This window comes from Phodopus roborovskii, unplaced genomic scaffold, assembly GCF_943737965.1.
Source record: "Phodopus roborovskii unplaced genomic scaffold, PHOROB, whole genome shotgun sequence".
NCBI lineage: Eukaryota > Metazoa > Chordata > Mammalia > Rodentia > Cricetidae > Phodopus > Phodopus roborovskii.
The window spans coordinates 48,929,069-49,001,157 of NW_026126517.1; the positions used below are offsets into that span (position 1 = coordinate 48,929,069).

General features: G+C 44.7%; 1 protein-coding gene across 1 annotated transcript; it reads left to right on the top strand.

The window, feature by feature from the left end:
* Positions 1-6,323: 6,323 nt before the first annotated feature.
* Positions 6,324-16,097, top strand: Rsl24d1 (ribosomal L24 domain containing 1). Its single transcript, XM_051197943.1, has 6 exons — positions 6,324-6,438; positions 8,736-8,849; positions 10,236-10,308; positions 11,841-11,904; positions 14,305-14,390; positions 15,144-16,097. Exons 1-6 carry the CDS (start codon positions 6,358-6,360, stop codon positions 15,215-15,217), a joined length of 492 nt encoding a protein of 163 aa, XP_051053900.1. The 5' UTR covers positions 6,324-6,357; the 3' UTR covers positions 15,218-16,097.
* Positions 16,098-72,089: the final 55,992 nt, after the last annotated feature.

The following is a 72,089-nucleotide window of genomic DNA, read 5'->3' on the forward strand; positions in this document are numbered from 1 at the left end:
GGGAATTACAGGATGCCTGGGACCACAGTGCTGTCAGCTTTAGGACTTTTCTGGGGTCATCTGAGTTTTCTGAACTTGGAGAGCTTGTGGGTTGAGGACCCTTAAAAGTCTGAGGTGGACACAGTTGAGTGCTTTAGATTTGCATGGAAACATTCAGGTGGCAGGGATAACAGCTGACAGGAATAATTGTGACTGACGTTTTTCATTTAAATTCCAGGAGGCAAGTTGTGGGGCTACATGCCTTTCGGCCCAGCCCTGGGGAATCTGGGGCAGGCAGACCTCTGGGAATTTCAGGGACCTCCTGGTGTACATAGCAAGTTCTAGGCCAGCCAGAGCTGCACAGTGAGACCCTGTACCAGAAATTCTAGGAGATAATCACTGAGGATGGGGGAGCAGAGCCTGGGCTTGGCACATTTGAAGTAGAGCTTCCATGTTCTGGGTGACAAATCAGAATATAGAGTCGACTTGAGGATGGGATACCAAGTTTAAGGAATCTCTCTGTGGCATGTTCTTTTTGAGGCTGGCTTATGAGTCATACTGTAGTCTAGGCTGGCTTAGAACTCTAAAGAGATCTGCTTGCCTCTGCCTTCTGAGTGCTAGGATTTCCTGGTGAGCCATTTCTCTTTATCTTACATCATGAGAAGACTGGGCATTGTTAATTCCAGATATGAGGAACCAGCATCTTGTCTACTCCTGTCTGTAAATAAGTTAGGTCCAGGTAGATGTAAGATTGCTCAGAATTTCAGAGCTTTAATGGCACATGCCTTTAATTCGCACTTGGGAGGCAGAGGCAGGCAGATCTCTGTGAGTTCGAGGCCAGCCTGGTCTATAGAGCTAGTTCCAGGACAGGCTCCAAAGCAATACAGAGAAACTGTCTTGAAGAAAAAATTTGCTCAGAATGACTGATTTTACTTTGGCTATGATGTAGCATAGTGGCAAGTGCTTCCCCTAAATGCACAGGGCCCTGGATTGGCTCCCCAGCACCAAAGGAAATAGATGCAGGTGATTATATTTGCTTATTTTTGTTTTCTTGATCTTATGTAGCCCTGGCTAGCCTGAAACTCAATATATAGACCAGGCTGGCCTCATCTGTCTCTGCCTCTCCTGGAATTAAAAGCATGTGCCACCATATTAGGTCTTTATATATAGTAGTGGAAATAGGACTTGAACTCATATAGCTTTGGGAGAAGCTCAACTTCTTTTTAGGGTTGTTTTGAGATGGGATCTCTGTAGCACTGGTCTTTGTGGAACTCAGTCCTGTAGAGCAGGTTGGCTTCGAACTCAGATATCCTCTGCCTCCTAAGCACTGGGATTATAGGAGTTTAGCACCACCACTCAGCAGACTCTGAACTCTTGATCTACCTGTTTCTACCTCCTAAATGACGGGATTATTGGAGCGTACCACTGCATCTGGCCAACTCCGAAGATTTTTAAAACCATAATTATATCTTTTACTTTAGGAACAGTATACTTTATGAACAGTATAAATGGGTTTCGTGGTGACATATGCATGCATAACATGAACTTTTTTTTTTTTTTTTTTTTTTTTTTTTTGAGACAGGGTTTCTCTGTAGTTTTGGAAACTGTCCTGGAATTCAACTCTATAGACCTGGCAGAACTCAAACTTAAGAGGTCCCCTGCCTCTACCTCCTGAGTACTGAGATTAAAGGCATGTGACACTATAGCCTGGCTAACGTGGACTTTGGTTACATTTGCCGGTCGTTATCTTTGTTCCTGTCTTAGGGTTGTAATGAAGCACCATAACCAAAACGCAAGTTTTTATTATTTTGGAGCCTGTCCTGGAACTAACTCTGTAGACCAGGCTGGACTCAACTCACAGAGATCCACGTGCCTCATCCTTCCCCAGTGCTGGGATTAAGGATGTGTGCCACCAACGCCTGGCTCAAAAAGCAAGTTGTGTAGGAAAGGGTCTATTTGGCTTACACATTAGCATTTGCTGTTCTTCACTGAAGGAAGTCAGGACAGGAACTCAAACCAGGGCAGTGTCCTGGAGTCAGGAGCTGATGCAGAGGCCATGGAGGGGTGCTGCTTACTGGCTTGCTTCTTATGGCTTGCTCAATCCACCTTAGAGAGCCCAGGATCAGCAACCCAGGGATGGCACCACCCACTGTGGGCTGGGCCCTCCCCCATGGATCACTAAATGAGCTGGATCTCATCAAGGCATTTCTTCAATTGAGGCTCCTTCTGATGACTGTAGCTTGTGTCAAGTTGACACACAAACCCAACTAATACAGTCCCTTTCTGCTTTTAACTTATTTGAATTTAGATCCCCTATAATGATTAAAAAAAAATTGTCTTTCTGAAATGGCTTTAATTTTTTTTTTTTTTAATGTTGCACTTCATCTGTTTTCCTGCAAATGTTTCTCCTCTCCAAAGTCTTGGTCTGTAGCTCTTGTTGGCTTGTGGTTTTACTGCCCTGGTCTCCAAAGCAGTAGGATCCCAGCAGTGAGGCACCACCTTGGCTTAAATGGTATAATGACATTCTCTTTGCAGGTTCCATGGGCTTGTGACAGGGTCTCTCAGTATAGCCAGGGCTGGTCTGGGACTTGTGGCAATGTGTCCTCCTCAGCTTCCCAAGTGATGGGACTACAGGCTCTTGGGGTAGGAAGTAGGGGCTGCAAATGGTCTCATGAAGCCAGAATATCTAGTTTGCTACATAGTGGAAGATGACCTTGCCTCTGTCTTCCAAAAGCAGAGATTATAGTGTACCACCACAGGGGCTTCCAGTTTGCTGTTTTACAAGAAAGACTACAAAGTTACAGTATGTTGGATATAGTAAAGAAACCAAATAGCCACTGCATGGGTGAAAAGGAAAGTTATTATAAATTGTTAAGGCTGTTTCCACGAAAGCAGAAGCAGCAGGGTGAGTGTATGTGTGTGTGTTATTATGACACCTGGGTTGTGTGTGTGTGTGTTTTATGGTACCTGGGGGGGAGGGGTCAACCTTGACATGTGAATGTCAAAACACCACAGTCTATGAGAGCCATACATATCTTTTGCCAGAGATAAGAATTACTCCTTTTAGCAAGTAGGAAATACCCCCCCCCCCTTTTTTTTTTTTTGAGACAGTGTTTTTCTGTAGCTTTGGGGCCTGTCCTGAAATTCACTGGGTAGACAAGGCTGGCTTCTGGCCTCGAACTCAGAGATCTATCTGCCTCTGCTTCCAGAGTGCTGGGATGGATTATAGGTGTGTGCCATCACTGCCTGGCTAAGTAGGAAATATCTTTAAGTGCCCGAGGAAATACTGGCTTTGGTCTAAATACTGGACTTTGGGAAAGGATTTCCTTGACTGTTTTGAAAGGAAGGGACACAATGTCCCTTTCTATCTCTGCACTTAATGGATGTGTCTAAGATAACTTTCAAAGGAAGAATTTCTGATCCTTCTGCCTCTGCCTTCCAAGTGCTGGGATATAGGCATGTGCCACCATTGGGAAGGACAAGTGCACTTAAGCTGTTAATCTCCAGCCTCATGTACATTAATTTTGAAATTAAGATCCTGTTCTCTTCCCCTCAGCCTTTCTGCTTCTTTCTTTTCCCCATTCTAATGTCCATCCCACCCCAGTCTAGCTGTGCTGTCAAAGATATCTGTGCCGGCTAGTTTTTAATGTCAACTTGACTCAAGTAACAGTCATTATGGAAGTGGGAACCTCAGCTGAGAAGCTGGGCAGTGACCGTGCAAACCTTTAATCCCAGCAGTCAAGGAAGGCAGAGGCCTGTGGCTCTCTGAGTTCCACGGCAGCCTGGTTTGCAGAGTGAGTTTCAGGACAGCCAGGTCTACAGAGAGAAACCTGTCTCTTGAAAAACCAAAATAAAGCAGTTCCTCATGTTGTGGTGAACGCCAACCATAATTTTTTTCTCTATTAAAACTGATTTTGCTATTTTTTTTGTGAGGATTTTTTTTTTAAGATTTATGTATTGTGTATACAGTACTGTGCCTGCATGTATGCCTATAGGCCAGAAGAAGGCCCAGATCTTATTACAGATGGTTGTGAGCCACCACGTGGTTGCTGGGTTTTGAACTCAGGACCTCTGGAAGAGCAGCCAGTGCTTTTTAACCTCTAAGCTCTCTCTCCAGCCCAGGACTTTAAAAATTCTGCATACAGGGTTCTGTCTGGATGTATGCCTGCAGACCAGAAGAGGGCACTATATCTCGTTATAGATGGCTGTAAGCCACCATGCAGTTGCTGGGAATTGAACTTGGGACCTTGGGAAGAGCAGTAAGTGCTCTTAACCTCTGAGCCATCTCTTCAAATGTTATGAATCTTAATGTAAATAAGATGGATATGCCATCTCCAAAAGGGGTCAAGACCGTAGAACTATAAGCATGGCTATATACCCATTACATAATGTATAGAAAACAGCTTAGAAACTAAAGGGAACAGTTAGAGATGGGAAGTGTCTTAGTTTTCTATTGCCATTTGAAAACAACATAACCAAGGCAATTCACAGAAGTATTTAATGGGGATTACAGTTTGGGGAAGAGTCCATGACTGTTATGGCAACGAGCACAGCAGCAAACAGGCGTGTCAGTAGGATGCTTACACCTGATCCACAAGCATAAGGTAGAGAGGGAACTAACTAGGAATGGTATGTGGGCTCTTGAATCCTCAAAGTCACCCCAGTGGTACTATTCCAACAAGGCCACACCTCTTAATCAGAAACACAGGAAGACATCCTACTGAATTCTTCATTTGCATAGTCTGGGAACTGAGGTTCAAGGAACCAGTTTTGATATTTTGTCCAGTGAGGTCAAGTCAGGAGCAGAAGACTATAGCTTTGGGTTTAGGGGATATAGTCAGTGGAAGAGTACTTGCGGAAGAGTACTTGCCTAGCATGCTCAGTCCTTGGGTTTGATCTTATCACACAGGAAAAGTGATAAAATTACTAACATTTGATCAGGAAGATAGGAAAGGCCAGTGAGACAAGACAGGCAAGCCTGTAGAGTAGCTTTGTATAGTATAGTATGAGATACACATGTAGTCGTCAATTTTCTTGTAGCTACACTTCAAAATGTGAAAGAACAGGCAAAAGTATTCTGGCTTTTTTCCCTTCCTTTGACGGGCTATACAAGTTGTTCTGGCTGCCCTGATATTTGCTAAGTAATGTCTAAAACCCACAAAGGTCTCTCCTACATCCTACCTTTGCATCCCCAGTGATGGGTGTGAAGGACATACACCTCCACACTTAGGCAAAAATTTAACAGTATAATTTATTTAAACACTTTAAACATTCCAATGTGATCAACATATACATATCGAGCCAGGAGCTGGGCAGTGGTGGCACATGCCACCAGCACTCGGGAGGCAACAGCAGGAGGATGTCAGTGAGTTCCAGTCCAGCCTGGTCTACAGAGCAAGTTTCAGGATGACTCCAAAGCTACACAGAAAAATCCGGTCTCGAAAACCAAAACCCCAAAACAAATATCAAGCCAGGTAAGGTGACACATCTCTACAATACCAGCACGGAGGCAGGAAGATGGTGATTTCAAGGTAACTGAAATTACATATTGAGATGTCTGCCTCAAAAACAGAATGATGTGCTGGAGAGATGACTCAATGGTTAAGAACACGGGCTGCTCTTCCAGGAGGCTCACAACCATTTATTAACTCCAGTTCCAGGGGATCCTACGCCATCTTCTGGCCTTGGCGCGCGCGCGCACACACACACACTGTGAACATGCTAAGCAAGCAAAACATAAAATACAAATAACAACAAAAAAACAGCCAACAACAACAAACCAGCCAGGCATGGTAGTGCACCCTCTTAACCCCACTACTAGGGACGCAGAGGCAAGCAGATTGCAGATTTCTATTAGTTCGAGGCCAGCCTGGTTTACAGAGTCAGTTCCAGTCTACGCAAACTGAGAGCCTCTCTCAAAAATACAAGATCCAGGCCTGAGTTCCTGGGACCCACACGTTGCTCAAGTTGTGGACTTTCACCAGGTTTGTCTCCCGAGGACGGGGAGGGAGGTTCTTGCTGCGTGCTCCTGCCAAGTCTTTTGGGGGTAAGGCAAGCCTGGGGTAAAGGAGACTTGGCCACAATTCGGCATGAGGAGCGTTCTCATGGCAAACACAAACCACAATAACATGGGTATGCACAGAAAAATTCTGCGGCACTTGAAGCACAGGTACCGAAGATGGCCAGGGCCACAGAGTCAATAAACCCGGATGCAGACTACGCGCACGTCCCTGGGGAGGTGCCTTCACGTTCAATGAACATAGCAAGGGCCATTTCCAGGTCGGGTCAGAGAATTGCTTCCGGCGGCTAGGAAGTGACGTTTTGCGTCATTTCCTCTTAACTCGGCTTCTGGGAGGTGGGTCCCACGCGGAGTCAAACATGAGGATCGAGAAGTGTTATTTCTGTTCCGGTCCGATCTACCCTGGCCACGGCATGATGTTCGTCCGCAACGATTGCAAGGTGAGGCGGCGGTGGCCCGGGGACGGGAGCTTGCGCAGCTGGCGCCGGGTTCGTAGCTGCGCGGGGTGGCCTGGGCTGGGAGTCCCGGCCTTGGCTCACTGCGGGCGAGGTCTCCTCGCCGCGGTCGGACGCACAACTCATCCCAAGGCCACCTGGGCTGCAGTAGGGTCAGGAACTCGATGGAACGCACGCTCAGGCAGGCTTCATGCTGTCGTCCGGGTGGAGGTGGGAGTGTCAGTTGAGGTTAATGGACATGGTGCCTGCGGCCTGGTAGAGTTGTTGCTGGAGGTGAGCTAGGAGAGACGCAGAATGGAGGGTCTTTAGGGGGAACTGGCTTCCTCTCAACTTTCACTGTCCCACTTCATCAGGGTTGTTTAAAGGAGCATAGCGCCTTATTATCCTATATCGCGGAAGAGCCCCCTCCCCATCCCCCAGCAGCTGTTAACTGCATATAAATCCATGTGGAGGGGTGGAACCTTGTGATCCCTTCCGACAGGGGACTGGATTAAAAGGGAAAAGTGAGCCTGTGAATGCGGCTTCCCACCACCTGACCCATGCCCCCATTCTTGCTCATTGTTACTTTATGCATTATTGAGGATAGCTTTATCTTGTTGTTTGCATCCTGGTCTGATCTCAGTTTTGTTCGAAAAGTAGGACATCACAGGAGACAAGGCTTCTGAGTAGTAGTAGGTTTGGATTATTCTGTATCCCCATTGTTAGCTGTTTGAGTCCTCTTCACATCTTCAGTGACTCCTGTCTCCAAAGATACATCAGTGTGATGTGTATTTTTTTTTTTTTTTTTAATCCGCTTAAAGACAGTCTCACTGTGTAGTCCTGGCAGTCCTGGAGCTCCCTGTGTAGACTAGGCTGGCCTCCAACTAATAGAGATCAGTCTGCCTCTACCACCCAAGTGGTGGATTGAAGGCCATGCTTAGCACAAGTAAGTGTTGATAAATATGGAGTTAAGTACACTTCCTCATTGGGTCTGCTTCAAGTTTGAAAAACCCAGAACAAGTTTAAACCCATCTTTCAAAGGATCTTAGAAATGAGGGTTTGCCTAAGGGTTACCTAGTAGCTGTTAAATGTTGGAGGCCTTTTTTTTTCCTTGAAAAAGTTAATAGTTTGGAGGCTGAAGATACTCTACTGATAATGGGTTACTCTAGGACAGTATAGTGGTTCTCATAGTTTTGGTGGAATTAGCTGAAGGAGAATTAGCTAATTCTCAGAGCTCTCCAACAGCTTTGGGCACTAAAGTGGTGTTGACAGTTTGGGAAGCTTGCCCTGTTGTGCAGTACCCTTCTTGCAGGTTCTCATCAAATGAAGTATGTAAGCGAAAGCATTATGATTTGTGCAGGCTTTCTTTTCAACTGGTGTGACTGGGTCACACATTTTAGTTATGATACTTTGTTTTCTTTGCTAGAAACCCCACCAACCTCAATGGCTTGCTTTTCATGTTTCTTCCAGTGACATACAGATTTCATTATCTTTAAAGGCATTAGAGGTACCAAGATAATGTAACTTAGACTTATAAAGCTTTCCTGTCCATTTAAAAAACACATGACAGTATTAGTAAGCTGAAAGTTGCTGCTTCTTTGGGATGAAGATGGAGAATAGAATTTGTAAAGACTATGACTTAAATCTGTGAATGTGATCTTTCAGAACATATCCAGCATACAGCCTGGGAGCAAGTGTCTGTGATCCAAGTAGATAAATTACTGATGAAGTTCTAGGCAGGAGGATTCCATATTGCAGGCCAGCCTGGACTGCACAGTGAGGCTTTGTTGTAATAAAAAAAGTAATTCACTGCATAGTTAATGATAAAATAGACACTGAAGAAGAAAAGGAAAAATGACCTATTAGCAGTTTTATTTTTGAAAATATTTCATGCTTTCAGCAAGAAGGAAGCAAGTAGGATTGATCATGGTTCAAAACTCATCCTCACTAGGGATATATATAGGAAAGTGATTTTTAGAATGATGATCACAAGTTGAGACAGGATTTAAGGAGCTTTTCTTAGAATTGTTCCTTCACTTAAGATCAGGGTAAGGTATTGTCTAAAGCAATTAGGGTTTTAGGGTTTTTAGCCTGTTGTCAGGGCAGATGTTTGATACCCACTGAACCCTTTTGGTTTCTGTTATGATGTCTCTTATGATTCTCACTCTTGTCAGTAGGAGTCGTACATGAGCAATGTTGTCATTTCTCAGATTTCACAGCAGTGTTGGTTGGCCAAGGTGTATATCCCGTGATGGGAACATTTTTATTGTTGATGCCAGTATTTTAACTCCAGTGTTTTATAGGTGTTCCGATTCTGCAAATCCAAGTGTCATAAAAACTTTAAGAAGAAGAGGAACCCACGCAAGGTCAGGTGGACTAAAGCCTTCCGGAAAGCAGCTGGCAAGGAGCTCACGGTGGTGAGTACAGTAGTGGTCCCCTGCCTGTCACCTGCTTGTGAGTGCTGTATTTTATTTGGTTGTGGAAAGTCTCATTCTCATGTGATCCCAAAATCAAGGGAAAAATTGCCCACCCCAGTTTATAGAAGTGTGGGTTTTTTGGTTTTTGTTTTTTTGTTGTTGTTAGTTTATTTTTACAGACAGGATTTCTCTGTGTTGCCCTGGCCTTCCTGAAACTAGCTGTGTAGACCAGGCTGACCTCAAATTTATAGAGATCCACCTACCAAGTGCTGGGATTAAAGAAAGGTGTGTGCCACCACTGCCCAGCTGTGGTTTTTTTGTTTTTTGTTTTTGTTTTTTTATTTAAATGTGTTGGATGAAGTGGAAGTTGCCCTTTAAGCATTGACAGAACGTTGGGAGAAGAGCTGATATGCTCCCAAGTGGCATTGAGGCTCAGGTGAGGTTTGAAACAGATATTGTCAGTGTCTGAATGCCCTTGGTAGAGCTGTCAGGTGTTAGGGGGAAGCCAAGGGCTAAGGGGATGCCATGAGAGATTTGATGCCAGGATTTCTTGGAACTTGTCCACATTTAGTCCCTGAAGAGGGAGAAGATGGCAGCTAAAGCTGTCCTTTGCTGGAGGAAGATGCCTTACATTGTTGTACCCCTCTGTGTCTGTCCCTTCCCCCAACCCTGTCACCTCTCGGCTTTCTGTAATCCCTGATTTCCATACCAGAGCTGTCTAGTGAATACAACTGCATATTTTGTAGGGTGGGAGGCCAAATCACAGCTACTTTCAAAATGAGCTTGAATGTGGGTGAAACAGCATGATACCATTAATGCCAGAGAGAGGGTGCCAGTCCTGCCCCCTCCTCCCAGCTGAGCACATTGTGAGCTGAACAGTGTCACCTTTGTAACTGAAATGGCTGGCGTGGAGTTGATATTCCATATGCCTCTGTCAGCTGCATTTGAAAACCCAGGAATATGGGCGTGTTTTGCATGTCTTGAGGTTAATGCTTATTAATTATTATTTGGAGGGCTCAGAGCCACACAGGGTGAAGGATATACCCTGCAGGTGTGGATACAATGTGAATTTTTGACTTTTGATCTAAGAAAAAATGTTCTTGTAGTGGAAGTTTGTGGTTGATTCTCATGTGGAGCTGGGAGATTGGGGAAGCCTTTCCAGTTTGTTTATAATTCTCATGGTTGTTTGGTAGCTCCTGAAGGAGGGAATGATGTTCCTCTCCCTCTGAGGATCTTCCCAGAACCTGGGCTGTTTTCAGCTAGTACGCCTCAGAATTAGGAGGAAGGTGTTTTATATTTGGCCACTTAGGATTTTTGTGAAAAGGAGGATATTTTAAACAATGATTGCTTCCCACCTTCTTACCAGCCTTCTGTACTGTCTTATAGGACAACTCATTTGAATTTGAAAAACGAAGAAATGAACCTGTGAAATACCAGCGAGAACTATGGAGTAAAACTAGTAAGTCTTGGGGGTGGGGTGTTCAGGGAGGCTGTGGTGGGCGTCTGTGACTCTAAGTTCTGGCTTGTGTCCTTACTAAGCTTGCGCTTACTTCATTGCTTGGCTCTTTTTCATTTCATGTTAACGGTCCTGTTGGTGTTTATGTCTTTAGTTATAAATTATTCCAAATTCTTTTTAGAATTTGGCTGAATTTGGATATGTCAGAAATTGGCTGGTGTATCCATATAACAGTAATGTAATTATTAAACTTGAAGTGCCCACCCAAAATAGAAACTACAGATTCTGAGAGAATAAATAAGGAAATGTCCTGGTGGGTGAGGTGAGACCCAGTTAGAAAATAAATAGGCTTATTATGCATCACCATTCTAGACTGGCTGCTCTAGGGGTGTACCCGGAGGCTTTTCTGTTCTGACCATCCCTGGAGCTGTTTCTAAATAATCACTCAGAGACTTAATATTAATTACAAATGTTTGGCCGATGGCTTAGGCTTATTACTAACTAGTACTTACATTTAAATGAATCCATTTCTATTAATCTGTGTATAGCCTGGTGGTGCTCTGGCATATTGTTCTCTGGGCTGCTTGGATTTCCTGCCTGTGTCTACCCTGTGTTGCCGTAGTCCAAAGCAGCTTCATTTATCAACCAGTGAGAGCAACAACATACTCACAGCATACAGAAAGACATCCCTTGCCACGGGGGTCAGGTATATGCCTGTGCTGTAAGATGAAAAGGTATTGCACTTAAAGCGATCAGTATAGATTTTACAGGGTGTCTGAGTGCTCATTTGAGTAAATATGAAATTGTGAACCCCAAATTAAAAGCAGTAGTGTTCAGACCTTGTCTTTTTTCTCCTCCTTGTAGTAGGCAGGGATTTTAATTGAAGGGAGGATAGTATTGTAAAACATTCCTCGTTTTCATTTTTAAGAGGATCTTGCTGTGAAGCTATGGCTGGCCTTGAACTCACAGGGTTGGCCTCTTGAGTACTGGTGTTATAATAGTTGTCTGCTGTGAGAACTCTTAGTTTGCAGTATTTTTGTGTGTGTGAGGACAGGTCCTCCCCTCTGCCTTCTCTTTGTCCTGTGTCATTTTTGTGCAGTCTTCAGTTTGCAGCTCATACACGGTCCCTGCCCACTTTTGGAAACTTCCTGGTTTCCGTTACTTGCTGACTGGTTCAGATATTCCAGGCTCATTCCTACGTGTGGAAATGCTGTAGGAAGCAGTGTGGTTCTGCTTTTCCTCCCTGCCTGGGTTCTGTTAATCTTTTGTATTGAATCTTAAAAACAGACTTTTCAGAAGTATTTTGTGCAGATAGCATGGGGAGTCCAAGATTGTTCGCTCAGCTGCCTTATGCAGTTAACAGCCAACACCTCATACTGTTAGCTCTGTTACAGTGATTGTTTTGTATTGAATTTATTTAAGCCAAAATCATGCAGAAGTATTTAACGCAATTGTTACAGTCATAACTGCTTGAATGTTTGTAAATTTGCTGACTTATATATGTTTTTTTTTTTTTTTTTTTTTTTTTTTTGTAGTTGATGCAATGAAGAGAGTTGAAGAGATCAAACAGAAACGCCAGGCTAAGTTTATAATGAACAGGTATGTTTTTAGAGGAATAATTACAAGATTTTTCGAGGCATTGGTGTTTTTAAATCTCTTTTTACTTTGATATAATTTCATACTTTAAAACTCCTAGAAAGAATAGTGTGACACATTTTACATTCACTTTATCACTGTCACTAGTACGGTGTGCTTCCTGCTGTTTGCCTCAGGTTATCTGTCCCATGTAAGAATCTTTCCTTTCTTAAACACAGTGTGGTTTCAAATCAGGATGTGGACATTGATGCAGGACTGTGCGTGCCCGGCAGAGCCTGCTTCCACGTCCCACATAGTAGTCAGCTCATAGCTCATCAGGCTCCTTTCACATGGACTGGTTCTCCTCTTCCTTTGTCTCACAGGTGTAGAGGTTTCTGAAGAGTACATACTTGTTGGATAGAGTGTTTCTTCATTTGGTTTGTCTGTTTTCCGTATGGTTAGATATTGGCTAGACACCCTTGGAAGGGATGTCACAGTCATCACTGTGTCCTTGTTCACGTGTCTGTCAATGTTAACTCTGATTCTTTGGTTACAGAGGCGTCTCCTGGTCTCTTCCTAACAAAGAGTTGTTATTTTCTTGGTGGTTGATTTGGGACAGATTCTGGAAAGAGTTTGATACTCTTCAGTCTTGTTCTTGTTTTTACCTTCCATAGGAGAGTCTGGCCTTAGTTATGGCTTTCCCTTTCCTCCACCTTCAGTATCTCCTTTACTCATATAAGCATGGGTCTGTGTTTCTGAACTCTTATGGTATTGCTGTGTTTGGTTCTGTTCTGTCAACCCCTGCCGCCCCCCTCCCCCCAAGCCCTCTAACCCAGGGTTTCTCAGTAGCTATGGAGCCTGTCCTAGAACTCACTTTGTAGATCGTGCTGGCTTTGAACTCAGAGAGATGATCCATTTGCCCCTGCTTCCCTAATGCTGGCATTAAAGGCGTGCGCCACCACTGCCCAGCATGTTGCTGTTTATTTTGATGTTCTGCCTGTCCCGTGTTGGAGCAGTGGAAGTTTCTCAGGTTGACAAGTCATCTTCATTGTTTGAGTTGTTGTTTCATGGGTAGCATGCTCAGAGTTCACATGCTTTCCCTGCCCCTGGCCAGGGATTAGCTCTGTTTTTAGAGCAGGAAAGTTCACTTTTTATTTGTTACTAATTAAAAAAAAATATCTACTTTTATTTTGTATATGGGCGTTTTGTCTCATGTATGTATGTACACCATGTGTGTGCACTGCCTGAAGAGGTCAGAAAAAGGCATGAGATATGAAACTGGGCTTACAGACAGTTGTGAGCCACCTTGTGGGTGCTGGGAACTGAACCTGGGTCCTCTGTGAGAACAATCAGTGCTCTTAACCACTGAGCCATCTCTAGCTTCTAATTTTTTTTCGTTTTTCTTTCTTTTTTCCTTTGGGATGGGGGTCTTACTATGTCACTCTTGCTGGCCTGTAACTTGGATTCTTTAGCGTCTCCTGAGTGTTGGGGTTAAAGGAGTATGCCACCCCAACTAACCTAAATTTTTGTTTTTAAATTGTCCTGAGTGGGTGTGTGGGTGTGTGGCGTGGGCACGCTCATTGTGGTATGTGTGAATGTGGCATGGCATGTATGTGGAGCTCAGAGGATACCTTGCAGGAATTGGTTCTTTCTTTACACTATGTGGGCCCAAGGGATTGAATAGTTAGGCTTGGCAGCAAGTGCCTCTACCCCCTGAGCCATGCCATTGTCAAAAATTAGTCTTAAATCTAACCATGGTGGCAGTCTTGGTAAGGAAGCCTGCTGTGGCAACTTTATGGCATTTCAGAAGATGAGTAAGGATGTTGAGAACATCTCTCTTAGCATTTATGCTCCTGTAATTGCTGAATAATTAACAAAGCTACACAATGTGGAGACTGTGCTCTGTGAGGAGGAAGGACACAGCTACTGGCATTTGGGAGACTGTCTTGTGCCATAGCTTTGTGTCTGTGCCATGGAAATGAGCTCTGAGATCTGCCGAGGCCTCAGTCAGACCCCCATTCTGTCAGCAGGTACACATCGAGTCCCCACTTACACCCTAGCTACAGTGGGAGCCGTGAATGAGCAGGTTGCTAGGGTAGAAATCCTGCTTAATTAGGAACTTGATCATAATTCCGCAGAACTACTAGGGAAGAGAATGTCTGTCAGTAAGGGCTCAGCAGGCGACTTTGTCTGGATCTGTGGATAAACGTGTCTGGGGACCAGTTGGTTGCTTGTTGACCCACGTCAGTTGCAGGGTGGGAGGTGTGAGAGCAGGAAGGAACAGAAGGGTGGCCACCCCCTTCCATTCCCGTCTGCGCCCTGTGCGTTCACACAGTGTCATTAGTGAATGCAGTGGCAATGGTGGGAATTAAAGTCCCTGAAGTTTTAGTTGCTGAAGTTTGGCTTTGGTGAATTTTATCACAGGTTGAAGAAAAACAAAGAGCTGCAGAAGGTCCAGGACATCAAAGAAGTCAAGCAGAACATCCATCTTATCCGGGCTCCTCTTGCAGGTGAGTAGAGACAGACAATCTGATTTTGTGGTTGGTATAATTGGGCCCCAGCTAGCTTTCTAAAGGCATTTTAAAAGACCAGGTATTAACCTATAAGCCCCACTTACCCAAGGACCCTGTAACTTCCTGGAATGCTGGGAGTTGTAGTTCTTAGAAAGCTACAAAGCCTCATGGGAAAAAAAACTGGCTGTATGGGTTTATCCTTATAAGCACCTACAAAATATGCCTCAGGGCCACTCATCTGGGAATTTCAGGGAGTGGACCTGGCCAGAGTTCATCGACCTGGTCAGCATTTAATATTTAATAAAATCTTGCTTCAGATTTGGCTCAGAATGGTGGAATTGGTTTTTCTATGGCGAGTCTCAGGGTTAACAGAGGCCTGCATCTAGGTGGCTGAAGTCACAGCCCAGCTTTGGGTTCTGGACTCACCAGTCAAGTGATGTAGGCATGTGCATCTTTCTGTGGTTCCTCATGGTTCAGTAAGCTTTTCAGAAGTTCGAGATGAGGAGTGTGTAGTGTGCTTTGTGTATTTGTAAGAATTCTTTGTGAGTTTGGCTAGTATTCTTAAATCCTTAGAAATGGCCCCTACTGTGGGGCAGTCAGGAGATTTTGCAGAGTGCAGGAATAAATTGATGAGGGTCACATGTAATTTGCTGTCCTTTACAGTTTCCTTATAATTAAGTTTGAGTTTCTTTTTGGTGAATCTCATACATGAGCACTGTATTTACATTGTATCTACTGGATCTTTTAAAGGCAAGGGAAAGCAGCTGGAGGAAAAAATGGTACAGCAGTTACAGGAGGATGTGGACATGGAGGATGCTTCTTAAAGGTGTCGCCTGCAACCAGCCCTGTGTACACTGGAAACCGGTGGAGACTGTTGGTTCCTAAGCTATTGATTGGTTACATAATGTCCTTCAGACAAAGGTGATGCACATGTTCCCCTCTTACATTGCAGCCTGTAAAAGCATCCATCCTGGGAGTTAGATCTCAGCTCAGTGTTTGCTTCACAGTGTTATGCTCATAAAACACGAAAGTTTGTGTGTAGATGAAGGCATGAACTCTGGGCATAACATGGTTGAGCCATTGCTTAATGGCACCAGGCAACATTACTGTCACACTGTCTTGCTGGTGTGAAATTTGTAATGGTGTGATATTTTCCTTGTACTAGTATTGTCTGTTTATTAGAGTTGTTGAAGCAGAGGTCACATCAAAGAACTAACCGTTCTCATGACAACCTCAGTCTGTTTTGTTTTGGTTTAGTCTGTTTAGTAGCTCCTTCCTTGAAGTCGCATACTGGCTGCATACGATGCTACAGTGCAGCTGAATCATGCTGGGCTGTTTTTCCTGCCTCACCATTTTAATGTGCAGCTTGTGGATATTGGGGGGTGGGGCGGGTTGAATAAACTTTGCCAGAATGGTACTTTATTACTGCTTTGGAGAATGCTCAATTCCAAGTTGTGTCTTCTGGCCCAACAACACTCCCCCCCCCCCCTCTAGCCCAGCAGTGGTCTAGAAGCAGAAGAATCTTGGTGCCTTTTAAATTTTTTTTATGTGGTTTTCTTTTTTTGGCTGTTTGAGACAGTGTCTCTCTATTATGTAGCTCTAGCTGACCTGGAAGTCTGTAGACCAGGCTGCCTTGAACTCACAGAGATCCACCTGCCTCTGTCTCCCAAGTGCTGGGATTAAAGGTGTGTGCCATCACACCCAGCATTTTTGATTTTCTTTAAAACAAAACAAAACAAAAAAGCCAACCAAAAACTCTTTGGTTTTGGAAAATAGAATTTATGGACAGGATGTTGCCTTTTATTTGTACATAAATAAAACCTTTTCTAAAGTGAATACCTACATTTTTTTTTACATTGATTCTTTGTAGATTTTACATCATGCACATGGATCCTACTCATCTCCCTGCCCTTTCATATCTGCTCTCTGCCTTTGTTAACCTCCCTCCCAAAATAAAATAAAATGTAAAAGGAAAGTGAAGACAAAAACATCCCCATTAACATACAAAAAAAAAAAAAAAAAAAAAAAAAAAAAGAAAAAGAAAAAAAGAAAAAAGGAAGAAGAAATCTCTGCTCCGTATGGAGGCTGTAGTGTGACACAGTGTGTCACACACACCCTTAGTCATATATCTTTACTTGTGAGTGTTCGCTTCGATGAGTCATCTGTCTGGTTCAAGGCCTCTGGCCTTTGCCACCCTCAGTACTGGGCCCTCGCTGGGACTCCTCTCGGACATTCTTGTGTCATGGAGATCCTGCAGCTTTGGGTCTTCAGATCTGGCCCCTTGCATGCTCCAGCAGTCACAGATGAGGCGGATGCTGTGCACTGACTCATAACCCTGGTTCTGGGCCTGATGGTCAGCCTGCCAGCTTTCCCTCATTGACACCACTAGGGCGATTTTTCAGCATTGACCAGGCTGCAGCAGGCAGCAAGAAGCAGGGCCAGGCAAGGTACATGGTCCACTCTCCCTCCCGTGTGCTGCAGGCAGTGAGGAGCAGTGCTGGCTTGCCCACTCTTGTGACCCCAGGGCCAGCTCTCCCTCCTGCTTCAGGAGGCAGGGGGTGAGGCGGGGAGGGCACCTTGCCTCACCCATGCCATCATGCGGTAGGCTAGGGAATCAGGAGCTGCTCTCACACCTTCAGGGCCAGCTCACCTGCACCCCCAACTGGGTCAGCTCTGCTGTGTTCCCTGGGTAAGTTACAGGGCCAGCTTTCCCGTATTCCTTTTTTAAAGGTCCTAAGCAAAGGTCTGCTCCTTTGAAGAGATCTACACACATTATAAAGTAGGTATAACTAAAGGGAAATATGTGATTCATACTAGGTAGTTTTTACATTATGACTGTGTTAAGAATATTAAACTTGTATATTGAATTTTATAGCACCACATTTAGAATAAATTATACATTTTTAGGATTATATTGTTACAAAATAATGGTTAATCTTTTCTTGATGTTTTGAGACAGAGTCTCATTAACATATCCTCGGTTGGCTTGGATCTTTCTATGTAGACCAGGCTGGCCTGGAACTCACAGAGATCTACCTGTTTCTGCTTCCTGAGTGCTGGGATTAAAGGTGTGTGCTTTGCCTGACACCTTCTTATTTTTGTGTGTCTGAGTGTGGGTGAGTGTGTCACGTGTGAAGGTTATCAGACAATGTTAGGGAGCCGGGGAACTCGGATCCCCAGTCTTGTTGGTAAGAACTTTACCCAATAGGCTGCCTCACCAGCCTCCAGTCTTTCATTTAATTAGGTAGTGAAACTGTAGGCCTGCCTCTGGACAGTGTTGGGAGACCTTGATTAATAAGTTTAATTACATAAATTCAAGGCTTCTAGAGATGTGGAGGCATGAGCTTAAGAAAGAGTGAACACCCAAGTAGTTCAGAAATGCTCACTAGAGGGGGCTGGAGAGTTGATTCAGGGTAAGAGCACTGGCTGCTCTTCAGAGGTCTTGGGTTCACAACCATCTGTAGTGAGATCTGGTGCCCTCTCCTGGTGTACAGGCATACATGCAGGCAGAACACTATAAACACATTTTTAAAAAATGTTTACTAGAAACTACCCAGATACGCTTTGTTTTTGTTTTTGTTTTTGTTTTTGGGAGACAGGGTTTCTCTGTAGCTTTGGAGACTGACCTGGAATTAGCTCTTGTAGACCAGGCTGGTCTCGAACTCACAGAGATCCACCTGCCTCTGCCTCCCGAGTGCTGGGAGTAAAAAGCATGTGCCACCAAAGCCTGGCTGTGTTCTATTTCTTTAAATATTTATTTTATATGTATGTGCATATTTACCTGGTGCCCACAGAGGCCCTGAGAGGGTACTGGTGAACTGCCACGTGGGTCCTGGGAATTGAAACTGGGTTCTCTGCAAGAACAGAAAGTGCTTTTAATGCTAAGACATCTGTGCAGCCCTGCCTTTGTGTCCTTATTGATAAAGTGGCCTGTTTGTAATTGGTATTATCGACGTGAATAAGGACAGTGGTCAGCAAGGGGGAAGGGTATTTTTACTACATGCTATTGCTTTTGTTTTAATATGCTGTGTTTCAAAAAGGGTACAGTGTCGAGAACCGAGCTTTCTACCTTGCTAACTTGGGAGCCCTCTGCTTTGGGGAAACTGACTTCACAGAGGCACTGAAGTGAGTGCAGTGAAAAACATTTCACATAAAATATTTCTTTCAAAAAATGTGAAATGATTTTGTATGAAGCCTTTTTTTTTTTTTTAAATTTGCTTAAAGGTTTTGTGTATACAGGTGTTTTCCCCGAATGTAATGTGTACCTGTATACCTCGTGCATGCAGTACCCACAGAGGGCACAAGAGGGTATCGGATCCCTGGAATTGGGGAATGGAACCCCGGGTCCTCTGGGTGATTAGTCAGTGCTCTAAGCACTGAGCTATCCAGGCCCCCGAGAAAAAGGACTTTGATCTGCTAACTAGTGGCAGTGGCTTTGAGCTCTGTCTTCAACGGCGTGTCTGGGTGTGTGGCTGGTGCTCATCGCGAGCCTACGTGCTCAAGGGAAAGCCTAGCAGGGAAAGGGAGTGTTGGGAGGAAGCAAGATGTTTTCTTGATGGGAGTGGACACTTGGCAGTTCTTAAGTGACAGGTGGTCATCTGTGATTGGTGTATTTGAGGCACCAAATGCAGGGAAGTGAAGGCTTTTGGAAACCAGTGCAGCAACAGCAACAATTATTGTGTCAGCACTGCAGGAATTACTCTTGGGACACATGCTAGCTACTCTTGGTATCTGAGGAATTCCAAATTTTCTCAATACCTGCTTTTCCTTATGAGCAGTTTCAATCCAGCACTCCTTAATTTAGAAGTGTTGGTGTGCTGCATGCAAGGTAGCGTTTGACCTGGTTTGTTGTAGCTGAGGCATGACAGCCACTGGGAAGTGAAGTATGTAGTTCATGTCTTACAGGATGATTTAAATCAACATCTGCCACGGAGGAAAACCTCTAAGATCAGATGCTCACAGTGTGCAGCACTGTGAGGTAACATATATGTGATGATACTCCATCCTCACTGCGGTAAGTGAACCCTCAGGAGCAACACCTAGGTTGTGGAATTGACTACATCACAGGCCTCTAGGCATTCCTATGAAGGACTTTCTTGGTCAGAGTCTTTGAGGTATGAAGACCCATATCAAAGGATGTGTAAGAAGAAAACTGCATCTGGCTGCTTGCCTTCACTTCCGGCAGGTTCATCTGTTGTGTTGCTGCATCATCTTGGGCCTTCCAGTGTAGACTTAAGACCAGAGGTCTCTAGGAATTCTCCGGTCCTCCAGTGCCCGACTGGGCCTGCTAACATCCTTTCTCATGGGCTGAACAACCACGTTTTTGGCCTTTCCAGTGTGAGATAGTCAGACTATGATGTAAGCCAATCTACTAAGTCCCCTTATAATATACACGTTCATTTTCTATTCTGTGCCTTAGAGAACCCTAAGACAGCCCTTGGAATTGATGGGACAGCTCTAGTCATTAGAGGTTAAGAATCTGATATGGCTTCAAATGTGTCCTCCCCAAAAGTTCATGCCGTGTATCAGTATTGGGCGGGACTTAGCTGGAGTTGGTCGGGTCACGAGAACGCCATCCTCACAAGTTGACTCATGCTGATTGTGAAAGCGCTGACTGCTGGGCACTTGAGTTCTTGCCCTCCCTCCTTCAACTGTGGTAAGATGCAACGTGAAGGCCATGAGTGCATGCAGCTCTTTGCGCTCCTAACTAACTCCCCAGCCTCCAGATCTGTAAGCAATAAGTGCTTTTCTTTATAAATGGCCCTGTCTCAGGCATCCTGTTACAGTAGCATGAAGTAGATTAAGACAGCAGCTTAGAAGTTTGGGTCTAAACAGTTAGGACTGAACTATATGGTGGTGTTAGTGAAGTTGACTGCACATTAGAATGGCCAGGCACAGGTTTCTATCACTGGAGCCTGGGTCCTTCTCCCTAGGGCTGTGCAATAGATGTGACTAACTGGAACCCAGGTGTTGGTGTGTTTAAACCAGCTATCAGGTGATTCTGATGTGTTCCGAAGATGGGGAGCATTTGAAATTTCAAGCTTAGGCAATTAATGGTAACATTAGGCGTGTTTAGATCCCTGTCCATCTGCATTATTAAGTGGCTCGCTGGAATAATGGGGCAGTCTTTGTGTGCTGCTTGGATAATGCTAACAGCAGTTAGGTTATTTCCCCCTGTCGACAGGTGTTTCTTGGTTTTTAAGATGAATTGTGGCACAAAGGCAATCATTTCTGTTTTTATTGGCGCTTGATTAGTGCTGTTTGGGTGCATGTGACTGAGGATCTGAGCAGGAGGATTTTGTGGTCCATTTGTTACACTCTGCATATTTCATCTTTAATTATGTTTATGAAACACCTGGCTGAGACTCACCTGCATCCTAAGTGAGCATTGGCCACAGCCCTGCCTTCCTGTTGGTGGCCCTGTCATGCTATAGCTTATCACATACACAACAAACGTGCCTAACTCAAAAAGAGGTGAGGTGGATGCTGAGTGGAAACCATAGGACTGGGGTTCTCAAATTGTGGGTCATTGTAGTGGTGTCTTGCCTGTGAACCTGTTAATGGTGGCCACACCCCTTTGGGCGTGGCTTCAGGTAGATGGAAGTGGGAAGAAGGAATCTTAAAGCATGGTCTCTGTCGAGCCTCACTTTTTCTCTTGGGTCAGCTGACCCGATAGGAAGGGCAGAGAAGCACTCCTGAGTTTTTTTTTCTCCTCCAGTCAGGGATTCTCTGTGGCTTTGGAGGCTGTCCTGGAACTAGCTCTTTTAGACTAGGCTGGCCTCGAACTCATGGAGATCTGCCTGCCTCTGCCTCCTGAGTGCTGCGACTAAAGGTGTGCACAACCAATGCCCAGCTTTCGGTTCTTTATTATTATCTGTGTAAGTGTTCCCCAATAAACACCCATTTATCGTTTATCTTGGGTCTAGTGAAATCGTTACACTCTTGCCTTCGGGTCATGATCCCTTTGTGGGGATCTGTGGTGTAATAAGTAAAAGACTCAGAGGCAGATAACTGGGGTTCAAGCTTCAGGTGATCAGAGGAGCAAAGCAGCCAAGCCAGTAGCTCTTACCTCTACCTCAACAAATCCTCAGAGGCAAAAGGCTCTCTGACCATGTCTCCTCCTCCTCAATATTCCTTTCTCCACCCGGCCCTATCCTCCTGTCTCTACCTCCCTAGTGCTGGGATTAAGGGCTTGTGATCCCAAGTGCTGAGATCACCTTTGTGTGAGCTCTTTCTTTTAGGACTGGATCACTTTCCTGTAGTCATTGTGGCCCTGAACTAACAGACCCATCTACCTCTTAATCCTTAGTCCTGGGATTAAAGGTGTGTGCCTGGTTTCTATGGCTAACTAGTATGGCTGCTTTGCTATTTTGATCAAATGGCTTTAATAAATTATAAACAATATATCACCATGGGGGTCAAACAACCCTTTCCCAGATATCAGATATTTACATCATGATTCATAACTAGCAAAATTATGGTTATGAGGTAACAACAAAAACAGTTTTATGGTTGGGGGATCATCACACATGAGAGGCTGTACTAAAGGGTCGCAGCATCAGGAAGTTTGAGAACCGATGGGCATAGGGGTTTTACCTAGAGGACACTTGTGCCACCTGCAGCTGGCAGTACCAGAGAGCATGGGAGCATTCTTTCAGGCCACTGTAACCCGAGGACCCTTTTCCAAATGACACCAGATTCAGGGCCCACTCATGACAATCCCATGAGCAACTGTACCACACTAGTGAGTGTTTAAAGAGACGGACCTGGATTGGGCAGAACGAAGTACACAGTTTTGCATAATTACGAAGGGCAAGTGGAAGTGGCCACGGGATTTCAGCTTTGCAAATCTCACTGCAGAAGCACAGATGGGTCAGGAGATGCTGATAACAAAGGCCTGGCACAAATCTCTTAAGCACTGTGTCAATCCCTCATCTGCAGGACAAATCACTCAGCGTTAATCACTTTAGAGTGTCTCGTTCCATGTCTGTCGCCCACAGACAGCATCCTGGAGACAGTCCTTGTCACGCTCCATTTAACTTGAACCATTAGCTCCCTCAGAAAATCATTTCTCCCCAGACTTGTCTAGGTGGGAAGTTCAATATGTACTGGCTGCCTCTCTGCAGTGTGCACTTGCCTCCTGGTATAGTTGAGCACCGTGCAAAACCTGGCTGGCATTTGTCTGGAAACGCTGTGAATTAAGAACCCAGCTGGCTGGTTTGCGCTTTCAAAATGGGAAGTAAGGCTAAGAAAGATCTTCAGGCAAAGGGCTTCCCCGACATGCATTTGTTAACTGCTCTAGTGGGTGGGTTTCTAGTGGGAGGAAAGCACTTCCCAGACTGAACTGGAAAGGCCAGGTGTACAGCCTGGTACAGGTGGAGCCTCCAGGGCTTGGCGCTGTAGTCAGCTGTGTGTTCAGTCTGTCAACGCTTTGTGTTGGGAAAGAGGTAATGCGGGGCCCGAGTTCACACTAATATTGTTTGAAGCTGTCACCACTCTAGAGGCAGTGGCACCTGGGGAAGCAGAGCAGGTAACACTCACGCATATCCACTTCCATTCAGAGCGTCAGATTATTCTTGGAGGGGTAAGAGAAGTCGCAGGAGTAAAGTTCTCACAGTCAAGCCACAGACGGCAAAAACAGTTTTCCATAAGAGGCATAAGCGTTTAATTGATGAACAGCAGCAAGCAATAATGAGTAATCTGAAGTAAGCTCACGTCTGTCTACCACACCTGGGAGGAGCATGAAAAACAAGCAAGAAACCCCGGTCACAAGACTCATGGTTTCTTGGAGTTTCTTTAATTTTTTTTTCCACAAGTGCTCAGAATTCTCACATGACTTCATTTTTGGACCACGTCCCGACAGAAACCATCCCCACGAGATTCCATGATGACATGCCGATTGGGTTTATGGCTCTAAAGCAGGAGCAAGTGATTCTTTGAACAAGAAAATGATTCTTGAGCTCCGATGCTCTGGAGCTTCTTGGTGTGAGATCTCAGCAGACTATGAGGCTTACTCTGATGCTTGGTTTAAAAAAAAAAAAAAATATATATATATATATATATATATAATTTCCCCTAAACTGTGAAGACCAGAGAAGGCTTTTCTCACAGATGTCTCCAGAAACCCAATCCCAGGACAGAAGGGCTGGAGACCAGGGGCTGACCTGGCCCAAGCTTGTGAGTGCTTCTTGGGAGAGCAGCTTGTGATAAATGCTAAGGATTGTCCCTGGCTGACTGTGGCCTCCTGAAGTTACTCGGGGAACAATTACTTATGAAGACAGGTTGTTCTGAGAGTCAGTGGTATATGTTCCCCCACGTGGTGTGTATTCCCTCACATGGTACTGGGCAGGGGACAGGCTCGTTGCCCCTTATCTTCAATTTCCCCAAGAATCTGCTGGGGTTTTTACTCTAAAGGAAACAATGTGGTAACCTTTCCCAGATGCCATCCGAAGTCCTGGTCAACGAAACTGTAGCCCCCAGGACTCTTAACTCAGGAACTGCAATCTTACTGCAGAGAGGACAGTGGGTCAGGAAGGGGTGGCCAAGTGCCAAGAGGACATTGGCACCATCTTGCTTTGGAGGTAAAATAGACAAATGAGGGTGGTGGCTTTCAGGCTAACCACCGACTACAACCAAAGTCCCTCTGGATTTGACTTTAAAGATCAGACAGTTTGCCGTGACAGTGAGACATTCATTCTTCAGGCCTGAACGGCAGGGACTGAATCGTGTTTGAGTACAACTTATCTTTGGAAATAAGGTGACTGCTGGAGAAACACACTGGGCAGGACTCGCGTATGCTGGGAAGAACCCAGGCTGGGAACATTGGGACATGGAGTAGGGCCCCTGTTGAGGGTGCAGTGGAAAGCCTGTGCATGTCTTGGGCTGACGTTTCTATGTGAGACAATACAGGCAGGTGGGTGAGTCTGGGGAGGTGTCTCTGAATCACAGTGTGATCAGCCTGCTTGTTGGGGGGATGTGTCTCAGGCATGACAAAGGTAGATGGGGAAGTATTTTCACCTGGAAAAGAAGCTAGGGCAGTTAGATACCAGGCGAGTTCTTTAGGGGGAATAAAGACATGGCTGCTTTTCCTCTTCTGCTTGCCTTGTCCTATGTCTCCTCTTTGCCTGACCAACAGAAAGCAACAGGCTTGCATCTAAGGACTGAATTATTCAGCTATTGGTCTAAATCAAAGAACAGGGTTCATGCTGTGACTCCACAGGTGAATGCACTTGGCTCAAAAGCCTGGTGAGACACCTGAGTTGAGTCTCCAGAACCCCTCTAAAAAAGCTGGGTGTCCAGTAGCTGATATTGGGGCAGAAATGAGCGATCCTACCTCGAGAGGTGGAAGGGTAGAACTGACTCCCAAGCATTAATCCCCTGATCGCCACACGGCTGGAACTCAGTCCTCTGTCTACTTGGCCAGCAGATGACATCTCCCAGACTTGGAAGGAGAGAGCTATCACATCCTGTGGGTTACAGCCTCTCTCTCCTAGGGCTGGGGGGGGGGGGAGCCCTGAGTTTTCACTGTGGGAGGGCAGTCATGCTGCTGCTTATGAGAACAAAGGAGTCTGAACAGTCTCATGGGGAGTGCATTTTCACTCCAAACTCCGTGTTTTGTAAAAATAGAGCGCACCTGGTAGCAGCCTAATGCAGAGACGATTGAGATAGTTTGAATCAGTTGAACTTCCTGCAAGAGTTTTATTTCTCCAAAATTATGTTTGGAGACTTTAAATGACCAAAGTTTCTCAAACCATTACTAAGTAGAAGACGAACAAATCACTTTCCATCTACTTTCATGGATCTAATATGCCAGCATTACATTTATTTGTTTGTTTATTTATGTGTATGGGTGTTATGCTTGAATGGATGCCTGTATATCATGGTGTTTCTTGCGCTCATAAAGACCAGAAAAGGGCATCGGATCTTCTGGAACTGGAGTTACAAATAGTTATGAACTGCCATGTGGGTGCTGGGAGTCAAAACCCAAGCCCTCTGGAAGAGCAGCAAGCACTTTTAACCTATGAATTGTCCCTGCATCCCCTCCGGCAAGTATGTTTGTAACTGACAAAAAAGGGGTCAGATGAGGTGGAGAGATACCTCAGTGGCTAAAAGTGTAGCTGGCTTTCTTGGGTCACCAGTCCCCAAATCATAATACAGAGACTTACTAATTATGAATATTTGGCTTTAGCTTAGGTTTGTTTCTAGCTCGCTTTCCCCCCACCCCTTTCTGTTAATCTATGTGCTGCCCCGAGGCTGGTTCATCTCATCTATGTACTGCTCACCCTGCTTTCCTATTTCCTCGGTGTCTGTCTGTCTGTCTGTCTGACCCCTGGCTGGCTGGCTGGCTCACCTTTTCTCTGTGCCTGCCAGTCCTGCCCATCCCTCCTTTGCCTAGCTATTGGCCATAGGCAGGCAAGGTGAAACAGCAACACATCTTTACATAGTTAAATCTTCTATTACACAGCATAGAAGTGTCTATTCCTTTTGTAGAGGATCAGATTTTTGTTCCCAGCATCCACATTTGGCAGCTCACAATCACCTGTGACTCCAGAAGCTCCATGGAATGTGATGCCCCCTTCTGGCCTTCAAAGGCACCTGCATGCATGTGCACATACATACATGCATATAAATAAAAAAGAAAAAAAATACATTTAACTGGGTCCTGAATAGAAAGATGAATAGGCAAATGGAACCATCAGAATTAATGCTTTATTGTTTTTCAGTGATATAGAATTTCAGTGATATAGATTTCAGTGCTGTAGAATATTATCTTAACGTGTGTTACTTTTATGTTGTATTTGTTTAACTCTGTAAAGCTGTAATTCTTTACCTGTCTAAAACACCTCAAGGTCTAATAAAGAGCTTAATGGGCAATAGCAAGGCAGGAACAAGGATAGGAGTGGTTGGCAGGCAGAAAGTATAAGTAGAAGGGGAAACAAGGAAGAGGAGTAATGTTAGACCAAGGGGAGAAGGAGGAGCTCAGGGGCAGCCACCCACCCAGTCACCCACCCAGCCAGTCACAGAATAAGAGTGAATGTGAGATGTGTAGGAGAAAAGGAAAAAGCCCAGAGGCAAAAGGGAGTAGCATAATTTAAGAAAAGCTGGCAAGAAACAAGCCAAGCTAAGGCCAGGTACTCATAATAATAAGACTCCATGTGTGGTTTATTTGGGAGCTGGGTGGTGGAGTCAAAAGAGCAAAAACAACACACAATTTATATTTTTAACATGAAAAGATATTTATTAGGAGCTACATTTCTGTGAATTAGCCCCTTTGATTGAAGTGAGTATTCACCAATACTATTATTATTATTATTATTGTCTTTTTTGAGATGGGGGTCTTGCTACAAGCTGTTGACTGTCCTGGAACTCACAATGTAGATCTTGCTGATCTCAAACTCAGAGAGATCCACCTGCCTCATTAAAGGCATGTGCTTGGTTCACATCCATTTTCTTTTTGCTGCCTTATTTGATATGGAGTTTCGTGTGTTCCATACACTTTGGGAAGGTGAACTTGCAGGTTTGGTAATAGACGTACTTTGCCCCTGGAGGCCTTGAGAACAATATGTACACATGTACATATGTCTTGAGAACAAAATGCACTGTGCTGAAGTCATTGTTTCATGGAGAGTGCCATCTTATAAGGTGGTCTGCTCTGGGGTATCACGAAGCAGCAGTGAACCTGGTGAACCTGTCATCAGATTGTCCATCCAGCGGGTGTGGTGTGACTAACAGTCACACTTCTTTCAGGGACTGATTTGGCAGACAATTTGCTAAGTCTTACCGGTTTCATGCCATTGTCACCAGGCTGTGGGAGCACAGCTCTCTACCAGGCTCTTCTGCTGGGCTGACACAGGCTTCTGTCGCCAGCACAGAACCTGGGAGCAGTGAAGGACGGAATGTGAGCTCCCTGACACTGTCCGGAAGCTGGAGATTTCATACCAGAGCGGAGCGGGACCAGAAACTACTCAGTCTCCATCCATAGCGCTGAACAGCTGCACACACAGAAGCAGCTGTCTGTCACCCAGGAACCATCAGGTAGAGAGGCAGCTGCAGATCACTGCTGCCTCTTGCCTGGTTGTCTACTCCACAAAACAATCAAGCTGACTGCCTGACTCTCAGGATCAAAGCCAGCAACCACAGGAGTGAAAATTGAAACCCAGAGCATGGCAGTTGTTTTAGAGAGGCCTGATGGGGCTTTACACACCTGTGAGCGAAGGGCAACAGTAACGCTGCTGTAACCAGCTTTGTAATTCAGGATCATGGCCCCATTTTAGTGTTCTTAACCTTTTTTTTTTTTTTTTTTTTTTTTTTTGAGACAGGAATTCTCTGTATTGCTTTGGAGCCTATCCTCAGAAATCGCTCTGTAGACCAGGCTGGCCTCGAACTCAGGTCCTCTCTCTCCCGAGTGCTGGGATTAAAGGTGTGGGCCACCACTGCCTGGCTAAGTAGGAAATATCTTTAAGCACCAGAGGGAATGCCTGGCAGGGAGGGTCCTTAACCTTAAACACTTGCAAAGGGCCTGTTGTCAGCTAAGGGAATACCGGAGACTGGGATTTGAGCATCATTGAAGGAGAATCGTTCTGCCTGCTATGATCCCCACTCAGATCACAGGTCACTAACAGGGTTGATAACAAACACAAAAGACTCAGGGTAAACATCCCGCTAGCTTCACAGAAACGGAAGGGTATGGGTGTATGAGGAACATGACGCTGTCTGTGGCTCTTTATAATGTATCATGAATCTGTCAGTTTTGAACAAGGATTGGCGGAGTTAGTCTATAGTTAAAGGAAAGTTAATGAATTTCCATTGCCTTCTGGAGGGGCCCACGTGGGGTGGGAGGGGCCCACGTAGGGTGGGAGGGGCCCACGTGGGGTGGGAGGGACCCACTCTGGAAGAGAGACATTGGGTTTTGTCTTTCCGTGTTTTAGCTTCTATAGGAAGAACGATAGTTTCTCGTGCATAAATTTATTTTAAAAAATGTGTACAAGCACACGAATGCATTGTACAGTGCCCTTGGAGGACAGAAGAGGGCATCAGATTCACTGGAACTGGAGTCATGGGAAGTTGGGAGCCACCTGATGTGGGTGCTGGGAGCCAAATTCAGGTCCTCTGCAAGAGCAGCACAGCCTAAACAGCTGAGCCCGAGCCGTCTTTAGCCTTGTGCTCAGTCCCTTCTCGTCTGGAAGTGGAGTGAGTACCTGGGGCCCTCATGTGCTGGGCATCCACTGACTCTGAGGTGAGTGGCAGCCTGGGGGCAGCTTGGTGGTTATGCAGGGAGGGTGATGGCAGGCTGGGGTTAGGGGATGGGGTGGGGTGGACAGAAGTCCAGAGATCTTAAATGGCTTGAGCTTGTTTCAGTGTTTTCTATGCTGCGAGTTTATCTTCCCCATCTCTTCAGCCAGAGGGTTTTGCATCTTTGAGTTCCAACTGTGTCATGTTCATAGGCGTCACTTGAGCACTCATAACAAACACGAGGGTGTAATTATTGGGTGCTATTCTCAGGTAGGGAGCAGATGAGGATCTGTCCTATCCCCTTCCGCCAGGACAAGAGTTCCAGAAGACTCACATCCTTGTTATCTAGGGTCATCCGTACACAATGAAGGAGCCAAGTGGAGGAGTTCCCACATAGTGGCTCCTGAGTGGCTGTAAACGGTGCTTGCAGAGGGTGGTATCAGGACCAGTTTTTTTTTTTTTTTTTGTTGATAGGGGAAAGGCCAGATTTCACATCTACAGAGGGCTCTGTGACTCTGATATGCTAGCTGCTTATTTTCTTTTCCATTGGCTTAAAGGCTAGCTCAAGTTAATTGGTGCAGCAGGAATTAGGAAGGCAATTGTTTCTTCACCCGAGGCCAGCAGATTGGCAGTGTGATGGTGAAGTTGTATAATCCTTCCAGACACAGGGTGGTTATTTCTGGTGATTTGCAATGATCAGTGAAGCCAGTAAGAAACATAATGCTTCTCTTTAAACATGTTTAATAAAATAGACACGGTGTGCTTGGGTTTCTGTCACAAAAGTACCAGTGTCTCACAAAGAGCAGAAGTTTATTCCTGTAGTCTGCTGTGAAGTCCAACATGAAGGTATAGGCTCAACAGCTAGTGGTAGCTTGCCTAATGGTTGATAGGCAGCTATGAGTCTGTTCCCATGAGACTGACAGACAAAGGGACGTCTCTGATCTTCTTTAAGGAGAACTTTTGTTCCTAAGGGATCTGTCTTGATGACTTCTCCAAAAGCCTTGCCATTAGGTGTTAGCTTTCAACATGTGAGTTGAGGGCAGGGCTGTAACTGCAGAACTCGATTTGAACAGTTTCTTTACTTTTTTTTTTTTTTTTTTTTTTTTTTTTTTGGTGTTTTGAGACAGGGTTTCTCTGTAGGTTTGGAGGCTGTCCTGGAACTAGCTCTTGTAGACCAGGCTGTCCTCAAACTCACAGAGATCTGCCCACCTGAGTGCTGGGACTAAAGATGTGTGCCACCACCGACTGGCTTGCCAGATTATTTTTTACCAATGGGTATTCTGACATAGGTAACTCATATCAGAGTTACAGGCTTGTCACAGACCTCAGTAATTCTCCTATGGGTTTTAATAGGAATTGTTTGGGGTGGGGCTTTGGAAACAGCACATGTATGTTTTGTGTGGCTGTTGGGATGCTTCTCTGTGTGGTGGAGAAATCACCAGAAAGGGCCATATAGTTTGATCTCCATCTGGACTTGTTGATGTTTTAATTAACACCAATTTGAATGTTTCTATCAAATAGGCTAATGCTCTTTAATCATAGCCTTGGACATATGATTTGTATGTGTTTATAGAACATTTTAACCTTATGGTAGTTTTGCATCAAAATCAGTAGAGAAAGGATGAAACATAGCTGGAGAGATGGCTCAGTGGTTAAGAGCATGTATTATTCTTCCAGAGGACCTGAGTTTCATCCCCAGCACCCACATGAGGTGACTCACAACAACATGTAAATCCACCTTCAGGGGACCTGGCACCTCTGGGCTCTGCAGGCACCTGTACTCATGTACACACACCCCACCCGCCACTCATACGACTAAAAGTAAAGTAGACATACAAAAGAGAAATCAGTCCAAACTGATTCCCATAATGGCTGTATTAATTTTCATCCCCTACCAGCATTGAATAAGAGTTCCTTTCTATACATCCTCTCCAACATTCCTTGTCAGATTTATTGATGACAGCCATTCTGAACGGGATGAGATGGTATTTCAAAGTAGGTTGAATTTGTATGTTCTTGATGGGTAGGGATATTGAACACTTTAAAAAATAGTTGCTGGGTGGTGGCCTATGCCTTTAAATGCAGTATTGAGGAGGCAGACACAAGTGGACCTCTGAGTTTGAGGCCCAGTCTACAGAGAGGGTTCAAGGACAGCCAGGGCTACACAGAGAAACCCTGTCTCCAAAAACAAAAATAAACAAAGTTATTGACCATTTGTATTTTTGTTTTTGAACACTGTCTATTCATTTCTGTCCTAATAACGCTTTGTTATTGCTGCGATGAAACACAGTATAACAAAAGCAACTTGGGAAGGAAGGTTTATTTGGCTTATATTTATATCACTGTTTGTCATTGGAGGAAGTCAGGACAGGAACTCAAACAGGGCAGGAACCTGGAAGCAGGAGCTGAGCAGAGGCCATGGGGGGAATGTTGCTCACTGGCTTGTGCCCCCTGCTTGCTCAGTCTGCTCTCTTATAGAACCCAGGACCACCAGCCCAGGGTTGGCACTACCCACAATGGGCTGGGCTCTCCTTCAACCATTAAGTAAGAAAGTGTACAGCCTGATGTTATGGAGGCATTTTCTCAATTGAGTTGTCCTCCTATTTGATGATTCTAGCACGTGTCGAATTGAGATAAAACTAGCCAGCACAGGTTCATTTGCCCATGGGCAGGTTGACAATTGATATTTAATTCCTACAATTCTTTGTAAATTCTGGATGTCAGCCCCTTGTCTTCAGGGTAGCTGGGAAAGTTGTTCTCCCCTCCGTGGACGGATTGTTTCCTTTGCTGTACAAACCTTATTTTTATATGGTCACATCGGATGATGTCTGGGGTTAGTTCTGTACTATTGGTAGAAAGGCCCCATGACCCAGCACAGACTCAGAGAATACCCCACCCTAAAACAGAGATATTTGCATCCCATGTTTATTGCTGCTCTATTCCCTATAGCAAAGGATTGGAATGAAGCAAGTTGTTCATCTACAGATGAATGGAAAATAAAAAAATCTGGTATATATAAAAAATGGACTCACTCCTAAAGAAAAATGAAGTTGAAAAATTCTCAGGAAATTGGTGGCGTTAGATTGTATAATATTAAGCAAGGTCACACAATCTTAGAAAGAAATAAATTGCTTGTTTCCTTTCATATGTGGACTCTAGCCAATAATACACAATATCTGTAAAGAAGCATACACTCAGGTAGAGTATAAGACAAGAGAACAAGAGCTGAGTGGTGGTGTATGCCTTTAATCCCAGCACCCGGGAGGCAGAGACAGGCGGATCTCTGCGAGTTGGAGGCCAGCCTGCTCTACAAAGTGAGTTCCAGGACAGCCAGGGCTACACAGAGAAACTCCGTCTCAAAAAACAAACCAACCAACCAACCAACCAACCAAAAAGAAAAGAGACCAAGAAAGGCTAAATATAATGGGAGAGGGAAGGGTTGAATGCAGGCAATGGCCATGAGTTATGAAAGGTAATTGCTTTTCTAGTTTTAACTCTGTCATGGACTTCTTGTTTTTGGTGGTGGATAAATGCATAAAATATATTTGATTGGGAATGTGCAAAAATTAACGTGAAGCTCCATAGCTCTACCCAGTGCCAATGCTAACTGTAGGCACATTCACTGAGTTGTGTAGATCTGTGGTCTGGTTAATTTTGGTATGTGGTGTTTTATTTGTAAATCATTTCTTTTTAAATCTATACATTTCTTTTTAGCTCTAGAGGATCTGATGCCTTCATTTGAAGTCCATGTATACCTGCACACAAATGCACATACCTACACAAAACACACAGAACCAAAAATAGTAATATACATCTTTTAAAAAGGAAAAAAGAAAACAAAAACCAAACTGAGCAACTAACTAGCCATTGAAAGGATCAGTATATTGGCATTCATGTTATCCATTTGTGTATCTGCTATGATAGTATATACATACAACACACACACAGATATATACAAGCATAGACACATACACACAGGCAGGCACACACACACACACACACACACAGGCAGACATTTACACACAGACACACACAGGCAGAGATATACAGATATACACAGAGGCAGACTAACACACAGAGACACATGCAGACATACTCAACACAGATACACATACAGACCTCACATGGCCTCACATATATAGACACATAGACATACACACATACATGCAGACACACATAGACATACACATAGACTCATTCATATACATACAGATACACATAAACACATACACATATTGCCATTATGGTACTCTCTCTGCATCTCCCTCACACCAGAAGGGAGAGAGATTAACAAATGGGAAATAGTAAAAGAATCATTATTCTGTGTCTTGTATGGGCAATCTACATCTCTCTCCCTGACCTGCAGGTGGCTCCCATGTCCAAGGGTAGGGTTTCCTCTGTGATGCAGAAGGGCCCTGATGTAATGAGAGGACAAAGCTTTGGCTTCTGCGGTCTTTTCAGAGGATCTAGGAGACAGGCCGAGTCTTTGGGGGGTCATGGTTGCTACCTTGAACTATATTGAATTGGCGTCTGGATTCAGGCCACTAACATAAACACGGCCTTTGTCTCTTGTGGCTGCCTTCTCAGCCCCGAGTCTTCATTGTAAAGCATTTCATACTGGGAGCCGTGCTTTACTCTTAGTGTGTAGACTCAATCTTCAGACCTGGTCTCCTTACGTGATTTACTTCTAGTGCCTTTCCTTTTTTTTTTTTTTTTTTTTTTTTTTTTTTTTTGTTTGTGCCTGTGAGTGTGTGTATAGGAGTACACACACATTTGGAGGCCAAAAGACAACCTCAGGTGTTATTCACTTTTTAATTTTGGAGACACTCACTGGCCAGCAGTCCTAGGGATTCACCCACCCTTGCTTCTTGAGCATTGAGGTTATAAATGTGCATGGTGACATCTAGGTTTCTACAGTGCCTTTTCTCATGCACATGTCTGGGGACCTGGGTTAGACATTATGAATGTTGCCATACCAGGAAGCCATTTAAAGATGGTCCCCTTCCCCAACAGCTACCTGGAAGTTGACATAAGTCTGAACCTTTTGATTCTGACCCTTACTTCGGGTGGGAGCTCCAGGGACATAATGATGGAAGCCAAGCTGTCGTTGCAAAACCAGAACATCTGGCTGTGTAAATAGCCTATGCGTCCTGCACTCAGCTAGGAGCACTTTCTGATCACACTCCTGTTTTTTACGAAATGGAGCATCTGCTGTCACGGCTGTGGCCATTCGCTGTCAGGATGGACCAGAAAACCTGCTGATGTGCCTGTGCCCATGGAGACGGCTGCTGGCTTGTTGGGGAAGCTTCACAGAGACACAGCTGAGCATCTCAATATTTGAGATGAGCATAGGAGCTAAAACCTCTGTGGCTGAGGTTCAAATGAAGCAGCTGGTAGGTCCCAGTGTCAGGATGGCGACTCAGGGCACCCACTCTGTGGGGACAGGGAAGCAGATTGCCTGGTGATGCTGGGGCATGAATGTCTTGATTCATCTTGCTGGAGATGAGATAATAGCAATATAGTACAGGGATATAGTTCTGAAAAATCCCCAAGTTGTTTATAGCAGCAAGACACTTTCTAAAGGTCCCAAGTAAAATAGGTTCAAGGATACTATTTTAAAAATAGAAAGTATCTCATTTCTTTAAAAGTACTTTTATTACTTTAAGCATTTTAATTTTATGTGTATGAGTGTTTGCCTGCATGTATATATGTGTATCATGTCAGGGCCTGACATGCCCGCAGAAGCCAGATGAAGGCGTTGTGATCCCTGGAGCTTGAGCTGTGAGCTGCAGTGTAGGCTCTGGGAACAGAACCTGGTCCGCCCTCAAGAGCAGCAAGTGTTCTTAACCACTCAGCAGCACTCTATTCCCTGTCTGTCTCTTTCTGTCTCTCTCTGGTATTCATACCATGGTACACATGAATACTTCAGGAGATGACTGTTAGGTGTTGGTTCTATCCTATTGTGTGGATCCTGGGAATTGAATTCAGGTCATCATGTGTGGCAGGCATGATCTCCCTTCCTTACTCTTACTGAGTTAGGGTTTCTGAATCAAACCCAGAGCTCAGCGATATGGCTAATCTCACTAGCTAGCTTGCTCTGGGGATCCCCTGTTTCTGCTTTCCTAGGCTGGAATTATTTGCAACATTTACAGCAGGAGGATCAGTAGCTCAGGTTCATCTTTGGCTACCTTGTGAGTTCAAGGCCACCGAAATACATGAGACCCTGTCTCCAAGCAAACAAACAAATGCTTTCAAGAGTGGTAACGGGGAATAGAGCTAGGGAAGGGGGATGAAGAGAGTCAGTTCCCACAACCATCTCAGGTGGCTTTCGGCTGTAACTCCAGTGTCAGGGGGATCTAATACCTCTGAGGCTACCTTCACCTGTGTGGGACACACAGATGCAGACACACACACACACACACACACACACACACACACACACACACACACACCCCAACAGAATAATTCTAAAATTAAAAAGAAAATTTAAGTCAGATTGTGGTCCCAGTGAAAAGCCAGCTGAGGGCTAGCATTGTCTGTGGTGGGTACAGCACGGAACCAGGGATTGTATATGCAGGAGTTGAAATGAGGCTGTTTTGTCTTGGGTCTCAGTTTTTCTGGGTTTCTTTTTTCTTCTATCATTTAAATTGCACCATTGGAAAGTTTACTTTTCACACCATAGATTTTCGTCGTTCTTGATTTGGGATGATAACACAGGAACAGAATGTTTCCCAGAATTTTATTTGGTGTAGTGATCGCCTAGTAAAAATTCAATAAGTGTCAACAGGACATAGTGTGGTAACACACAGTTATTGTGATTGGTGGTTGTTACAGAGCACAGGATTGCTCTGCCAAGACACCCTTCCTTCATGACTTTCCTCTCGATTGGTAAGACATTTGTGTCCCTGTGAAAATAAACAACCTGAAATATCATTTCAAAATATGGTTAAATTTTGAACCCTTGCTTTGCATAAATATCATAACACAGAAAAACTAACAGGCCTCCTTCCCGTGACAGCTGCTGTGACAGGTGTGGTGTTTGTCTTTAAGTAACTTGGCTGTCTGCATACATAGTATGTGTGCCCCACTGGCACTGAACTGTTGTGACGGCATGCTAGAGAACCTTAGTGAGCGGATTTAAAATTATTTTCATTGGTTACTTTTTTTTTCTAAAAAGGCTAATTAAATTAATTATATGTTTGGTGTATGTGTGTTTATGTGTGTGTGTGTTTGTGTGTGTGTGAGAGTGTGTGTGTTTAAGTGTGTGTGTTTGTGTGTGTGTGTGAGTGTGTGTGTGAGAGTGTGTGTTTGAGTGTGTGTGTTTGTGTGTGAGTGTGTGTTTGAGTGTGTGTGTGTGTTTGTGTGTGTGAGTGTGTGTGTGCGCATGCGCGCGCATGTGGAGGTCATAGGTTGATGTTAGGTGTCTTCCTCAGATGGTTTCCACTTTTTTCTTGAGATAGGGTTTCACCATACAGCTCTGGCTGGCTTGGTACTCACGCTGTAGACTAGGCTGGCCACCATCTCCCAGATCTACCTGCCTTTGTCTTCCAAGTGCTGAGATTAAAGGTGTGAGCCATCATTCTGGTTTTTTACCTTACTTTTTGGCACAAGGTCTCTCACTCAACCCAGAGTTCCCTGATTCAACTAGACTAGGCTGGCTAGAAAACTGCAGGCGTTCCTAGAGTGTGTGACACTGTGCCTGGATATTTGGTGTGGATCCTGGTGAGCTAATCAGGTCCTCATGCTTGTGTGCAAACATGGACCGATAGCCACCTCTCTAGCCCCATCCTTACTTTTTATTTTTTTAAGACACAGAATAAAAGCCTATGGATTATACACTGTAGAGGGGGGCATTACTAATGTTTAGTGAGTATTGTTCCAGGCATAACGACAGCCTACCCCCCTCTCCTCCCTTCCTGCCTAGTGCCAGGGCAGCACACTGACTCTGGCCATTATGGTCTTGTCTAGCTGTTGTTCATAGGAGCGGTGGCCCCAGCAGTGCACCAAATCAGGTGGCAGCCTAGTCTGGCCTTGCCGGGCGTGGGGTCAAGGTAGCCTGTGCTTCTGATGTCTATTTCAAGCTGACCCAGGGTGGCTCCAGCAATTCCTTTCCTGTGGACGGACAAGCTGGAATCTGCGTCTGCAGGGTCTGTCAGTGCTAGCGAGGGGGGTGACCTGGGCAGCTGTAGAAGTATGTGCTTTCTGTCACTAGCTCAGTCCATCCCCAGGGTCCCCTCTCAGAGATCATCCCTCACATCAAGTGCTGAGATGCCCGCATCTGTATCCTCAGCAGTGGCCTGTGGTCTTTCTGGTTGAAAAGAGTTTGACAGCTTTGTGGTCCCTCATGTGGAGGTCCCCATGCTGTGGAGAGCTCTCTGCTCCCTTCCATTTTTGCATCTCCAGTGTCCTGTCACTGTGTCTCTGGAACCAAAGGAAACAATTTGTAATAAATCATAAGGATTTAAAATTCTTATTTTTTAATGAGTATTTGTCTGCAAGTATGCCTGTGTACCACACACACGCAGTGCCCAAGGAGGCCAGAAGGGGGCATCAGATCCCATGAAACTGGAGTTACAAATAATTGTGCACTGTCATGAGGGTTCTGAGGATTGAACTAGGGTCCTCTGGAAAGAGCAGCCACTGTTCTTAATGGCTGAGCCACCTCTCTAGCTCCAAATCATAGAGTCATTGAGGAGTGGAGACAGCCCTTGCTATGAATGGCCATTTCACCCAGCTTATTGCTTTGGGATTCAGAATCTCTCTATTGATTATATACAAACTTATCAACAGGGTACTCGCACACACTATTTATATCCAATTCTGCAATTTTCTTACTCAGCCAATATTCACACACTATTTGTTATTGGGCCACTGGGTTTTTGTACCTTCTCTCTCCCACTGTTGTTTTAACTCTGAGTTTCAGCTCTATGCCACAAAATGTGATTAATGGGGTATGACCCAGCCTATTGTGAATGGTGCCACCTGGGCCAGTGGTCCTGGGTTCTATAATAAAGCAGTCTGAGCAAGCCACGAGGAGTAAGCCAGTAAGTAGCACCCATGCATGGGGCCTTCATCAGCTGCTGCCTCCAGGATTCTATCCTGTTGGAGTTCATGTCCTGACCTTCTTCAATGATGAACAGTGATGTGGAAGTATAAGCTACCCTTTTCCTCCCCAACTTGCTTTTGGTCATGGTGTTGTGTCACAGCAATAGAAACCCCAACTAAGGCAAAGTCTGTACATGATGTATGTGAGGGCATGCATGTCATGGCACACATGTGGTGGTTAAAGGACAGCTTTGTGGAGCTGGTCCTTTCCTTCGCCCCTATGTGGGTTTTGAACTCAGGTCATCAGGCTTGTGTAGCAAGCCCCTTTGTCCACAGAGCTATCTCATTGCCCCCACCTTATTTCTTTAAGATTTTATTTATTCTTAATGATATGTATGAGTGTGTGTCTGGGTGGGCAGAGGCATCAGACCTGCCCTAGAGCTGGAGTTACAGGCATTTGGGAGCTGCCTGAGATGAATGCTGGGAGCCAAACAGTACGTGCATTCCCTTTCTCCAACCCTACTGATTTTTTTTTTTTTTTTTCCAGACAGGCTGTCACTGGCCTGCAACTCAAACTCACCAAATAGGTTAGATCGGCTAGCCAGCAAGCTCCAAAAGCCTCACCAGCTCTGGAACTGTAGCCTTGAATCACAGCAGCCTGATCTGATATGTATCTCATAGCTTCTCAGGGTCATCAAACTCAGGTCATTGAGCTTGCGGCAGCTCATTTTTGTCTTTTGATGAATAATTAGCTTATTTAGAGTGTGCGTATGTGTGGCGTGTGTCTGTCTGCCTGCCTGCCTGCCTAAGCACATGTGTGGTCAGAAGACAACTTTCAGGAGTCACTTTTCTCCTTCCACTGTATATCCTTTTGGGTAGGACTTGGGTCATCAAGCACCTTTACGACAAGCACCTTTACCCAATGAGCCAGCTCGCTGGTCTCCGCTTCGTTCTCTTGACTTCTGTGTCTCCCCCTTCCTGCTCTCACCTGCTTATTGTCATCTTTTATTCCCCAGCCCTAGAAAACTGTCTTAACGCTTGGCATTTTACCATGAAAGAACTTTGGAGAGTTTTCTCAGTGTGATGGCTGAGGAGAGAGGAAGGAGCAGATTCTTCCCTGCAGGTTTTGGTGGCATCTCATACATCTCCCGCAATCTGGGGACCTGGGCCAGGAGAGGAGCATCTGCCTCTGTCTGGTCTTGCTGCCTTGGTCTTCTATTCATTTGTATATCTTGAAGTAAGTGGTTGAGATCATCAACAATTTAGAGAAACAATGATTAAATGTGATTTTAACATAAAAACGGAATTGGGATTTAGAAGTGGGGCCCAGTTATCCTTTCATAAGGTTGGTTTGTGGTCTTTTAAAGATGTGTGTGTGTGCGTGTGTATGCGTGTGTGTGTCTGTGTGTGTATGCGCGTGCGCGTGTGCATGCGTGTGCGCGCGTGTGCGTGTGCGCGCGCGTGTGTGTGCACGCGTGTGCGCGCGCGTGCGTGTGCGTGCATGCGTGTGCGTGTGTGTGTGTGTGCGTGTGTGTGCGCGCGTGCGTGCGTGTGTTGTTTTGTTTTTGTCTTTTTTAGACAGGATCTGTGTAATCCTGGCTGGCCTGGACCTCACTCTGTAGACCAGGCTTGTCTCAAACTCAGAGGTCTACCTCCTTCTGCCTCCCAAGTGCTGGGATTCAAGGTGTGGACCACCACCATCTGCCTTTTGTTTTATTTCTAATTATGTGTATATGTGGTTGCATAACTAGCTGTCCATTGAGGTTATAGGTGTTAGATCTCCAGAGCTGGAGTTATAGGTAGTTGTAAACTGTCTGACATGGGTGGTGGAAATTGAACTTGGGCCCTCTGAAGAGCAGCAAGCACCCTTAACCACTGGACCATCTCTCCAGATCCAGCTTTGTTGGATTTTTAGTCATGTGCATATGTGTCATTGTGTGCTTATGCATGTGTGAATCCTGCAGAGGTCCTTGGAGCTCGAGGTGGAGGTGGCTGTGAGTCACCTGATGTGGGTGCTGGGAGCTAAAGTTGAATCCTCTGCAAGGACAGCACATACTCATGCCTGTCAAGTCATCTTTACCAATGTTCATCCCTCCCCTCCCCTCCCCTCCCCTCTCCTCCTCTCCCCTCTTCTCCCTTCCCCTGCCCTCCCTTCCCTTCCCTTCCCTTTCTTTTTGGTTTGTCAAGACTGAGTCTCTCTGTGTAACAGTCCTGGCTATCCTGGAACTCGATTTGTAGACCAGGCTGGCCTTGAACTCACAGAGATCCTCTTGCCTCTGCTTCTGCCTCCCAAGTGCACCACCACACCTGGCCCAAATGTTCATTTCTAATCCCACTTAAAAATTATTTTGTGTATGGCTCTTTTGCCTGCATGAATGTCTTTTTTAGGATTTATTTTATGTGTATGGATGTTTTGCCAACATGTATATCTGTGCACCACATGTGTGCAGTGTTGACAGAGGCCAGAAGAGGGCATCGAATCTTCTGGACTGCACTTAAAGACAGTTGTGGGCCCCATGCAGATGTTTGGTACCCAGTCTCTTAACTACTGAGCCATCTATCCACCCCCCCAGTTCTGCTTCTGTCTTGTCTCCCGGATGAGTGTCAGGTCTGTGGCTCTGTCTCAGTTTAGAAGTTCTAACACTCATCAGGGATACTTAGCACCCATATAAAAAGCATGGCAGTGTGATCTTATATGGGAGACATCATGATCCCTGGAGCTTTCTGGCCAGCCTAGTTGAGTCAGTGAGCTCCAGGTTCAGTGAGAGTCTTGTCAATATATAACATGGAGAGCAATTAAGGATGACACTGAGGACTGAACTCTGTGAATAGGGCTGGAAAAGGGAAAGGAAGCAGAAAGGCAGAGGGAAGAGTTGGGCTTCAGTGCAGTCTAAACAGTGGCCTTCACTGCCCCCTTGTTGGCTCCGGGGCTGAAGTACTCTTCCAAGTTGGCTCTGAGTTGGCATGTGAGGATGGACATTAAAAATCTACAGCCAAGGACCGGGTGTGGTGGCACACACCTTTAATTCCAGCATTCGGGAGGCAGAGGCGGAGGCAGAGGGCAGAGGGCAGAGGGCAGTGGCGGGTGGATCTCTGAGTATGAGGCCAGCTTAGCTGTTGTATAGAGAAACACTGTCTCACAAAACAAAACACAAGAACACAACAGCACCTGGAAGGGGAACAATCTTGAGACAGACCATATTCTGAAGCTCAGGCAGTCTCCAGAGAGAGCCACCAGGGACCCTTCAGTAACTCTAGCTCGTCACCCAGAAGGTGGGAAGTCAGGGTCACAGCGTCTCCACTCCACCCCCCCCCCCTTGTCTCCTTGTCCTTGTCTGCTTCTGGGGAAGAAGTTAAGCAGAGTGATCAGGACACACTGTGGGAGCTTGCTGTGACCTCTGCAGCTGCCAGGGAACTTGAGAGACGTTCTCCTCATTGATGGAGGCAGCAGGAAGAGAGTCTTTGGGGACAGACCTGGGTCTGGGAGGGAGAGTGAGCATTTCCAGTGAGCAGAGATGAGGTTTGGGTGACAGAGTCCATGGGGCCTGGTCAGGTCGGGACCAGCCAGAGAGTGGGCCCTGCAGCAAGGCGCTACACTGCACAGCACTCCCTGGGGGCTATGGAAGGAGGCACATGTGACTGCTTGATATGTTATAATAAACCTGAGAAGATCACAAAAGGGTAGAATCCAATTCCGTCTACCTGCATTCATTAGAGGAAACCTAATTTATTTGCACAATAAAGCAACAGTGTCCAGGGCTTATCTGGAAGGGAACCTTCTCCATTCATCACTCCAGCTATCTGCATTCTCAAAGCCAAACCAGACTCTTTAGGGGGAAGATTAGCTATTCTACTTCAGAGTTACGCTTCCTAATTTTAAATGTTCTTGATCGAATCTATCATGGAGAGTAATAGGATAATGAAGGCTGGGCTACCTCTGGCCATGAGTGCACTATTCAATCAAGGATGCATAGAAATCCATGTTAATGGTTTATGTTTTCTGTAGTCAATATCATGGAGTGACAGATTTCATAACAGGTCAGTGCTTCCAATTAGATGGTGCTCAATTGGATATCTGGTATCCTGCCATTTCTTTAGGTTGGTCAAACTGGGTTTAATGGTGTGCCCCAAAGTGTTCAGTCTAGAGCAGACACCATTTAGCCAAGAGTAAGCACATACTAAGTATTAACAGAGCAGCCCTTTCCCAGAACTTTCTCAGGACAGAGCATCTTAAACACAATCGTCTGGCATATACTATAAATTGTATCTGGGAAAGCACGAAAGCAAGGCAGAAGGCCATAGCCAGATACAGGATACACTGACCAGATTGGGTTCTAGACCTATGTTCAGACATCCAACAAGAACAGACATGTCTTTTAAATGTAAATGTTTGTCACAGGAGGCAGGAAATTGCATCCAAGAACAATCTAGGGGACAAAATGCTCCTGAGGTGAAAGGCTCTCTGCCTTTATTTCCTGGTGCCTTACTCACAGTTCCTCAAGGCATTGTTCACCATGTGTCATTCTTCTGACCAGGTTCTGACCACGCAGGAGCCTGATGAAGCTGAAAGAGGGCATCAGGTCCTCTGTAAGTGGAGTTACAAGTGGTTGTTAAGCTCATGGGGGTGCTGGGAACTGAACTCAGGCACTCTGCAAGAGCAGCCAGTGCTCTTAACTGCTGAGTCATCTCTGTAGCACAGTAGTCCTCAGCCTTCCTAATGCTGTGACCCTTTAATACAGTTCCTCATGTTGTGGTGACCCCAACCATAACATTTTTCATTGATACTTCATAACTAAGTTTACTGCTGTTCGGAATTATATGCAGGATATCTGATATGAGATCCCTGTGAAAGGATCATTCATCTCCAGCGGGGTTGCGACCCACAGGTTGAGAACCACTGCTATGACTCAACTTTTTTTTTCATTTTTAAGTTAAAAGTCTTGTTCCCACCACTAAAGATCTGATATTGATCTGATATCATTTCTGATCTGATGTCATTATTGATCATCTCTGGAGATTTAAATTTCTATGTAAAGTTAATTATAAATTTTACCAAAAGGAGAGAGACACTTGCTGTCAGGGTATGCTTCTAAACCTAACAGCATGTTTTGAGATAAGGTCTCATGCATCCCAAGCTGAACTTGAACTCCCTGTATAGCCTAGAGTGAACTTGCTCCTTTTATTCTTTCTTCTTTCCTCCCTCCCTTCCTTCTTTCTTTTTCTTTTTATTTGTTTTTTTTTTTGAGGCAGGGTTTCTCTGCATTGCTTTGGATCCTGTCCCAGAACTGGCTCTGTAGACCAGGCTGGCCTCAAACTCACAGAGATCCACCTGCCTCTGCCTCCTAGGTGCTGGGATTAAAGGCATGCGCCACCAATGCTCAGAGAGTCTTATTTCTTGAGGGCTAGGAGCATACCTGGTCTATGTGATACTGACAACCCAGGGTTTCCTGCATTCTAGGCAAGTACACTACCCACTGACCACATGCTCCACATCCTTTGTGGGGTTCTTGCTTAAGGCAGGTCAAGGACTTAGACATGAAGGGTGAGGATGAATTTTGTCATATTCCATGGGTAAAGGGATTACTCTTAAAATAAACCAGCAGGACTTTTGATAAAGGGGCTATGCAGGTATAAGGCAAGGCTCATCCAAGGGCTGGAGAAGTATTCAGTGGTGTTAATAGTATTTCCTGTGCTTGTAGAGGACATCAGTTTGTGTAAATGGAGTTCTTAATTGGTCTAAATAATAAAATCCTGGAGTCAGATTATAGAGGAAAATGAGGAGAGATCAGAGAGAAGGAACAAACCAAAGCCACCCTTACCTCATTAACTTCCCAGCAGAAAAGAGATCAAGTTCCTCTTTCTTCCCACTTACATCTTCTCTCCACCCAGCCATATCACTTCCTGTCTGTCTGTATAGACCTCCATACCTCTATGGTTAGCTAGTGGCAAGCTCCATTCTCTGATCTTTAGACAAGCTGTATTTTTACAAGCAAGATGTCACCACAAGTTTGGTTCCCAGAGCCCATCTGCTGGCTCTCAACTGTAACTGCAGCTCTAGGGGAACTGATGCTCTCTTCTGGCCTCTCTAGGTACTGCAGCCAGGTGACACACACACTTATGCAGAGACACACATAAACACATACATAAAAAGAAATAAAATCTTATAAAAATAAAAATAAGTAAAATCTTATAAAAGAGAGCCTGTCCAAAGTCTGGTCAAAGAGGACTTTGTCAGTTCTTACCTTTCACAGATGTAAGTCTGCATCTTACCCAGTCTCTCTCTCTTTCTCTTTCTCTGTCTCAGTCTCTCTCTCTCTCTCTAGCCAAGTAATCTGTGGAAACTTGGAAGAAGTTGTTCACTGAATGATGTAAACCACCAAGCTTTGAATGAGGGGTGTTGGCATTGGAGGGTTCAGATTGTGCAGCAAGGTTCTGAGGCAAGGAAGGGCCCATGGTGAGGTGGTTGGAGGGGACAGATCTACTCAGGCCCCTGTCGCTGGGGAGCTGAGCTCCACTGCAGCTTTCATGAGAGAACAGCACATTTATGAGTACATAGGAGAAGGAACTTAAATAGCTAAACAGCAATGCATACTAGAATAGTTTCTAAACTTGATCGTGCATAAAGATTGTCACATAGACCTTATTAAAATGAAGATTTTAATTGATAGGTCTGGGGTGGGGTCTGAGGTTCTGTTCAGCTGCTGCTGCAGGTTTGTGGGCCATTATGTGGGTAATAAGAATCTAGAAGACTCCCCACCCCCAGGACAGGGTTTCTTTTTGTAGCCCTGGCTGTACTGTAACTCACTTTGTAGATCAGGCTGGCCTTGAACTCACAGAAATCCACCCGCCTCTGCCTCCCAAGTGCTAGGATTAAAGGCATGCATAGAAGAGTTTTTATTTTTAAAGCCCTGCATATACCAAAAGGAGAGACATTCACACCACAAGGACATTTGCTTAACTATGTTCATAGCAACATTATTCATAATAGCCAGATCTTGGAAACAACTAGATGTCCCACAACTGAAGAATGGATAAAGAAAATGTGGTACATTTATACAATGGGGTACTACTCATCAGTAAGAAACAATGACACTCTAAGATTTGCAGGCAAATGGACAGAACTAGAAAAAAAAAACATCCTGAATGAGGTAAACCAAACCCAGAAAGACAAATACAGTATGCACTCACTCATAAGTGGATACCACACACAAAGCAAATGATACCTAGCCTACAATCCACAACCCCAGAAGAGCTAGAACCCTCTTCCAGGAACAGATGGAAGCAGATGTAGAAATCCACAACTAACCATTGGGCCAAGCCCCTGGAGTAAAATCAAAGTGAGGGAGGAGAAATCATGTGAACAAAGAAGTTAAGACCATAATGGGAAAACCCACAGAATTAGCTGACCTAAGCATCACTGAATCTAGTCTGGGGAACCTGCATAAGACTGAACCAAACTCCCTTAATATAGGTGACAATGGTGTGACTGGGATATTATATGAGGTCACTGTCAGTGGATCCAAGATCTAACACTGATGCACAAACTGACTTAGTGGAGCCCATTCTGTATGGAGAGATACCTTGCTCAGCCTAGACACAGGGGTATGTGGGGGGTGGGGGTGGAGAGGTGTCTTGGTCCTGCCTCAACGAGATGATGGGACAGACTTAGGGGAGGCCTTATCCTCTTCCAAGGAACAGATGGGAGATGTGTGTGTGGGGGGGAGTGGGAGGAGAGGCGGGAGGGGGAACTGGGATTGAGATGTAAAAAATAATAAAAAAGTTCCAAAAAGAGAAAACATTGAAATAAATGGATAATGGATAAAGTAAAAATATTGTCAGTGGGGGTGGGTGGGTGGGGATAACACTGATTGAGGCAAGTGGAGGTGTTTGTGCACCTGCATTCCACAAGGTGGCAGGAGAGAGCCAATTTCTGAGTATTGTAACACACACACACACACACACACATACACACACACACACACACGAGAGAGCCAATTTCTGAGTATTGTACACCACACACGCATGCAGGCAGGCAGGCATGCACGCACACACATAGAGTAAAGTAGTGTCAACCTGATTTTTTTTTTTAGCAAAACATTCATTTTTAACATCTCTTCTTAAGCCAATTTGCATAAAGCCAGGTCCATTAGGGGCTGACCCTCAGTAGATTGTTGGATGAGTTATTGTTCTCATCAGCTAAGAGAATAAAATGCTGACAGTTGATCTACATACACTCTGATTTCAGAAATGATAAAAATTGGAGTTTTAGAGTCGTGTGTTGTTTTCTCTGGCCTCTGTTCTCTTTAGATATTGTTTACACACTGGGTGCTTTTCCTGTTAAATAAACGCTTCACATTCATTCATTCATTTATGTATTTATTTATTTATTTGAGACCGTCTCATGCAGTACAGTCTGTCCTCAAACTCACTATGTAGCCAAGGTTGACTTTGAATTTTTGTTGTTGTTTTGAGACAGGATTTCTCTCTGTAGCATCCTTGGCTGTCCTGGAACTCACAAGAGATCTGCCTGTCTCAGTTTCCAGAGTGCAGGGATTAAAGGTGTGGCCACCACACCAGGCAACTTTGAATTTCAAAAAAAAAAAAATTTTTTTTTGAGACAGGTTCTCAGTGTATAGCTCTGGGTGTCCTGAATTTGCTGTGTAGACCAGGCTGGCCCTGAAGTCACACAGATCCATCATCCATCTCTGCCTCTACAGCACCATTAAAAATATTTATTGATTGTTACTGTGTTTGTCTATGTACATACAGTGTATGTGTGAGAGTGTGTGTGTGTGTGTGTGAATATGTGCATGCCCCTGCCACAGAGCCATGTGGAGGTCAGAGGACAACTTTTAGGTGTTGGTTTTCTCCTTCTACCATAGGATCTGGGCATCAAACTCAGATTGGCAGGCTTGCTTGGCAGTGCCTTGTCTACTGAGCCCTCTCAGCAGCTGGACCTGGAACTTCTGATCCCCCTGCCTCCATTCGGCAAGCGCTGGGATCCCAGGTGTGAACCACCACACCGAGTTTATGCAGTTTTCAGGATCATGCATCCTAGGCCAGCACTCCACCAGCTGAGTCACATCGCCAGGGGGCTTGGAGAAGCCATGTTAGCACGGGAGGCACTTCAGGACTCTAACCTGGGTCTCTATGACCAGAGAGTTTGCACTCTCTGCCCGTCCTCTGTGCTGTCTCACTTAAGCCAAATGCACTGTGAAAATGGCGACACCGGGAAGTGCTTGCACACAACTTAAATCCCAGCACTTGGGAGACAGGCAGGCGGATCTCTCTGAGTTTGAGGTCAGCCTGGTCTACACACAGCCAAGGTTACACAGAGGAACAAAGAAAATAGCAGACAGTGATGTCTGCCTGACACACCTTACTTCCTTTCTGTATACATCGTCTTTGAGTCCAGCTCTTTGTGTGCATCCCTCCACTGGAGTTGGAGTGGCTGTCTTGTTGAACTCCGGGTGACCCTTCCCCTGCCACACACAGTAATCCCTGCAGTTCCCTCTGTCCACATGACGTGCCTGCATCCTCTGCCGGAAGCTCCCTCTGTGTTTCCTAACAGTAGCCGCCTTTTTCTATGGCTGATGCTCTGATGTTGAGTGCCCAGCTCCATTCTTGTCAACAGTCTACCGGAAGTGTGCTCGAGGAATCCAATCACTACCTCAGTCCTCCTTACATAAATGGCAGGAATAGCCCAGCATGTTGCACATTACTGCTTTGAAGTCACAGGTCTTTCCAGCGTCTTCTCTGCCTTCCCATTCTGATACTTGTTGTTGGGTGTACAGTGTTAGATTCTAATTGCACCTGCCTGTCTTTGTGCTGCTTGACTGAGAGCCTTGTGGGAAGGGACTGGGTCTTATTTATTTTTGTTCCTCTGACTCCTGTCCAGTACCTGGTGAATAAATGATTCAGTGGGCCTGGGAGACACCGCAGCCATAACTCACTAATTTAGCATCGACAGAAACCAAATTCCCTGGTATTGTCCTGCCCTGTAAGGGAGTTTCACGTAGGAAGTTTCTTGTCCCAGGGTGGATCAGTGAGGGAAGTGGTGTGGGGAGAACAGTGAATGCCTCTGGATGCTCTGGGTGGAGCCTGGACTGGCCTCACATGGAACCTTCTCTCTCTTGCTCTGACAAACTATGCTTAAGAAATAAGCAACCTTCAGGGAGGAAAGCCTTTTTTTTTTTGGCTCCTGAGTTTGGAAATTTTAGTTCTTGATTGCTTAGCACTTCCTTTGCATGGGGCTCATGGCAGCAAGCGTGTGGTAGAAGTTGCTTATCACATGTTTCTGGGTGGCAATCAGAGTGAGACTGTTCCCTCGATGGGCACACCCTCCAGTGATCTAATTTCTTCTCCCCAGGCCCCACTTCTGCCTCCCAATAACAGCAAGACTTTAGCATGGCTTGGTGTGTGTGTGTGTGTGCGTGTGCATGTGCGGTGCATGTGATAGCATGTGTATATACCCATCTGTGGAGGTCAGAGGCCAACCAGTATCCTTTCTTAGGAGCTACTATTAAGTTTTAGACCCAGGACAAATGGCTGAGGTGCCTATTTAACGTATCAAATGGGACCTAGTTGCCAGGTTCTCCCAGCATCGCTCAGTCCCTATCTGTTACAGGGCATGGCTAACATACCCGACCTTCTATCTCCCCAACTGTCCACCTAGGGGTTGGGCTGCCCTTCCCACAGAGGCTCTTCCCTATATAATCCAGACATTCTGACTACCCACCCCTTTTTACCTTTTGCCCTGTTGGCTTCTGTACCTCATTTCCCCCTGTCCCCTCTCCATCCTCCTCTCCCCACATGGTTCAGATCAGCCTAGTCATGTCCACTCTGGGCTCTCCCAGATGTCCCTGACTCTGCCAATGCTTTCCCTTTCACCTACAACTTTCTCCTCTGCCGTACCTAAGACCAGTCCTTTCCTTCCTTTTCATTTCTTTTTTTCAATTTACTACCCATCTTGTTTTTGAGACAGGGTCTCACTGTCTTTGAGCTCATCTATTACACTAGGCTGGGAAGGACGGGCCTGTCTCTGCCTACTGGGTGTGACCATGTCTAACTGTGACATGGGTGGAGGGAACCCAAACTCAGGTCTGTGTGTTATTCAGCACACACTTTGCCAGCTCCACACATGACCTTTTTAGGCCTTTTAGGGATAGGGTCCATCTGAACCACAGGAGCACACACTTTATGTGGAGAGCAAAGTTGAAGCAGGAACCAGGACCATCTCATGTTTTGTTGCTTTACTGGCCGTACAGACTGCTGTCTCATCTCCTGATTGCGGCTCCAAAGCATCATCTTGCTACTCAGGCAGAGGCCGGGCGGGGCCTTCTGCATCCCACTGCCATTGCTGCCAAATGTGGTTTTAACCAAGACTCTGTTGTTTCATTTGCCAATGAAGACTTGGGAGCCAGATGCTGGGGTGAAAACCTGCTACCTCAGAGAGGCATAGAAGGTAGCCAGCTGACCTTCCTCCTTTGCTGATGTGCCTACCGGGAAGAAAATGAGCTTCTCTTCCACTGTCCCAAACCTAAAAGACCGCAAAACTCAAAGCCCCTCCCTACTACTTCCTGTGCCTCTCTATTCATCTTCCTGACTCTCTCTTACTTGCTATGGCTACTTCCTGTCAGCAAGTTTTTTGCTCTGCCTCTTGACCTGTGGTTTATTTTATTAATCTTTTAAAGGGTATTGTGGGTAGAAGTTTCTGTTCTGCCTGGTCTTGCAGCTGTTTAGCCCCAAATAAACACACAGAGGCTTATATCAATTATAAACTGTTTGGCCGATGGCTAGCTCTCTCTTAATTATTATCCCCTTTTTATTAAGCAGTGTTATCTCCATGTGGTCTTGACCTACCCGGTCAAGTAGGTCCTCTTGCTTTCTTGGCAGATATGTGATGTCTCCTTGAGACTCTCTGTCCCCCTTCCCAGTATTCTCCTAGTCTGGTAGCCCTGCCTATATTTCCTGCCCGGCTACATCCCACCTGGCTACATCCTGCTTGTCCAAAACAGCTTTATTCAACAACCAATAAGAGAAACATATATTCACAGCATACAAAAGGATGTCCCCCATTAGGGTATAATAGTGTTGAACCATGCCACAACTAGAAACAGGGTTTTCCAGTAAATAACACCTCAGGGTTCACAGTGTGATCAAATATCCTGCAACAATGTTTTCATATAAAACGTAAATCAGAGCTGGGCAGTGGTGGTGCATACTTTTAATCCCAGCACTTGGGAGGCAGAGGAAGGCGAGGCCAGCCTGGTCTATAGAGGTAGTTCCAGGACAGGCTCCAAAGCAATACAAAGAAACCCTGTCTCGAAAACAAAACAAAACAAAACAAAACAAAAAAAACCCCAAACCAAAAACCAAAACAAACAAACAAACAAACAAACAAACAAACAAAAAACCCAACACAGACACAAAAACAAAACAAAACAAAACAAAAAACCCCAAAACCAAAAACATAAACCAGGGCAGGTGGTGGTATACACCTTTAATCCTAGCACTCAGGAGGCAGAGAGAGAGGCAGGTGGATCTCTGTGAGTTCAAGGACAGCCTGGTCTACAGAGTAAGTTCCAGGACAGCCAAGGGTACAGAGAAACCCTGTCTTGAAGAACCAAACCAACCCAGCCAACCAACAATAAACAATCCATAAACTAGGGCCTTTGAGATAGCTCAGCAGGTAAAAGCATTTGCCAACAAGCCTGACGGCCTAGTTTAGTCCCCAAGGATGACATGGTAGAAGAAAAGAACCACTCTTTCAAATTGTCCTCTGATCTCCATATGTGAACTATGGCTGCTCATGCTCCCCTCAAAATAAATAAATAGATAAATAAATAAATAAATAAATAAATAAATAAATGTAATTTAAACATCAAAAGGGTTAGTGACCGAAGGCTACCATTCTTGCTGATAAATGTTTTCCTGGGAGTCTGAGCGGGCTGAGCTCTGCAGTGCCTTCTCGTCCTTCTCTGAGCCGGTTCCCAGGCAATCCTGGAGATCACGTGAGCCTGGAGAAAGCCGGGCAGGGCTGCCTCCCACTTTTTTTTGCTAGGGTACTTGAATTGGAATTGTCAGTTTATCATCTGCTTTCAGCGAACATTACTACAGCTGCAATTACTGGGAATTCAGTTGTGTGACAAGAAGCAAATGTGTTCGAAGGAGGAAGAGAAGCTGAGTACTGACTTGCCCTTAAGCAACATCAGCACTTGGTTTTAGAGTTCATGGTACAGGCTTCTTTTGTTTAGCAGCTGATCTGCATTCACTTACTTAACAACACCTTTCTTAAGCCATTAAGTCATTTTGCAGAGGCTGTGCCACAAAAGTCAGTGTGGTGGGCGGCCAACAGAGGGCGCTGCGATATTTCGGATAACTTTGGAAAGGCTTGAGAAGTTTGGTTAACGTCTTAAAGCCGGCAAAACAAAACAAAAAAAACTTCGAGAGCCCAGCATTTTAACCTCCCCAATTTTGTCAGCAGCACAATGCAAGTTTAAAGACAGAAAATGGGGGAGATTCGTTATCTTTCCCTTTATGTTTGAGTTCTGTGCAAAGGAAATTTGCATTGTGTTTATCAGCTACAAAGGACTTACACAACCAAACACAATCCCACGCAGAGCACACTCTGATTGATGTATTTCAGGTGCCCCTTGAGGGTGATGGGAATGTTCTTAAATGATCCAAAGATGGCTTCTGAAAGTGGTGTGACTCTTTTAACTTTGTGGAAGATTTCAAAATAAAAAGTTGCTGATTGTATCAAGTCTAGTTTCTAGTGAACGTTTTGCTTCCTTCTTTGGATATCTCATTTCTTCCCTCCCCTTTCCTTCCATCTCCCCTCACCACCTTATCTTCCTGCGTTCTCTTTATTCTGCATACCTCTCCCCAACAGATTTTCAGTATTTGGTATTTCTCTTCTCCTGAAACTGTTTCAGATTTATCTCTGCCAGTAATACTTGGTTACAGCAGTCTGGGAATGTGTGTGTGTGTGTGTGTGTGTGTGTGTGTGGTTTCATTGCCACAAACACCAACTACCTTGTAAAACAACTTAACAGGAATATTGTTTAAGAAAAGCAAAAAATTGGCAATTGTCTCAGGACTTTCAAATCCATATAGCAAAATAAAAGTAGTCTTAAACAGGGTATACTCAAACTCTCCTCTCCCGCATATTAAAAACAGTCAATCCCAAGTTCACCTCTTTAAATGCTTTACTCAGGTTTTTCTCACTCTAGTGGATTCTTGGACCCGAATTTCTCTCGGATGAGACTTCATGCACAATACTGAAAGGCTCCCACGACTTAATACAGCAAGGTTATGAGATGATCTATCTGTATGAACTGAGTGGCAGCAACAGAGGGGGGCAAGCCAGCAGAAGCAGGGGTGAGAATTTCCTCCCAGAATGGGGAGAGAACATATAAGCTAAGCCCAAAGGGACCAGCAGTGGTTTAGGAATGCGAAGGGAAGCAGGAAAAAATGGAGGGTAAGGTATGGGTGAAAGGTGATTTATGTAACGTGAATACGAAAACTGTAACGAGTTAGAAGCTGCTGCTCATCACAGCAGCCAGGCATGGGTATAGGGAGCAGGGCTGTATTTAATTCAGGGCTTTTGGGAAAGTTTCTTCTCCTTCCTGCTTACCTCCACTTCACTCTGAACGCGCAGCGTGTGTGACTTCCCTAGCACACGAGCTTTAAAAACGAAGGTCTTACAGCACTCTTCCAGAGACACCCCTCACTGTGCATCCATAGGTAATAAGAACATTGGTTAAAGTGGATGACAGAGATGCCTCTGTGGCTGACATGTGACTGGGGCTTGGACAAATTCTTTTTTAATACTTACATATTGTATATGTGTGCGATGTGCATGCGTTATGTTGCACGTGCATAGACACACTTGTGCGTGCATGGGTGTGGAGACCTGTGGCTGATGATGGTTATCTTCCTCCATCACTCTCCATTTTGTATATCGAGGCATGCTTTATTGCTTGCCTTTTCAGCTAGTCTGGCTGGCCGGCTTGTTCCAGGGTTTTCCCCATCTCTGCCTCCTAAATGCTGGGACTACAGGCCATACCCAGCTGTTTTTCTGTGGATTCTGCTTCGAGCTTCAGTCCCCACTCCTCTGTAGTAAGTGCTTTACTGCCAAGACATTTTAAAATTTGAACTCTTACCCTCCATAGAATTCCAATTTTGACATTTCACTGTTACTCATAGAACTTGCTTGATACCATCTATACAGCTGTAAAAAGTCATACTTTGGCTAGAGTCTTTGGCTATGAAACTTGGCATTCTTAGGAGTCCCCTGCTACCTTTTCTCAGACCCCAAAGTCTTATCTCAGGCGTGGCTGTCACAGATGTTAACATATTACAGATGGCAGCGAAGGAGTCTTGCCTCTCATAGTAGGCCAGTAACAAGAACAATGTCTGAGGACATATGTGGTTGGTGATAGGCAGGGAAGCCAGTGTTTGGTTAGTATCTTAGTAGGAGAATTGGCTCAACCCAGGCCTGTGTTGGGTGATGGTAGGAGATGCAAGTAAACTGAGTATTTTCTTTGGAAGGCTGGGATACCGAGAGAAATAGTTTTGACCTAGAGGAAGAGGAAGGCTAACTACAGGACTCAGAGAGAAACGATTCCCTTCCTGGTGGAAGCATGAAAGACTTGGAGTATGTGATGAACATTTGGTTTTAGAGATGGACCTTCAGCCTTGATGGCCTTGACCTCAATCCTCCGGCTAAGGAAGCTCAGCCCTGGGGAAAGGTGACTATTTAATTGTGTTTATGCTGTAGTGGACTGGGAAAGGAAAGACAGTGACATCAGTGACCTCATTCTTCAGCTCCTTTCTTCTTAAGCTTGAAAAGACACCTTGAAACTAAGCCAAAAGACAGCAGACACCAGAGAGTTCTATCAAGGGTGGGTGGAGTCTATGTGGCAATCTTACCATTTCCAGGCAGTCATGGGTGGTCGGAAGTTTGCACCAGCCAGGGCTCTCTAGAGAATGTAACCATCAGAATGTCTGTGATGCTAAGATGGCACTCAGCTTGGCTCTGAGTCATCAAACAATGACTGTGCACGCAGGAGTCCAGGGAAGCCAGCAGCTGCTCAGTCCAAGAAGTCAGAACCCTCAGAACAAGAGCAAGGACAGTGGTGTAACCCAAGGCCAAGGCCGAAGTCCTGAAATGCCCTGGAGAACCAGTGGTTCATGTCTGCATTCAAAGAACAACACAGAACCTAATGTTCAAGGGTCACAGGAGAAGAGCGAGCTTTCTGTAGAGGGGTCACACGTGGGCCAGTCAACTCCCCTTTTCTGCCTTCCCATCCCATCTCACTCCCAGATCAGAGAGTAAGGCGCACATTCTGGGTGGACTCCCCTGTTCAGTGTGCTGACTCCCACACTAGTTTTCCTGGGGCTACCCCAGACACACTCAGGCACTGGTTTTGCTGTTTTTTTAGGTATCTCTCACTCCAGTCAGGTTGACAACAGAAATGGTCACTGTTGCAGTTGGCTTTTCTGTTGCTGCGATAAGCACTATGACCCAAAGCAACCTGGAGAGGAAGGGGTTTATTTGGTTATACAGTCTGTTACCGAGGGCAGGAACCTGAAGACAGGCAGGAACTGAATCAGAGACCACGGGAGAATCACTGCCTGGTGATGGAACCACTTACCGGGAGCTGGGCCCTCTCAGATCATTCACCAATCAAGAACATACCCTACAGGCTGATCTGATGGATGTGTTTTCTCACTCAAGGCTCCTTCTTCTCATATGACTCTGGCTTGCTCAAGTTGACAAAACTCAAAGCAGCAGCATGGTCACAATAGTGACAAACAGAACACAGTGACGGAAGTTGCCCAATCATAGGATGACACATGTCTCTGGAGAGGTTAATGGTTGTGGGAAGCCCCACCATTGGAAGAGTGTGTCTGGCTTTGGCTGAAAGAGCGGATGGTCTGCTGTCAATGAAGGAGCAGTAGAACCACCCCCCCAGGTTGTATGTAACAGCAAGGAACAACTTCTTATTCCAGGGACTCTGACCCTAACTTGTGCTTCCTTAGCTTTGATCTGGACAGCTGAAGCTACTTCATTCATAACCCTTGCATATGTTTGGAAGATCTTTAGTGGGTTTGGTGACTAAAATATATGTGATAGTTTTATAAGAAGCATTACTTACTTTGTTTACATTATTTACTATATACACATGGGTATGACTGCTTGTATGTTTGTACGCCGTGTGTATGCAGTTGCCATCAGAGGCCAGAGAGCGTTTTGGATGTCTTAGAACTGGAGTTGAAAGTATCTCCGAGCTACCCAATGTTGGTGCTGGGAACCAAACCCAGGTCCTCTGCAAGAGGACCGAGTGCTCTTGAGCTATCTCTCCAGCCCTCTGTGGTGGTCAGTTTTCATTGCCAAGGTGACACAATGTCGAATCGCCTGGGAGAAGAGACACAGTGAAGAGCTGTATGGGTTAGATTGGTGTGTGGGCGAGTCCATGAGAGACTCTTGATTAGTGGAAAGGCATGTCCACTGTGGGTGTCAGCAGTCTCTAGTTAGGGGGATCCTGGACTGCATGAGAGTGGGCAATGTGAGCTAAGCATAGCATGCAAGCATGCATTCTCTCTCTGCTCCTGGCCCTGGATGTAATGTAACTAGTTGCTTCAAGTTCCTGCTGCCTTGACTACTCCATAATGATGTAACCTGGAATTGTGCATGAAATAAACCCTTCTTTCCCTTACATTGCTTTGGTCAGGTAATTTATTACATAGTGAGGGTGAAATTAAGTCATTATATGACCATTTCTGTTAAATGCCCCAACTTAGTTCTTTGTGTCATTTTCTTTCACTCTACATGTCCGTCAAAGAAACACACATTAATTGAATGGAAAGTAGAAAAATGGGAATGCTCTAATGGGAGCTTAAACAGAATAGACTATGGGATTTGCAAGGGATTATGATTGTCCTTAATCATGCCAAAACGAAGCTTGGAACAATTACAGAGTATGGATGCATTATTAATACCAGTGGCACCAGGTTTCAATTATGTAAGGAATTAGGCTTAAACTCTTGGCAGACAGTGAACATGACAGCACATGTAAATCCAGATGTTTAAACCCTCGAGATGTAGGGGGATTTCCCCCTGAAGGACCCAGAGTCTCTCCAATACCTTCGATCCAGGGGATGCATCGCAGCCCGAATGACGTCAGCAATTTCAACTGTGGCTTTTCTTTAGGATCTAACTGCAACTTTACCTTTCTGAGCCATCAAGTTTATCATTTTCTCAACACATTTTTTTTTTGCCACACTATACCCTAGGAAGCTTTAAAAAGTTGTACATTTTTTTTTTTCTGTTGCACCGACTTCCATTAACCTTTCTTTGCTCTTCTCAAGGTTTTTTGAGGCAAGTGTCTTAAATGCCCTGTGACACTAGAGTACTGTGGTTGGTGGGAAAGTACTTCTTGTCCTCTCCTGATGAATCAAGATCAAATTCAGGGATTGAAGGGGATGGAGCGGATAGAATGTCCTTTGTCACTTTAGCAGGGGCAAGGAAGATAGAGGCTTGTTGAGGGCTGTCAGCAGGTTTGCTGAAAGGACCAGGGATGTCATTTCTGCTGGCTCACCTCTATCTTAGCACAGGGGAAGGGGCAGCGTTGTTTCCACGCCTGACAAAAGGAGAATCATTCAGGACGCGGGTGTTAGCAGAGGAGGCAAGTCCCTCACCCAAGAACTCACCATGCCCTTCATCAAGTAGGCACCACGTTTAGGGGAGAGAGTGACTTGAGTTTGTTCATGACTGCAACACATCCTGTCAAACTCTTTAGAGTAGGCCAATAAAGTTCAACAGTGTCAAGGTAGAGAGAAAACTTGAAAGAGGAATACCAGGGGTCAGATGTCACCTGAGGGTGAGCATGCATACTGACATCCTCTCATGATGTCAGAAAGGGCCATGAGCTCTTTCTGATAGCTTCATTATATAACACTGTCTAGGAATCCCTAAGTAGAAATTACTGATTGCAGGTAGATGGAATCACTCAAAATGATTATACACCTTTCTTCCAGGGCATTCTGTTTCTGAAAGTTAATTATTATCAAGAAAAGTGAAGACATGTTTTCCTCCTCTGTGAAATTTCTTCTGACAAATGGAAAAGGAGAACATACACAAAGGAAGTAGAAAAGATGTAATTCAAGCTTGGGGATGGCTCAGGTGGTAAATTGCTCGCCTGCAAGCATGAGGACCTGAGTTTGAGCCCTAGAACCCAAGTAAAAAGAAAAGTTGGGTGCAGTGGTGGCTACCAGTGCTGGGAAGCTAAGAGAGGTGGAGTCCTGGGGTTTGCTGGTCAGACAGCCTAGCTACAGTAAGCTCCAGGCCAATGAGAAGCACTGTATCAAAAAACAAAAGAGAAAGGGGGGGGGGGAGGGGACGACTAGAGAGATGGTTCAGAGGCTAAGAGCACTTGGTTCCTAGTAGCCATGTTGGACAGTTCACAACCACTTGTAACTCCAGCTCCAGGGGATCCGATACCTCCTTCTGGCTTTGGCATTTGTGTGGGAGAGAAATCTTTAAAAATAAAAGGTAACAGCAATTGAGGAACCATACTCAAGTTTCTCTTCTGGTTTCTACATGAGCATGTACAAACACATACACACACGTGTGTAAATAAATGTAATATTTACAAACATACCCACCCACCCTCTCTGATCATATCAAATGATTAAATGATTCTCGGCACTGAGAAGAATGGAGGCATACAAAGTTAATTAGTAATTCAAGAAAACAAAAAAAATGCAAGGCCTGGATCTGGGGTCTGACTTTAGACCCTGAGCTCTTGGCTGCTGATCTGTCTCCCGGGCATTCTCAGTGCTCATGTGCTCACCAGGCAGTAAGTCCATCTTCACAGGTCAAATGGCTGGGGCTTCAGGGCTGGGCAGCCTGCCTTGCCTGAGTCAGATGGGACCCAGAGGGAGTGGCCCTATGGCTCAGTGTAGTTAAAGCAGCTGGGAGAAAACATGCCTTGGCTTCCCGTACAGAGGTAGTTGGATAATTTTCTGGATTGATTCCGCTTCTTTATTTCCTCTTTCTAAAAAGGTAATTTTCTTAATTTGCTAGACCATCTCTAATTATGGGGCTTGAAGACATTTATTCATTCTATTAAAAATGCACATTTTAATGACTCGATCTGAAGAGGCTCAAACAACAAGTGACAATGAGCTCCGTGGCTCCTGGCCAAACACCGCAAATGCCTGATTTCATCTCATATTTCACATGGCCAAACTGTGGGACAGAGTTCTTGAGGAGTAATTTTCCTTGCACCTTGGCTCTCCACAGTAAATCACTGAACCAAGGAAATGAGCTGCTACCCGGTGTCTTCTTTCTCGCACCAATTGGCTTTAATGACATTTGTAGTCTTTCCTATAATTTCCCAAGGTGACATGTTGCCTCAGTAAAACCTGTTCATTTGTTCACTCATTAGCCACATAGTTCTTTTGTCTTCCATTTTTCCTCTCTGTGGTCCTCTCCTTCCTTATTTTTCTATCTATCCTGTTTCTCTCCATTTTCATCTTTCATTCTTTACCTTCTCTCCCTTCAACAAACACTGCAGGGTTATTAATAAATGCTGAGTACTGTGGAGATGTATATATAGCTGGGTGGATGGATAAATGTGACTGATCATTTAATGAGTATCGATTGATCACTTATTATATTCCAAGTTCTACTTGCAAGCCAAGCTCAACAGAGAAAAACACAGTATCTTTTCTTAGAGAATAATATTCTTGGGTGTTGGTGGGAAGACATTAAAAAATACCCAAACAAATATATCATATACCAAGCAGTAGGAAGAGCTAGGGATAAAAATGAATCCGGGAACAGGAAGAGATGTGTGTGAGAAGGAGCCTATTGTTTTTACATAGGCTGGTCAAGGAAGGTCTATTGCGGTAAATAAGGATCAGGATAAACAAATAAGCCGAATAGATGTTTATTCAGGGAGAAATAACTTACAACCTAGACAGATGAACACCAGGAAATTCAACCCGATCCTCTCCTGTCCGAGTCACGCCAGAAAGAGAGCGCCTTCCTGGCCCCCTCCGACCTCCTTCCTCAGGTCACCTCCGCCCATAGCTCCACCCCCCAATGGGCGTGGTCAGTGCTACAGAAGGACTACCTCACTACAAAGGTCTCTTTAGCGAGGCAACATTTGAAGGAACTCACTTTGAACATGGAAGAAAGGAACATATAATTCTGAGAGCTAGATGGGGGTGAGACCAGTAAGGGACGCTCAGATGGACAGTTCCTGGGATAAGTCTGAGAAAAGGACGTTCTGGGGCGAGGCCCCTGTGAAGAAACTGATTCTGTATTTTATGGGAAGCATGAGCTGTGGTGCCCTCAGCCACTCCGGTTCCTCCAGGACCTCTCCTCACAATTGGCAAGGCTGCTCACCGTGAACACTTGGCTAAGATGCCATAAACTCCCCCTTTTTCTTCTGGCTTCAGACTCTCTTCCAAGTGACGTTTCTCACTGAGAAGATTAGACCGTTGGCCATGGCCATGTGAGGTTGAAAAGCAGGACTGCGTGACTTGTGCTTCCAGTCTTATCATGGATCTTCTAGTTTCATCTCGTTGGGTCAGCATGGTAGGGCTCCTGATCTTCAAGCAGAGCATGGACACTCTTGGGAAAGAGGAAAGTGTCGATGCTGCCTGGCTTTGACTAGGGAGCGGTGTCAGCAAGGTATTATGACGGAGGTGACACATTTCTTGTTTAAATGGGATGCTGGCAAGGTGTGTGTGAAGATATACTAGAGTAGTGGTTCCATTTAATATAGTTCCTCATGTTGTGGTGACCTCCAGTCATAGAATTATTTTCATTGCTACTTCATAACTGTAATTTTGCTGCTGTTATGAATTGTGATGCAAATATCTGATGTGCAGAATATCTGATATGCAACCCTGGTGGAAGAGGTGTTTGTCCCCCAAAAGGGGCTCGACCCCACAGATCGAGCATGCCTTTCTGACTTGCGCAAAGATGTGCTAAGGAGAGACTTGTGTCTCTCCCTTTGGCCACAAGAAATGGGAGTCTTCTTAGAACTCTCATTCTGGGAGAAGGTTGAACCCTGGTGACAGGTAGGGGAAGGCCTCTTGTCTCCAGAAAGAGATTTCACACAGTTCTGACAACTTGTCTCACTAGCTTGCAGAATCTGAACTGAGACAATGCTGATGTCAGGGACCACACTTTGACCAGGACGGCTTAGCTCTGTGCACCCTTGTCTTCTATTTAACCCTAAACTCTATGTCAGGGCCCCAAAATAGAGCGAGGGTTACTAGACCTTTTTCTTACTCTTCCCAACCTGGCCACATTGAACCAGTCTCCTTTCTTGGCTTTTTGTCTGTAGACTCATTTGTCTACAATTGTCTGTTGAGGGTGGGTGGTGGTTGAACCTAGCTCCGAGGGTTGCAGAGCCCAACTCTAACCTCACCTCTGACAACTAGAGGATTCTAAGTGGAAGGGTAACAGATGTGAAGTATATCCTTGGGGGAAAGGAGGCTTGAGGTTGTGGGGCAGGGAGGAGAGATGGTGTAGGATGCCCCTGGTTGCTGACCATCAAGGCAGTGTCAAGTGTAGGCCTCAAGTTGGATCAGTTGTTGATTGGCCACTCACACAAGTTCTGCCTCATTATCCCAGCACATTTTGCAGGCAAGACAGATTGGCGGTTGAGGTTTTGTTGCTGGGTTGATGTTTCAGTTCTGTTCCTAGGAGCCTTACCTGCTTATAGAAGATGGCCATTTGGGCTCCGTATCCCCCATCACTGAGAGACTTAGGTCACTCTCATAGATTCCAGGCAGTTTGTACTGCACTAGGTTTCTACATTGCCTCCCAAATGTGCCTTCCCATCTCTCCCAGCATTGTCTCCCTCTGTCCCTCCCACCCTCTGATGTGGAGTTGGTGGAACTCTGCTGAAAGAGCTTGTTAAGCAGATCTAGTGACCTGAGTTTGGTCTCAGGAACCCATGGCACAAGGAGAGAACAAACTCCCAGAAGTTCTCCTCAGACTGTCACACATGTGTTGTGGTACATGCATACCCTCACTTGCAGACTCACCAACACACACACACACACACACACACACACACACACACACACACACACACTCGATAGTGATAATAATAAATGTAATAGAAACTAGGAAGGTTTTTTCAAGAAAAAAGGGATATTATTAACTCCACAGTTCAGTTACAGCCAAATCTTAAACCCATTCAAGGAAATCTCTTGAGCTATTGCTATAGACATATCAGAAGAGCAGAAATATACAGATAAACTCCTTAAAACAAAGGTGAGAGGAGAGAGGGCTGTGGGCGTGTACAGGGAGCCTAGACAAACCTACAGTCATGAAAGTAGAGTACCCTGAAACAAAGAGTTAAAGGATATCGAAGATGGATGGAAGGATAGACCAGAAGGTGGAGAGAGGAGGGAGTAAGCCCAACCAGGACAGAGGCTGCTGCCTAAACTAAAGAATAGCCCAAGGGTGTTCATCAGTACAAATGTTAATGAGTTTCAAATTATTTATGTTATTTCAGTATAGACTTTTATTTCCAAAACCTTCAGTAATATTTTCTATCCACTCAATTGCATTGATCCAATGATGTGTTGGCTAGAAATTAAAGATAGGAACAGTCTGTGAAAAAGCAGGCATGAGACAGATGGATGTGTGTGGGGACAGGACCCCTGGCCTCCTCTTCACTTACAGGCAGAAGTAGAGGTCTTCACAGAGCCAGAACTGGGCAGCAATACCCAGGATGCCACATATTTCCCCTTCAGTCCTGAAAATGGAGATTTTAATCTTTCTTTTTCTAGACACCTCGAAATAGGTCAATCCTATGTGGATTACAGATATATTTTTACAAACTATTACGGATTGTTTTCAGGGTGCTGGTGAGTTAGAACTCCCAAAGCAAGGTTGAAAGCCGGAGCTCCAGCGGTCCCCATGAAGAAAAGGAAGAGAAGGGCAAGCTTTGAAGTGGTTCTTCCTTTTTAATAGCTGGGAATAAAGCTGTCTTTATGTTAGCCATGAATCACCCTATTTGTCTGTATCACACGGGGATCTTGTACAAAAGTGGGTCTTTGCTCTGTTGACCCGGGAAGTGGAGGAATTCAACGCTATTATCTCCTTTTCACATCCTCGAGGGCACGTATGGCACCTTTGAATGTCCTTCTCGATTTTTCAGCCTTTGAAGCCATGGAAAACCCCAGCTATCTACAGAGGAAGCCCAAGCAGGGGACGGCTGCTTTTTATAATGTTCACTCTTTGATTTTAATACTGACTAGCCAAGAACAGTGTGTGTTCGACCGCACCACCCAGGTACTTTTGGAGATTCCTAAATTTTTGAGAGGGTGATGAACTGAGCTGGGTTTCCTGGCTGGTTTCTTTTCACTTGCCCAGTGTTAAAACACCACAGCAGCTGCAGGAAAGTCAGGAGGTCCAGCAGACATGGGAACAAGTAATCTCATGGGAACCCTAGGCATAGTGTATGTCTGGGCTTCTTCTTGTGGGAAATGTCACCTGTTTCAGAAGAGGGCTGAAGACCATACTGCCTCTGCCTGGCAAGGAAGCCAGTAGCCTGTGATGGCTAATACATTCTTGTGGTGTGGCTAATCCAAAGTCAGGCAAGTTGTAAGTATTATATACATCCAACTGCTGGGTGGTGGTGGCACAGGCCTTTAAACTCAGCATTGGGGAGGCAGAGGCAGGTGAATCTCTGAGGTCGAGGCCAGCCTACAAAGCTACACAGAGAAACCCTGTCTCAAAAACAAACAAACAAACAAACAAACAAACAGTGCACTCAAGCAGGACCAAGGTGTGGGGGGAGGCAAAGTATCTTTCCCATGTTCCATTTCTTTTTCTTTCATTAATTTAATTTTGAGACAGGGTCTCATGGAGCTCAAGCTGCCCTCAAATTTGCTATGTAGTGGAGGACAACCTTCAATATGCACCTGCCACTGTAATCAGCCTGCCTGTCAAGAATGGGGCTAGTCGCTGGGCAGTGGTATCGTATGCCTTTAACTCTAGCACTTGGGAGGCAGAGGCAGGCAGATCTCTGAGTTCGAGAACATTCTAGTCTACAGGAGTAGTTCCAGGAGGCTCCAAAGCAACAGAGAGAAACGTCTTGAAAAACAAGGACAAAACAAAACAAAAAGAATGGCTTAGTCTAGAGAGACCCTTTGTTCTTCCCTTTTGCTATCAGACTTGAAACAGTGGACCCCAAGAAATTGGAATTTCCTCAAGAATCTCTTCTTGGCCGAAGGAAAGGATGAAGTCAAAGGGACGACCAGGGGAGATCTGTAACAAATTACAGTAAGACGAGGCACAAACCCTCATATCAAGGCTGGACGAGGCAACCTAGTAGGAGGAAAAGGGTCCCAAGAGTAGGCAAAGGGGTCAGAGACCTCCCACACGGTTAGGAGTCTCACAAGCACACGGAACTACATAACCACAAGCTATGTGCACAGGACCTAGCTCAGACCCATACAGGGTCATGTTTGTTACTCCAGTCTCTGTGAATCCCTATGGGCCCTGCTTAATTGATTCTGTGGGCTGAGTTCTCATGGTGTCCTCCACCCCTTCGGCTCCAGAAATCCTTCCTCCCCCTCTTTTTCGGGTTCCTCAAGTTCTGCCCAATGCTTAACTGTGGGTCTCCTCATCTATTGCTGCCAGTTGCTGGATGAAGCCTCTCTGGCGATGACTGAACTGGGCTCTGATCTGTCAGTATAACAGAATATCATTAGGGACCATTTCACTGACTTTCCCCTCTCACTCCCCCATCCCTAGACCTTAGCCACTAGAACTATTTTTTAAAAAAGATTTATTTTTAACAATGTGTGTGAATGTGGGTTTCTGCACGTGCACATGATACTTCTGGAGACCAGAAGAGGGCGTTGAATCCCGTGGAGCTGGAGTTACGGGTAGTTGTGAGCTGCGCAGTGTGTGTGCTGGGAACTGAACTTGGGTCCTCTTCGAGAGCAGTGTGTGCTCTTGACCACTAAGCCATCTCATTAGCCCTGGAAATACAGATTTTGAAAAAAAAAATAGTTCAAATAGAAATACTAGAAATGAAAAACTCAGTGAATCAAATAATAAATCAGAGTGGAAAGTGTCACTGAAAGCCTTAAACAAGCAGATGAAAGAGCATCAAGGATGGGAGAGGGAGGTGATGGAAAAGTACAAACATCATTAAGGGAAGAAAGAACTAGTGAGCCCAGCGTCACAGCTAAGAACTCTGGGATGGATTCAATAGACCAAACCTAGGGATATGCAGGACAGGAAAAGGAATGGAGGTAAATACTAAGAGCAGGAGAATCTATTTAATGAAATTGTAGCATAAATGTCTCCCAAGTGTAGAGAAACAATAACAACAAAACACAAACAAACAAACAAACAAACCAGACATTCAAACATGAGGTCTTTAGAATCCCCAGTAGACATGACTAGGAAGGACACATGGCATATATTATGTCAGGATTTAAAAGCATAGAGCAAAGAAACAACACTAAGAGCTATAAGGAAAAATCCCAACTCACACCAGAATAGCATCAGATTTCTTGTCAGCAGCCATTCAAACCAGGGAAGCAGGAATGATGTATTTCCAGGTCTGCAAATAAGTAGCTGGCAGCCAAGATTGCAATATCCAGCAAAGCCATCTTTCAGAGTTGATGAAATAAGGACATTTCAAGATAAGCACACACTAAGGCACAGCTGACGACAATTAAAGAAGCTTAACACAGGAGGGGGAGAGGGGCAGATGACAGTGTAGGAAAGGATACTTATCACAAGAGAAATGGATGACAAAGCCTTGCTAGAAAGGAATCTGTGATGTAAAGCACATTGAACCAGCAAATTGCTGATACTCTCAGGGAGAAAGCAAACAATCAGAAAAATAGCCAATACCATTACAGGAATTGGTAAACATCTCTCACTAACAAGATTAAATGTTAAAGAATATCCTTAAATGTAAATGGCCTCAACTCACAATAAGGAGATGCAGACTGGCTGACCAGATTTAAAAAAAAAAAAAAAAAACCCAGAGACAACTATCTGCTGTCTTCAAGAGACCTAGCTCAGAAGTCAGAGGCATCTGATCACCCTAGAGCTGGAGTTACAGGTCATTGCCCACTGCCTGACATGGGTGCTGGGAACTGAATTCAGGCCCAGCTAGACAGTGTGGTGCATGTCTTTAGTCCCTGCACTTCTTTACTCCCAGCACTAGGGAGGCAGAGGCAGGCAGATCTCAGTGAGTTTGAGACCAGCCTAGTCTACAAAGTGAGTTCCAGGACAGGCTCCAGAGCTACACAGAGAAACCTGTCTTGAAAAACAAAACAAAAACAAAACAAAAAAGGAAACAAAACAAACAAACAACAACAATAAAAGGAACAGAGTATATTACCTGTTAACTATTTCCTTTGCATCTCAGAGATAGGAATGGCAGTCCAGCTATTTGTGCAATAGACCATTGGCTAATGTGTTAATTAGTGGGATTTTTGGCCTCAGTCTTACAAGGATAAAGGGATTCACATGTAGACTTATGATACTATTTCCAAATACATTCACTCAGCTATAAAATGCCTGGACAGGATTGAACTAAGATGTTCATCCATAGCTATTAAGTGTTCTTCTTGGTGTCGGCTTTGTATTGTTCCCTGTGAAGTGATATTAAGAAATCTTGTGTCTGAGGGCTGGAGATATGACTCACCAGTTAAGAGCACTGTCCTAGGTTTGATTCTCATCACCCGAATAGCAGCTAATAACTGTCTCTAACTCCAGTTCCAGGAGATCCAGTGTCCTCTTCTGGGCTTCATAGGTACCCGATACATATACATATACATATACATATACATATACATATACATATACATATATACATACATACATACATGTATATATATATATATATATAGTGCACAGACACACACGCAGGCAAAACATCCATATGCATAAAAGAATATATTAAAAAAATCCTGTATCTGTTCTATGAATTGTATTAGTGTTTTTTTAAATTTTATTTTATGTGTATGGATGTTTTGCCTGCATGCAGTGCCCACAGAGCATTTGAACCCCTGGAACTGGAGTTACAGACAACTGTGAGTCACCATGTAGGTGCTGGGAGTTGAACTCAAGTCCTCTGAAGAGCAGCCAGTGCTCTTAACTGCTGAGTCATCAATCTAGCCCCAATCTGTTTTTTTTTAAATTAATTCCTCTAACAAATTCTTCAGATTTGATGATTTTTTTTTGTATCTTGTCTTAGTATTCCTTCATCTTATAAGGAATCTCAAAAGGATGTGGCTCAGTTGGTACAGTGCTTTGCCCAGTACCCATGAGGCCTTTGTTTGATCTCCTGTACTATGTAAGCAGGCATGGTGGTGCACACCTGTAATCCTAGCACTTAGGAGGTAGAGACAGGAGGATCAGTTCATCCTTGGCTTCTTGGAGAGTTGGAGGCTGGTTTAGAATATGTGAGACTGGTTTAAAGCAGTGTTCCATAACACCTCAAAAATGTAAATGGTAGGCTTAGTCTGACAGCCAGGAGCACCTCCTTTCCCCGCCCATGGAGAGGAAGAAGAAAGGGGCCTGGATGAACGGAAGCCACCGGATGCTCCATGTGTAAAGTGAACTGTCAGCGCTGGGTGACTTGAACCTTAGATGTGTCACCACAGGTTTATCCTGTCAGATATAGGCTGAGGGTTTGGGATGTGACACCCCAGGTAGACGCTATAGTAATATCATCACAAAGGCTTAGAGCAGCTGTTTGTTCAAGGGCATAAGCAACTGAACAGTATTGTGCATGAATCTCGGTGCTTTTCCTAGGAGTCAAAACCCTTAGATCCAATCTTAATGTAGCACGCCAACTACTGGACCCTGTACAAATCCTCTGAACTTCGTGTAGATGTGTCTTTATGTGACTCTGGAATCCTCAGGTTTCATTGCACCATACAAACCTGCTTAACATGAAAAGAGACAGAACCTAAGTGTATTTAATAAGCAGCAATGTCGCCTGTTTCTTACTTGACTAGAAATAATATTTCTTCTTCTATTAAGAGTCCGAGTGACTGTCCATTTTTTATGGAGAAAGAAGATCTTGTTAAGTATTTATAGATACTGTAAATCACTTGGGCCCAATGCAATGCCTCATGTGACACAGGCATGAGGCAAATGAGATCTCAAAATGTAACCAATGCTCTTGTCAGTTCAGTAATGAAGGGGCCTGGCATAGCAGTCTAGTCTTACAGAAAGTCACGTTTCGTGAGTGATAGCACTTTGGGGGTATACCTCAAAAATAAATTTTTCTGATGTCTTCATAGTTAAGGTCTATACTGTGCATCCTTATAACATGATTATTTTCATTCACCTTTGATGATTTCAACACTGTTACAAGTATAGACGAGACGTCATTGACTGGGAATCACGCATGTTACTGCTTGGGGAGGACTTTCATGAATGATTGTGTTTTTCTTCCTAGTTTTTTACTGTGACAACACTTTTTTTGATTTTGATAATTTTTTAAATTTAAATTTGCAACAAGCTTGTTTTACATGTCAGTTCCAGTTCCCTCTCCCTCCTTTCCTCCCCTGTCCCCCTCTCAACCCCCATCCCATCCCCTTTCTGCTCCCCAGGGAGGGTGAGCCCTTCTATGGGGATCTTCAAAGTCTGTCACATCATTTGGAGCAGGGTCTAGGCCCTCCCCCATGTGTCTAGGCTGAGGGAGTATCCTTCTATGTGGAATGGGCTCCCAAAGTCCATTTGTATACTAGGGATAAATACTGATCCATTGCCAGAGGCCCCATAGATTGCCCAGTCCTCCTAACTAACATCCACATTCAGGGCGTCTGGGTTAGTCCTATGCTGGTTTCCCAGTTATCAGACTGGAGTCCATGAGCTCCCCTTGTTCAGGTCAGCTGATCCTGTGGGTTTCTCCAGCCTGGTGTGACAACATTTCTAACACTATAAAGACTTGGAAGAACCACACAGTGAGTAGCTATCTGTCTCTACCCATGTTCAGTGGTGTCCTAGCTTTGCTGTAGTTCCTTTACAACTGTGTCTGATATTTGGTAGATCACATGAAAATAAGATTTTGCCTTTATGAGTCATGCCTTTAAGCACCTGCATGTATCCCTTTCAGAACAAGAACATTTCTTTAATTATTTATTTAATTTTTATTTTGTGTGTGCATATATGTAGAGGCTAGGGGTGAACCTTTGTTGTCTCTTCCTTTATTTAAAAAAATGATTTATTTTTATTATTTTTGTGCCTGTGTATGGTATGTGTGTGAGTGTTTGCCCTGGCCAGAAGAGGGCATTGGACTCCCTAGAATAGAGTTACGGGTGGTTATGAGCCCCCTGACATGGGCACTGGGATTAGACGTTGTGTTCTCTGCCAGAGCAGAAAGTGTTCTTAATAACTGAGGTATTTTCCAGCCTCTGCTTTGACTTACGACACAGTCTCTCCCTGTTCTCTCCCTATGTTGACAGCCAGAAAGCCTGGGGATGTACCTTCCTTACCTTCCTCAGAGCTGGCATTACAAATGCTATCGTCTTTGCATGGGTTCTGACATTCTTATTCAAGATGCCGTGTTTGCAAGGCATGCACTTTATAACTGAACTATCTCCCTGGGACAGTGGTTCTCAACCTGTAGGTCACAACCTCTTTAGGGGTCACATATCAGATATCCTGCATATAAGTTGTTTACATTATGATTCATAACAGTGGCAAAATTACAGTTATGATACAGCAACAAAATAATATTATGGTCACCACAAACAAGGAACTGTATTAAGGGATCACAGCATTAGGAAGGTTGAAGACTACTGCTCTAGAGTGAGAATTTTAAAAGTATACAATAGTGTTATGTAAATTAACCATAATTTTATGCTCACATTTCTCACATTTATGTTACCATTCAATCATATGTTCAGACTTCTCTAATTGTCCTCCAAATGGCATGCATTTATTTATTTTTATTTTATATATAAGGGTGCTTTGCCTGAGAATGTTGGTGTACCGTGAGCATTGCTTGAATAGACCAGAAGAGGGCTTCAGATTCCCTGGAACTGGAATTACACAGGATTGTAAACTGCCACGTGGGTGCTGGGAATCAAACTTGGGTTCTCTGGAAGAGTGGACAGTACTTTTAATCTCTGGTCCATCTATTAGTCTCCTATATCTTAATTTTTGAAACAGGATGTAAGCCAGGTTCACACATCATGTTGATTGCATTACTCAGGGTCGATCAATCTGGAACACACATCTGATTTATTTTTGTTTTGGCTGTTAGAGTCTCAGGGAATCATCATGTGAATTGTGCATATTCTGTGTTGCTTTATCTGCTGCTTTGTCCTGCTGAACTTCCCCTTGGGGGAGAGGGAGAGTAGGTGAGGAGTCAATGGCATAGATTGGGGGAGACATGCTAGGTGTAGCAAGCTCATTTTATTTTAGGAAGGCAAAACCTTATATACCTCCTCCCCCTCAGGGGAGGGGAAGCAGCAACATTGGCGTCTTGTGGCTACTGGAGACTGGTTCAGTCAGTCTTGTTTCAGGGCATGGCAGTTGCTAGGGGCTCGCTTGACAGACCTAGGTTGGCTCAACTTGGGGAAGTTACTATACTGAATACTCAGCTGGTTTAGTTCAGTTTAGGCCAGCAAGGGCCTATTGCCCCCCCCCTTCCTGCCCCCAGCTCTTTGTGCTTGGGCAAATACTGCATTTACGGTCTTTTTGCTTGTTTTTTTCAGGTTGTTTGGTTAATTCCTCATCTGTAAATCAAAAGCCAGGTCTAGAGGCTTGGTTAGATTCAGCCTAAACCTTTTGCAATGGTGTTTCATATAGATTGTGTTTCATATTACCTCACATGTGGAACACTAGAAACTGAAGGTTTGTCACTTGATCCTGGGGTGATGCCAAGAGTGCCCCCATTGAAAGGTGGTCTTCTTTCCTTGTCATTTGTCAGGAGAAAGAGACTGTCCACTTGATAACTGAGCATCCACTTAAGATTTTTGCTCAATGTACTATTTCCAGTTGGAATAGCAACATGGCAATTTAGTAGCATTCCTTACTATGTTAGCAGTTAGTCTAAAGCAACATGGCGGCTATTTCCTAGCATTTCTTACTGTGTTAGCATTTACTCCGAAGCAAATGCATTCCTTTCCTTTTTGCTGCCTTCCGTTTGTTGCCTTTGGATTTTGAGTTTCCTCACATGCTCAGGGATGTCTGGTAATTCAGAGCCTTATATGATTATAGTCATTACTCTTTTCTCTGTGCACATTTATCACAGAGGACATTGGAAGTGCCTTTGGGCTGGCTTCTGGGGTCCTCTCAGCACACTTCTATTCATCTTTGAGCCGCCTTGTTTTGTGACTTAAGAAGTCCTAGCCTCAGCTTGTATAGTTCCCCAATCAGCTTTACTTTTCAATGACCCCGCATGTGCGTGGGCAGGCATCTATCTAGTGGAGGGTGAGAATGGATTTGGGTACTTGCTCCTATTGCGTCTGTTGGACTGCAAATGCCTCTCTTTAAACAGAGTTAAAGCATGTGTTTTAAAGAATAGTGACTTTTAAAGAATGTTGACTTTTCTAATTAAAACATGAAATGTAGCATTTTCTTTATTTCTTTTACCATGTTTTGTCTTACAGTAAACATCTTCCCTTGTAATAACTTTAATGTTTTCTGATTAGCTTTACCTAAAATACCACACAAAATAGTTTCAAAGCTACAGTTGAAATATGCCCGCTAGCAATAAACCCACATGCTATATTTACTGGTTATTTGAAATATCTATTTTCATCCTGAAATACAATTTGGACCACTTGTTTACATTTTTATTATTTTTGAGGCTAACTTGGAGTTTATTAAGAAATAGTTTTATTATAGATTTAAGCGTGGGTGGGAGAGAGAGAAAGAGAGAGAGGGAAAGAAGCATTCCTTGTCTGACATTAGGTGTGGATTTCTCAAGAGAGTGTATTTGTTTTAAGGGAATGCTATTTCTCTTTCTTGTATAACTTTAAAAGTAAAAGATGTATAAGAAAAAGTATTTAAGAATAAATATGAGGAAATATGAATCTCACCCCTTCAGTTTTGTTCAGCTTCTTTTTTGGAAGAGTAGGAGCTGTATTTATGGATTATAACCGTGGTGCCACTGGCAGTCTGGATGCTCAGTTAGCCTGAATGACAACGCTGCTGATCTTAGATGGCTTCACAGAAGCTGACATGGACAGGGAATGGGCTGCTTAGGTCAACCAACAGAGCTCAGTGACGACAGCCCTAAGGCTATCTGTGGGTCTTTAGAAGGTGGCTGTTCTCAGGGTAATGGTTAAACTCTACAAAGAGAGACTGTCTTAGCATGGAGCATCTGTTGAGTGAATGAAAGAATAAAAGGATACATATAGCATGATTTTTATGACAAAAAGTGTTCAATTCTATTTGATAATCTTGAAGCCAGTGAAGCTGAGGGTTCTCAAGAAGATGAACCCATGATAGGATTTGTGTGCAAGTGATATTGTGGGGAAAGGAGAACATGGCCCATTGATGGTATGATTTTGTTCAAAGTCCTACAGGGAGAGGCTTCATAGACCGTGTGTGTGTGTGTGTGTGTGTGTGTGTGTGTGTGTGTGTGTGTGTGTGCATGTGCGCGGGCCTGGTGGAGAAGAGGAACTTAAACTTTGGTTAATAAAAGGTTTTGTTGTTATGGCTCAACAAGCACAAAAAACCAGCTCAGCTAGTGCTTTATGTAGAGAATGTAACTTTGGAGGGCCTTTATTTGATCTTGACATAGGTGGGCAAGGGGAATCCTTGTAGGCACATCCAACCTTCAGGTCTTTTGACAAGATGCTGTCACCTGCAAAGCATATACTTGAAAACTGGACCTGAAAAAAGAAAAGTAACTCTGAGGAGTGATTGGCCACGAAGGGAAGCTCTGTGGCTCAGGCATCATCCAAGAAGAGGGCAGAAAGATGTAAGAGCTAGAGGTCAGGAAGACTGGAGTCAAACAGTGTCTTTTGGACACAGCAGGACGGCAGCATTTGTGAGCTCACAGCAGTTGTGATTGCCTCTCTGAGCTACAGCACGATCCGGAGAGGCTCACAAAGCCCCCCCCCCCCCCAGTGGCTGTGGTGCTATTGGCAACTGTGGCCCAGGTGAGTCTCCCGGTGTTTCAGGAGATGGCTCTATGCTTCATAGACATAGTGATAGCATTAAGTGGATTCAGTGAGGTTTGGTGGGGGGGTCAGATGAAACTTGCCAAGAACAGCTGTGGGGACTTTGGAAAGAAGTTGGAGGATGGGAAGGTGGATTTGATAATTTACATTAAGAAAAATCCCATTAAAAATAGGGGCTGGGCAGATGGGAGGTGTGTGGGGGAGTGGGAGGAGAGAAGGGAGGAGGGGATGGGATTGGAATGTAAAACA

Bases quoted from the DNA above. Each gene is read 5' to 3' on its own strand.
- Rsl24d1 (XM_051197943.1), top strand. From the start codon at position 6,358: ATGAGGATCGAGAAGTGTTATTTCTGTTCCGGTCCGATCTACCCTGGC. The intron at 6,439-8,735 runs GTGAGGCGGCGG...AGTGTTTTATAG, and splicing joins TCGTCCGCAACGATTGCAAG to GTGTTCCGATTCTGCAAATC. The intron at 14,391-15,143 runs GTGAGTAGAGAC...GATCTTTTAAAG, and splicing joins TATCCGGGCTCCTCTTGCAG to GCAAGGGAAAGCAGCTGGAG.